General features: G+C 34.4%; 1 protein-coding gene across 1 annotated transcript; it reads right to left on the reverse strand.

Annotated features, from left to right (window-relative positions):
• Nucleotides 1–10,090: 10,090 nt before the first annotated feature.
• On the reverse strand, nucleotides 10,091–27,548 carry LOC110660538 (histone-lysine N-methyltransferase ATXR3). The gene is given in 25 exon segments (XM_058129246.1): nucleotides 10,091–10,550; nucleotides 10,935–11,237; nucleotides 11,355–11,462; nucleotides 11,548–11,799; nucleotides 12,099–12,152; nucleotides 12,253–12,378; nucleotides 12,488–12,655; nucleotides 12,763–12,858; nucleotides 12,953–13,050; nucleotides 13,820–13,858; nucleotides 13,861–13,921; nucleotides 14,004–14,114; nucleotides 14,846–14,917; nucleotides 15,023–15,807; nucleotides 15,810–15,884; nucleotides 15,887–16,065; nucleotides 16,329–16,429; nucleotides 16,517–17,074; nucleotides 17,156–17,529; nucleotides 22,495–22,905; nucleotides 22,908–23,681; nucleotides 24,373–24,429; nucleotides 24,554–24,775; nucleotides 24,778–27,057; nucleotides 27,270–27,548. Coding segments are annotated over 24 exon segments (7,362 nt in total). The 5' UTR covers nucleotides 26,939–27,057; nucleotides 27,270–27,548; the 3' UTR covers nucleotides 10,091–10,373.
• Nucleotides 27,549–72,089: the final 44,541 nt, after the last annotated feature.

Raw genomic sequence — 72,089 nt, forward strand, 5'->3', positions numbered from 1 at the left:
ATTATTGGAAGTGCTTTTATAGGTATTTGAAGAACTGCTTTCTCAAAATACAGATTTTAACTCTGCCAAAATTTTTATAAAATTTACGGAAAAATAAAATGGACCAAAAATTTTAACTAGTTTTCAACTTTAATTAAATGTTTTAATACCTATTAGAAAATGCTCGCCACTTATCAAAAGTAAGAAAATTGTTTTAAAATCTCTTGTAGGGTACTTAATGAGTTATCGGTAGGTGAAGTTCGATAGTTCATTAGGTATTCTACGGGATCATGTTATGCCTTACAGAGGGGTAAGGTGTGACAATATGTAATAATAGACCCTATGTACAAGATAAAAGTATACAAGTACAAAACTAGTTGAGAATAAGATCATAAAGCCAGAACTAGTAAAACAGACTAAGGAGAAGTAGTTCCTCGACTATTTACACCGAGAAAATTTCGAGGACGAAATTTTTGTTAGAGGGGAAGAATCGTAACACCCTCACTGCAGCAGTTCCGTACATTCTACTGTTCTGGTGACCAGTGTCAGTCTGGACAGTTAAAACGTCTGGAAAAATATTTAGACTAGAGCGAGGAGTCATAAATAACTCAAATAAGTATAAGAAAAATTAAGGAAAAATTTTAGAAATAAAATACAACCAAGTTAAATGAGTCGGTGCCCTAGTGATGGGTGACCGCACGAGGAAGTATCGGTAAAGACAGTTACCGACCCTAGACTCGTGAGAAAATTCATGAAATAATTTTTGAGACTCCAGAGAAGAGTCATTGAGGTTTCTATGGCATTAGAATGCCAAGAAAATGTTTAGAAAAATTTTTCAATCTGCATGCATAATTTTAGTCTGTTAAGCCAAACGGAGGGCATTTTGGTCATTTCGTCTTCAGAGATGATTTTTGGCCAACTTGTCCAGTTAAATAAATAATTATTATGATCTAAAATATGAATAAATATTGCTATAAATTAAATTGAAATTGAGTAGAAAAGAAAAGAAAAGAAAATGAAATTTAATTAGGATTATGACATCATATACATGTAAGCATGATGTAATAAAATTTGTTAGCCAATCACTATTCAACAAGCATTCATAAAAAGGCTAAAATGAGATTAAAAAAAAAACCCAAAATTCACTCATCTTCTTCCATTTTCTAGAGTTGGCCGAACCACTCTTCATCCTTTTCCTCCATTTTCTTTCAATTCTCAAGCTTTAAATCCTTGATAAATCTCCATAAATTAGCTAGTTTCCAAAACAAAACTTCATATTTGCTTATGGTAAGAAGATTGAAAGAGAAAGATTGAAGAAAAATTGAAGTTGACAAGAAGGAGAAAGAGCCAAGTCAAGGTCAGTGCACTAATTTATTTCTATTTCTTTTCTAAGCATGACAAGCTTGCTAAATTAAGTTAGATTGATATGAAAATAAAAGAAATTTATAGGAATAGGAAATTACTAAATTTCAGCAGCCATTATAAGAGTTGTGGTTTGATGGTTTGAGGAAATTATTTGTGTTTATTAGTGATATTGATGAGTAATTGTGATGAACAAATTGATTTGCATGTGTTTACATGAATTGAGGAATTGCGAGTTAGGGTTTTTTACCTAACTTTAAGGAAGTTGTTGTTTGTCTTGAAATGGATGATGTTGAGATGATTTAATGACCATTAGAAGTGCTAAATATGTCAAATGAAGTTTGTGGAGTTGGGAGAATTGAATTTGGAATGTTGATTCTTATGCAGAAAATCGGACCTTTGAGTCCAAAGACATTTTGAGTTATAACTGAGTTTTGTTGCTCCAATTGGTGTGACGCCAATTGGAGATGAAACCTAGGACAAAATGCCCCATTTTTCATGAAGAAACCATGCCCAAATTCTGTCCATAAGTTGACCAATTTACTGTCCCAATTCGGATGTCCAGACCTTGAACCCAGAAAATTGATTAGCCATAACTTCTTCTAGACAAGTCTAAATGACCTGAATTTTAACCATTGGAAAGATTAGACCTAGGACTACAACTTTCATTGAGAACACTAAGCCCAGAAATGCCTCTAACCAAATGAAATTGTTGATTCAAGTTAGACACCAAACCGACTGCACTATTCTCGCCTGCATTTTCTAGACTAAAGCTCACCCGACCAGTTTTGACAAAATGGCTATAACTTGGTCTATAAAAATCCAAATGCAATGAACCCAATGGAAAAATTTTTATAAGACATAGATATACAATATTGTACTTTTAACCAAAACCCAGAAACCTAGGGAACTAGGTCAATTGACTAGGTTAAGTTAACATATAAATTCTGGAAATTTTCAAAAGAACCATTTGACCTCGTAACACTCATTTAGCTATATCTCCTACTAGAAAATTCTAATTAGGTTGAGCTATACTAATCTGGAACCCTAAGAAATAGGGCTCCAACTTTGTTTTAGACTTGGTCCTCAAATTATGAACATAAGAACCCTAAAATGGGAGTCAAATTTTCTGATCTGAACATGAGTCCTGGTAGAATAGGGTACATGAATCCAGGCCAATGATTTGGCCATAATTAACTCTACAAAACTTAAAAAATTATAATAAAAATTTCTGAGTGACTATAAGACATAGAGAAACAAATTCTATGAAGGGAGTGTGGCCAAACAGTGGCCACATCCTAGTCAATTTGCTATGTAAAGACAGTGCACCAAATCTGGACCTAAGGAAAAGTCCATAAAACAATTAGGCATATGAGATGAAATATATTAGAATAAATTGTTAAGCATAAAAATAACATTAATTAATGAAATTATAAATATTTAATAATATTATTCTGCCCAAAGTACGCCTAGACTCATTTATATAGCTTGGATCGATTGGTATACCAATTAGGGACTACATATTGCAAGATCGCCTGTGGATAATCATCGATGCACAACATATGTCTAAGATGATTGTTCTACTGGCTTTATGCCTACCCGATGGCCATAGTGCCAATTTTTATTATTACTGGCTTATGCCTGCCCGCTGGCCTTGTGTCTGATATAACCATTGTATACTTGATAGACATACGACTGTCTAACTTGTATACTCCTATGTATCCAGTCTTTATAGTCTGTCATAGGTTACTTGGGCACAGAAATGATTAGAAATCTTTAATTGAAATAAAAACATGAGAAGATTGTTAAGGTGAACTTCATTGAATTAAACATAAGATACATGATAAAAAGATTCCGATTAATTTATTTTGTCCAAAGTTCTATAAACATGTAAAAGACCTAGAAATTCATAAAATTTTATATTTCCTTATAAAAATACACGTAGAATAATTATTTCAGTTATTTGTTTATTTTAATTTCAATATATGCACCACTAAGCATTATGCTTAGCGCGTTGGTTCTTACCACGCGTAGGTACAGGAGAGCCTTAGCAGCAGTAGCAGTAGAGCTTAGACAGGACCTTGATCAGATCGGCTAAAGAGTGGTTGTTACCTCATCAGTTGTTTTGGTAGGGCTCATGTACATATTAGACTTTGCATTTTGGTATTGTATGTAATTAAGTGATGTAAATAATTTTGGATTGTATATAAAATTGTATATTATTGTGAGTAATGTTATATGAATAAAATGAAAGTTTATTTTATTTGAAATTTTTATGAGTAATGGTATGATATGGTACATGAACAATTGACATGAGAAATAATGTGATGGAATGGGATAAAAAAAAATTTTCTACATGTAATACAATATAATTGAATTATTATTGTACATGACAGATAGAATAGGTGCTCCAAAGACCGAATGTAGCATACTTTGCTCGGCTACATTGTAGACCGGGTAGGGGTGTTATAGCTTGAAACCAAATCTAGGTTATTGGATATATAGAATAAGTTAAATTTATATTTAAAGTGTTTAAATATGAATTTAATTAATGAGAAATTAATTAATAGAGATTAATTAATTAATTTATATTTGATATAAATTGATTAGAAGAAGAAAAATAATTATTTTGGGTTGAGAACTCAAAATTAAGACACAGGGGTATTTTGATCATTTCACAGGGTGACATGTGGCACCATGAGCACTACACATAAGCTTGCCATATGTCTTTTAATCATGTAAGATGATCAAAGTCAAGATAAAATATAGGTTTGACACTTGGCACAATGTGACATTAAACCTAGAGCTAATCAAAATGTGACATGTGGCAAGGTTTAAGTGATGACCTAGCTATATAAGTGTTGTTATGAAAGAGCAAAATGTGTGGCTGCTGTTCTTCTTTGGTGCCACCAACCAAAGAACATCTCCCCTCTCTTCTTCTTCATCTCTCATCAATTCAAAGAGATTAGCAAACAATCTCTTGAATTAAAAATACTGTAAATTGTTTGTGGTGTCCTGCTTACATCTCAGAATCTCTCAAAAGGCAAAACCTGATTTTCTAATTGATAGAAAAAGCTTTAGAAGCTGTTCAAGGGGCTACCATAGGTGATCTTGGTGTGCACAAGCTAGAGGGACAACATCCGTGTCCTAAGAGCATCCCAAAGGTGCCTAAACACACCGCAGTTGCATCAAAAAGGTTAGTGCACTTGTTCTTGATCTAATCTAGGATTTTAATAGATTAATCATAATTCTAAAATCTTAAATGGCAAATGTAGATCCAAAAATATATTAAATGAGTTTTAATATGTTGTTTATCGTTGAAATCAAATAGATAAAATTAAATCTTGCATGATGCATGTGACCCTAGATGAAAAATTTTAAATTTCAATGATCTAAACTTGTGTTTTTCATGCTTCTGCTCCTTCATATCCTATATGTTCAAGGTTCAGGACAAGTTTTAAATTTCTTAGCCAATCAGAAAGATTAGGTCCTATCAACCTATTGTGATCAAATATGCTCGCAAGGATATTAGATGATGGTGGTTGTAGTGTGCTCATTATTATCAGAAAAGTAGCTGCAAAAAATAACCAGATTAATTAGTAAATGTATCATGTATTTAACCAAAATGATTATGTTCTTTAATCAAATTGGTCCTCCCAAGAACTTAGCTAATCCTACACTTCCAAAGTAGAAAATGAAAATCCTAGTTGGATGGATTTCTAATGGGTGATTGAATTCTTATAGTCTTATTGATCATCCTCAGGCACATCCATTATTGGAATTACAATAAACTGTAAGTGAGCAACTCATTGCCCATCACATCTCATGTAAGGTTCAATTATTTACCTAGCCCCTAATGCTCAAAATCTTAGGTACATTCATTATTGACTTATCTTGCATTAGTTAAGTTGATCCCATTGAGCTAGTAAACATGCAAATAATTTTAATGTCCTCTGGCACATCCATTATTGGCCACCAAACCATTTACATATTTACAACATCTCACGCTTAACAATTATTCTTAAGAAAATCTCTTAAATTAATTGCATCATATGCAAGTATTTAAAATTTCTTAAAATAATTGCCTCAATGGAGGGCCTATGATATAATTACATTTAATTATACCATTTCCAACTTAATCATTTGTTTGGAAGATTTTGTGGTCGGCCTAATTACTATTATGGTCTTACTTTGCACATTATCCAATTAGCATGCATATGTCATATACTTGCATACATTCCCATATATCTCATGCATTCATGGATAAACATATAAATATGGCATGATCATGGACTTTCTAAAAGATTCAATTATGAGCCACCAAGAATTGAATCAGGGCATTCTTGAAGAAGCTAAGCATGAAAAACATAAGTTTAGATCATTTAATTCAAAATTTTTCTTCTAGGGTCTCATGTATCATGCAAGATTCATTATTTATCTATTTGATTTCAATGATAAACAGCATATTAAAACACTTTTAATATATTAAACACACTGCAATGCATCAAAAAGGTTAGTGCACTTGTTCTTGATCTAATCTAGGGTTCTAATGAATTAATCATAATTCTAAAATCTTAAATGGAAAATATAGATCCAAAAACATGTTAAAAGAGTTTTAATATGCTGTTTATCACTGAAATCAAATAGATAAAAATGAATCTTGCATGATGCATGTGACCCTAGAAGAAAAATTTTTGAATTCAATGATCTAAACTTATGTTTTTCATGCTTCGCTTCCTTCAAGCACAACATTTGTACAACCCCATGTTGAATTGAAGTGACTAATGCAATATTTGCACAACCTCATGCAACCCTTGTATAAGGTTCAGATGCCTAGTGTCAAGTTAGCATGCCTTATTTCATAGGTCGTTGTCACTTATGCCACATTTCAAAGATGCCCAATGCTAGTTCTCATGCAAAATTCTACCTACTTCACAATTTCAAAGATGGGGTATAGCATGCCCCATGTCATAGATCATGCAAAAATTTGCTTGTATAAAAATTTAGCATAAGGGGCAGCTTGCCACTTTTCATGCAAATTTCTACTAGGTTTGATATTTCAGCACTGGGTATTAGCATGCTCCATGCTGGACCCTATGCAAATTTTGACAATCATGAGAATTTTATAGCACTGTGCCAAAGATGCCTCATGTTGGACCCTACCAAAATTTTGACATGTACGAGGAATTTAACTAAAAATTTCCTTTGCAACTCTTGCAATTATACATACCAAACATCATTTTCACAATAAAATCTTAAAGAAATTCTATCATTCAACACTTGAACAATAAAAATTTCAATAAATTCAATCAATAAACATACACATTATAGTTCCTATATGCAAAATGTGGTGGCTCTATTACCAATTGTAGGTGAAACTTGCACAAAAAAAAATTTAATATTATAATTTTAGCCTAAGTTACATACATCTCATGTTATTGTCAATTTCATGCAAGTTATTATTAAAACACAAAGGTTACAACACTTGTAACCACCACAAGTCATCAAGCCTATTTTGCAAGTTAGAAAACTAAAAGGAAACACCTAAACTAAGTTTAGGATTACGTACTCAAGAGGCACTAAATCACATTCAATCACCTAATCTGGATAGCTAAGCCTCTAAACGTAGAGCCTTTAGTCCATTTGCACGAATCCTTATGATCAAGATGTCCAAAATTTGAATCAGAACCCTTGAATTGCACTCTCCCTTTTGTTGACCAAGTAGCTTGGTTCTCTTTGTTTTACGAGAGTAATTGAAGAAACAATTTCTTCAATTTTTAATTTAAGAGTAGTAATTTCTAATTTCTCTTGAATTAGTTTAAGAAGAAACTTGAAGCTTTAACAATGGAGATTAAAGGAAAACTAAAGGAAGAAGATGAAGAAATCTATAAAATACTACTTTTACATATGGGCTTCCAGCTTTTATACTTTAGGGATGTGGAAATCCCTAACATTTAGGGATTTCAAATCCCTAAAGTGAGTTAATGGAGAGGGAATATTCACCACTAAGTAGATAATCTTGCTGCTTGTCACACAAGTCATTTTGTTGTCTCCCACTCACATTATCTTAAGTCATGTCTTGTTATCTCATGTCAAGACATGTCAAGCGATATTAAAACCCATTAAATATCTTCTTTCGCTCAATGACATGCCCAAAGCACCATGCAACATTTTCCTTGGTACAACAAGCCCCATGCTGCCACTGCATGCCATGCAACACTTGTACTAGGTCAGAAGATGCCCCATGTTGCATCCTATGCAACTTTTGATCAGCTTGCCCTTTCTTCCTTTTAACCCAATTCTTTGAATCTAGTTTCAAATTATGCTAGAGAATTTTGCAACCTTATTGCATAACTAAATTCATTAATTTAATTAATTAATTAATTAATTAATTAATTAAACTATTTAATCAATCAATTAAATTATTCAAGTCTTAATCACTTAAGTTCTATTATGTGTGACTTCTTAAGTTCATAACTAATTGGCAATGAGAAAATATTAGTGCTTTAATATCAATGGAAATCCTTCCATACGTAGAGTAAAATTCCCTTTCCACCTTTAGATCTCATAAATCATAATTGACACTTAGTATAGTGTGTCATGACTATCCAACTAGTGATTAATTAAATTCATCCCTTACTTAGAACCTTTGATTATATAAACCATGTACTAAATTCTCTCAATTACGAAGGGTAACGAATCTCATCTTGACTAAATACCTATCTTCATATACAACTAGTTGGAGCCAACACATGCTCATATAACCTATACATTGCCCAAGTATGTAAGCAGTATCATACTCAAACTACCTATATACGAGTATATCAGGTTAAAAGATGATATGCACCATTATAATCTAGATGATAATATATTGACAAGAGTAAACTCCACATATATGTCATCTATACGCCACTGGTTTAGCCCTCTTATCTTATAAGTGCCCAATGCATTTGTCTTGACATCATAATGTTAGATGACATGAGACTCACTATTCCATTTTTATTAGTATCACATACTAATCTATGGAAACAAATAGAGGTGATACTAGCCTGATACATCATATCCAATAAAATATCCTCGATCAGAACCATTATTTAGTGCATTTGTGCCAAATAGCCCAATGCTCATGGAACTTCCAACAATGAGCTAATGGGCTTGTTCAAGTAAACACAAACATTTTTAGATTAAATTAAACATTAATGCCATTTGTTAGGAAATTAGTTTTACAATACACAACACTAGGGCATACCACTAATAGATTATTGTGGCCATGGGTTTTGGTACTCAATTAATAAATAAAATAATGATTTAAATTATAAAAACTAAGGTAATAATTGCAATAATAAAGATACTTTAAAAAATAAAAAGAAAAATAAATGCATGATATAAATGGCGATAATTGTTAATTATAAAAAAAAGTTAATATCTATATGGTAAGTGCTATGTCGCAACACTACAGATAACTGCCACATAACAACTCTAAGGAAAATTATATCTCTAAGGATATATATATATATATATATATATATATATATATATTCAAATACTATAAGATACATGCATGAGCATTAAAGAAAAATTTATATCTTTCATAAATTAAAAAATTAATATAACATATTTAATCATTGATGTTTGAGATTTGGTGATCAATTAATAAATAAAATAATTATTTAAATTACAAAAATTAAGGTAATAATGGCAATAATAAAAATAATTAAAAGAAAGGTGGAAAAAAAATTAAATATCCAATATAAATAGAAATAATTATTAATTATAAAAAATTAATCTATGTATTATAAGCGTCATGTGGCAAAATCAAGGATGCAAGAAAAATTATATAAATATATACTATGAGATACATACATGAGCATTAAAGAAAAATATTAATTATATCTTTGATAAACTAAAAAAATAATATAATAAATTTAATTATTAAGACATTAAATTTTGATAATCAATTAAAAATAAAATAATCATTTAAATTATGAAAATTGGGGGTAATAATGACAATAATATATATAGTTAAGAGAAAAATAGAAATAACTATTTATTAAAAAGAAATTATTCTTTATATGGTAACCACCACATTAGTAGTGCCATATTATATCATCTGAAATAACTGTAATGTGGCGACTCTTAAAGAGAATTTTGCCTAGAGCATAACAAATTTCTCAACGGTTTAAAACTAGATAATTTCACCTTAAAACAACACTATACATACACCGGGAGCACAGCACTAGTTTATGCGGTTGAACTAGCTACTCAACATATCACAACATATGGGTGATCAAATCAGTCACTTATTACCATGTGCATTTTGATAATGTTCACCACATTTTATATTCACAGCTTCTTAATTTCTTCTTTCTGTAGTTTATGAGCTTGGCTTGCTATGCATTTATGAGCTGCTTGTTCCAATTTGCATCCTTCAATTAAATTAGATAAAGCAATTTTTATTTTTTTCTCACGGGCAACCTATTTTAATTCAAAAAATATACATAAAATTGAGATATAAATTCCAATATACGCATTATGCTTAAATCTAATAATTAAAATAAATTTATTCATTTCACTTTTTAATCACTTTTAATGATAAATTTTAAATAATCCATCTATTCTTACTAATTATTTTTCCACAAGTTTTATTTCAAGATAACTCATCTGAACTGTTTATTCCTTTCTTTGTAACCCCTTATAAAAAGTACTATCGCGAGATAAATTATAGATCATAGTTCGGCAAACGCAAGGATTACAGCACTTTGCTTCTTTTCATTTTTTCCACTTAAAGGAGGGGAGAAAAAAATGCTTTACTACCATGTAATGAATTACAAATTACAAAAGAAGAAAGAAAAACAACACTGTACACAAGAATGTGGATTGAAGCACAAAGGAATGGATGTTTTGGAATGATTACCAACTCCCACACAAAAAGGGGCAGCTGTGAATTAAAATTGAGAAATCATTCCAAAACAAGTACACAATGTGGTGTTGCCTAATAATCCTATTGCAGCTCTTCTCAAATGACAAATGCTTCACCTATCCCATGCGGCCTGGTATACGCTAGGTCTATGCTTCAACCAATGGACCATCTCCCTGTCTAGAAGAGAATTGTTCAATACAGAATCTAGCATTGGGCTGCCAATAACTTTTGGAGAACTCTTGAATGACCATATCTGGTCTTTAGGCCAAGCCTTCTGAGGGTACTTTTCCTGTAAATACGAGAGAAGCAGATAAGCAACCATACTAATCGGGGAAAAAAAAAAAAAAAAACGCTGAGTTTCAATGATGAGTTATCTTTATTGCTCATATCAAAGCTAATCTTTGACACTGCTGAATTCTAAACTCAAGACATTTAGGATATTGACAGTTCATGGCACCATGTAGTCAGTAAGGCACAACATAATCCTATTACAAAATCATTCCGCTGCTTGATTCCATGCTTGACCGTATCATGATTAGGCTAGGTTAGTACAAGTTGCTTGTTCCCAAAACACCTTTTCCTTGGTGCTTTGGCAGTTTCAGCTAAGGCAAAGAATGTCTTGTACTTTAAAATATAAAAACTACAAAGCAACACAACTGTATACGAGACTTACCATCCTTTCCAGCAAAAGCTTCAGAGTCTTTGGACCATAAATGCGTTGCTGTGATGGCTTCTGAACCTTGGCATAGAAGGAACCAATGTCAGGTAAAGACAAGCAGCCCCTACTTGCCTTAGCCAGGCTACAATCTGGTTCAGCATTAGTCTGTATATGCCAATAGATCAACTGTCCCAAACAATAATTTTCACCATATGTCTTTCGATATTCATGGATACCTGCTCCCAACTTATCAGCATACTTCGGACCCAAGTCAAGCGGACTAATGTGAACTGGTGGAGAAGTATATGTTTTGTACTCCTGCAAGAAAACATGAAGTTATTTGAACATCAAATGAACACATGGCAATGCTGACTAGAATAGTTCAGGCAGATGGTGCCAAAAAAAGTTGAGAGGACCAGTAGCAAAATGACTCACCTGAACTCTAAAGAAGCTTCTTGTGTAAGCATAAATATGGATCAAGTCAGCTGCAGCATCATTCCGGCACTTGTATGTACATGGAATATTCCGGACTTCATCCTCAACCTTCAGAGAAAAAAATCAATTTCCATAGAATTCATGTCTTACTAAAGCATAAATATGATGAATAAATTGAAGGTATGTAGGTTGCTCACCACAACAATGACTTCTGAAGTTCTTTCCGAATGTTATCACATTCTGATAAATCACGTGCATGAATCTTGGACTTGAGATCATTAAGTATGCTGGCATCCACATGAGGTGCCATGCACTGAAGAAGCTCCTCAACAAGTGATCCCTCCCCTTTCCAGAGGAAAGAAACAGTTTCCTCAGGACTTAGCCTCTCCAATGGAGGTGGAGCTTTTTTTGGGTCACCAAATACACATCTCATCACATACCTCACCTATGCACAGCATTCATACCAACAACCAGTTAATGACTTTTCCTTCATTGAAAAGATCTAGAATAAACATAGTTAATCACAAAATATCGAGAATAAAGACGGCAAAGTAATCATCATTTCACAGAGTTTGACTTCAGAAGCAGGACTATAATTGCAGGCAAAGTCTCGAGGTTGTGAAACTTTATGACATAACTTCATGATTTACAATATTAACATGGTGAGGCTCATATGTAAAAGGTGTACATCATAGCATACAGAAAGTATGTGTTTTCCCATATCAAGTTAACAACGGGACCAACCTTGTCAAGAGTTACTGCTAAATTTTGAAGCCTCTGGTTCTAAACACCTTCAGCCTGCATCATACAAAAACATGCAAGATGAGCATACAAAAAGTAACTGGAAGCATAGTCCCTCACACTTTATAATTACATCCTCAGACACAAAAGCACTTACCTGAACCTCGGCATCACTTCTTTCAACCTCAAGACAAATATCTGAGAAATATTTCCTTTTTTCTTCCAAATTGTGCCTTAGAATTTCCTCAGGAAGCTTCGTTCTCTCCAGATTTATGAACCTCACCTTCATAAGAATGGATAAGTCAGGAAAATGAAATGAATAAAAAGTAGCTCAAACAAATCTTTCAGAAAGGTTGATCACAAATATTTAAAAAATGGCAGCAAAGACACACCAGACGAGCAGAATATGCAACCACCCAATCTGGCAAACCACCAAGCAAACAACTGCCTAAACCAGCCCTCCCCAAGTCAAGATAATCTTCTTCAGATACTGAATTTAGTTCACAAGCTTGAAGCATCAAATGATGTCGATCCAGCATGGCATGCCACTCCTTCAGTACCTGATGAACAGTAATATCCAGTTACCAAAAATCACTCCAAAAATTTAAGGTGGAAAGTGCTATCAAAATCTAACAGCAGCAAAGAAAATTCCCTTGTAATCTTATACCTTCTGGAAAGCCCCTTCACCTGTCAGATTTAAGTAGCTGCCCCGACAAACTTGGCTACCACACAAACAAACAGATGCTTCATATTCTTCCTTACTCTACAATATGGGGAGAAATCATCAATTCCAACACAAGGAAATAAGAATACATTATTTTTCAAGTAAACAAGACTAACAAGCAAAAGATATGCACCTCTGTCACAGAATTGTAATCAAATGTGATCTCCTCGCCATATTGAATTTCCCGTAGAGTGTAGATTCCAATCTGGTATTGACCATCTACAGCAGTAACTCTGCATTCAAGAATTTAGAATGCTGAATGACCAAAACCTAGGAAACATTTAACTCTACTACAAGACCATCAAGTGCAGACCTTTTTCCCACCAATTGCCATTGGATCAAGAAGAAACTTCAACAAGAAAATATTTCATTCAACCAAAAAATATGTAGAAACAGATGCAGGATTTCCCATGCTTAAGAAACAATAATTTGAAGAAAAAAAAAAATCTAATATACAAATGGACAGAAATTTAATCAGATGCCAGACCTTCCTGAAAAACTAAATTCAAGCAGAAAGAAGCAAATCTTAGATCATAATCCAGACAGGCGGTGTCTCCAAATACCAAACAGCCATGACAAACAGGATTTAGACCAATGACAAACCAGGCTTGCGTGAATTAATTCTAAAAGTAGATAGGCTTCAGGGGAATAGAATGGAGACAAACAAAAAGAACAAAAGCAAACTGAAAGTTTTCTAGATGATAGAAATATGCAAATACTACCATCCAAATAAGAAATTAATTCACGCAACAAATAACACATTGCTATGCATTGTAAGTTCCCAGCAGTTAAAGCTGACTGAATTTTAACCGCTGATAGAATTATCTAATTCCTGCAAAGTAACGCCATCCATAGAACCTTTATATTTCCAATTTCTACATAGCTCCATGCATTTGTAGTGTACAAAAGGCAGGTTAATCATAATAATTTGCAAAATCTAACACTGATTTACAAATTGTTCAACATGCACTAGACAAAGTAAAAGACAAAAGAACAAAACTCACTTCTTCACAGTTAGGTCTGCAAGAGTGACAAATTGACTGGCATAGTTTGCCTTATGCATGGCATCGACAACCACCAAATCATAACCATCAGCATCACCCTGCCAGATGACAATAAATAAGGTCAAAATGTAAAGAAACAAAGTGACAAACCTATAGCAATTTAGCTCAGAAGTAAAGAACCTTTGGCCTCTCGAGATAAATGTTGTAAAATTCTGGAGCAGGATCTTTATTATCTTTTTGTAAAGATCGGATGCCATCTTGCTTCTCAAACCATTTCCAAGCAGGATAAACCTATCAAAGTTAATTTTGAAGTGGCAAAAAAGAAAGGTAGAACCTTCAGCACCTTAACACTGAAGAGAACTTTATTTTAAAACAATAAACCGGTAACAAATGTAAACACATAAATTAAACAAAGCATGGTTATCACCTTCTAACAAAATACAAATCCTACCCTCGCCAATTGACAATAGATAATAATTGCAATTCTAATACCAGCACCAGGTGTTTTATTTTAAATTTAATACTTCCCACATTAAATTTTATACCAGCATTTAGCAATTTATAAAAATAAAAATAAAAAATAAAAAATAAAAAAAAACACTTCTGACAAATGTTCCCGGTTAAAACGTCACTATGCCACTTCACTCAAAATTGCAGGATCAAGCACCAGTAAGTCCATTTGACTGCTTACTTCACCAAATACCACATATGGTCTTCTTTGAAAACATATTGTGCACAACAATAATGATCACCAGAAATTTACACCTATTGTAAGATCTTTGCACAAATTCTTGTTTGAGTTTGTTATCCATTTTCCTTTTACTTTCTATGTTTTATTTAGGGTTGGAGATGGGGGGGGTGGAAAGCAATTCATACACAGCACATTCACTTCCCTATCCTATCAGATGAGAAGTAGACAGATATTATGAACATATGACAAAATTATAAATTTTGTAAAAAATTGTTTGCTCCATGATAAATTCTTCTTAATAAGTAATTCCTTCACTACTTTGCATCCATACCTCTCCCAAGAATTCCACAACAAAATCATCTTCTCCAAAACCACCTTCTTTATTGCAAACAACACCAAGACCCTGAAAATAAAAGACAGAGAAGGAAATAGAATCAGCACATTGAAACACGGAACAGGTCAAAGAAACAGTAGTAAACCCAAGCAATATGTGGATGATGCTCAATACCTTCCTGTAAGTAACATAATTGTCATCAGGACGACCATCTATGGCCTTAAGGATGCCCCGACACATTTTCATTGTTCGCACATCACAGTCCTCCTCAGCAGTTTTTTCAATTTCTTCTACAACAGGTTGCAAAGGATACATCATTGGAGTGTTCCCAGAGCCAGTAAAGTTTCTGACTTGCTTATTCAGAGTTTGAAGGAGTATATCTTCAATAAACAAATGCTTTTCCAACAAAGACCAATCTAATTCCTCAGGCATCGAATCAAGTAAAAGATTATGGGTATAAGGATCAATCCCATAAACTTCTTGTTCTATAACTTCATCTCCAAGCCTTTTTCTAGGTTTATAGTCCTTGACTTCAGGAAGCTCCATATCCAATTCCTCAGTGCCATTTTTCTGTGCATCAAGCTTCTCGGCAAAATCATCAGGCAAAGAAACACACATCTTCCTTTGAACATCCTCTTCATCTGCTACAATAACATACTGATCTATAACTTCATATTTCCTAGTGACAGGAGGAACCAGACTTGCTTTTGTCATGCGAGCACCCCATTCACGATCATCTGATATGGAATCTAAACCCTCATCCACCATAAAGAATCCATCCCCTGTGGACTCCACACTTCGAGCTTCTGATCGGAAATCCAAGTCACTTTCTGTGTATGAGGCAGTACTTTCACTATCACTCCACCCATCTTCAGAGGACTTGTCAAATTCATCAGAAGTTTCGCTTCCTGAATCCATGGATTTTTTGTTCAATTTTGATAACCGCCTTCTGATTTCCGGTCAGATGCATATTCTCCATAATAACTGCCATTTGCATAAGCAATGCCATTACTCCTATTAGTGTTCTTCTTTCTGTGATTAACTTCTTCTTATATTTCATGGGAGTATAACCAAACCCTGAAGACAAATCATCTTTCCACAACTTCATTAGTTCATCTCTTTCATAAGAAAACTTAGAACTATCCTCCAAATGTGAGGCAAGTTTGAGAAATAATGTAATGATGTGATTCATGTCTCCAGCACCCCGATTCTTTGCTCTGCATCCAAAAATGCATAAAAGTTACAATAACGTAAATAAATTTTAGCAAATAACAATAAATGAGAAAAGTAAAAAAAAAAAGCACAAGATACAATGCATATGATCAACAAAGAAAAAGAAGAGATTGTACATAATGATTTTGCTTTTTTCTCCATTCTATTTCAATCCTACAATACACTGGCAGGAATTTGTGTTTCCAAACTTCAAAATAGAAAGAAGTGACTGTTCTTGTGTGTGTGTGGGTGTGTGTGTATAACTTACTTAATTGCATCTCTGCACATTCGACTGATATCCTCCTTGACAGACCTTAAACCATGACTGATATAATAACCATTTTTCATCCTATCTTCAATTTTTGCTACCTGATTAAGAAACGGATAAAAAGGAATAAGAACTTGAGAAAATACGTAGCACAAGATGTTTCTATAAAATTAAATCATTAACTGTACCTTGGGCACAAAAAAATCGAAGGTATTCTCCTTCATGATGTCCTTCAAACCTGAAGCAAGAAATCCCTCCATCCTCCTATAGCCACTTTCAGATTTTTTGATGGCCCATCGCCTGATACGGGCATCTCTAGATAGAATTGATGATGATCTTCTAGCATCAAACAACTTTGATCGTTTATACAGACTCCGTCGGAATAATTGATTTGCTGGATCCCTCTTATTCACACTGTTAAAATACTCTTTTAGTTCACCAAAATCGTCTGCATCACTACCCAGATCCTTTGTTCTACAAAATGTAGGAGTTTTTTCGCTGATCTGTTTAAGACTCCTTATTTTAGAATATGAATCCTCAGAGATCTCAATACCACGTGAACTACGAGTCCTGATCCAGCTCACATCAGGAAATTTAAGAGGCAACTCCTTGAATTGGCTGCAACCTCTAATATCTACAGAAGATAAAAAAGGGAAAGAGCGAAGAATATCTTCAAGCAAGCCTGAAGTAATATTTGTGCAACCCAACAGCACCATTGAATTTATCCTCTCTTTGTTATAACCACTCTGCAAACAAATAGATATGTTTACTTGGAGAAAATAAAAAACTGGCCATAGCTTCTACAGCCGAATATATTAAATACTTACCATAATGTTCCAAATGATCGAGTCAGTGCAGTTAGGACCTAAATGTGAGAGATCAACTTGTCTTGAGATATCCTTGTAAAAGCTGGCAGCAGCCCTCCAGTGCTTACAAGTAAAAGAAGCAAAGACAAGGGATTTCATGTCAGATCTCAGAAAATGAAAGACTCGTGCCAGTATATGACCATCCAATAAACCCCAGCTTCCCAACTCAGTCTCTGAGGATGCAATACTTTCTCTGCTGAAAGTAAGATCACCACACAATTCTTCAAAAGTGGTATCATCCTTTTGAATGGTTTGCAAGTCTTCATCCATTTCATAGTCATCATCACTTCCATCAAGCTGCAACCGAGCTCTTTTGCCAGCACGTGCGTCAATTTCTGCAATTAACCAGGGTCGCAAAGAAAAAGAAATAATGAATAGCAAGTGCAAGTTAAAAGAAGTATATATACATAAAAGAAATCAGAGAAGTTAAAAAGAGCACAGAGCAGGACAATATACAAAGATGACTGCCAATGATATGCCAAAAAACGAGACACTATATATTTATATATAGCCTAATCAAAGCAACAGCATTCGGGCTTCATTGTAATGGTTCAAGTAATACACAAAAAAGGAAGGAGGAAAACGTGCACATGGATGTACATTAAGTGTTATAAGTGCAATCATACACATGAAATATGGGAGGGATGAAGAGGCAGAGAGAGAAAAAAATAAAACCATAATCCTCAACTACAACTAAACTCATCTAAAACTTTAACAAAAGCCAAGGAGAGCCAGCAATTGGAAGAAAGGAAATAATGATCTCAAAAACTCATTTGACAACATACCACATAAAACTATAAACAGACTAGGAGGAGGGAGAGAGGGGTTTGAAGGCCTTTCCAGAACATGCTGCACCATGATCTCTCACCTATATAAAGACTTTAAAAGGATACTAAGGAGTCTTACATACTTACACTATTTGGAAACAAGAGGATGAAAGAAATGAAAATGGAAAGGGAAATATGAAGAATGAAATCAAAGAGGTGAAAATCAATTTCACACTTCTGTTTGGACCAAAGAGAAAAATAAAAGGAAGGAAAATAGGGAAAGATTATTTTATTAACAATAAAGATAAATTACAAAATGGTCCTTCAGCCTTTACCACGTACAAAATCATACTAGGGACGAATGGTAATATCATCTATTTTCAACCATATTCCCTCCTAAGTGGGAGGAACAATATTAGTAGGCCCAAGGGCAGAATCTCTTCCCTTCATTTTCCATCCTCTTCTTTCTTCCCTTTCCCAAAAAAGGAAAGTCGGATCTTTTCAAAAATTTCCATCCTTCCCAAACATAATGTGAAACCTAAATGAACAAACTATAACAAATATATGGATATTGATGAAATGCAAATAGCAAAGGGTAGAACATTAGGTCTTCCCTGAAAAGGAAAAATACATTGTTGTTAGAATCTCACGATTTGATTTCTCATCTTAGGGATTTGAATCTATGGGTTGAATCTCAAATTTACTTAAATCGTGATCGAATCTTACGATTCAATAGTTAATCGGGTGAATTGATATGAATCAACCCACTAAGTTGATTCTTTTTCTATTATTTACAAGTTTTGAAAGCTCTATTACACTTTACCCTGTTATTTATAAGCGAATCCTGAGTTGTATATGTAAATTACACCGTTACGCAATGACCGTTACCATGTATTTAAATCGCAGTTGCGGCCATAATCGCAGCCACGGTTGCAAGTAATAGAAACAATAATGACCGTAACATAATTGTAACAGCTTATCGCTACGCAAATTTTTTTGAAAAATTTGCAAAGTTCATGAAATTAATATATATTTAAAGATATAATTAAAACTAAAATACAAAACTATATAATAAGCATAAATATATCAAATAATGACATTTAATCTATCATTCTTGGACATCATTAATATTAATTAATTTAAAACTAAAATAACCATATAGATAGCAAAGAGCTAACCCTATAACTATGTAGATCGATCAAACTAATACTTTATATCATAAATTCAACAACAAACCTAGCATAAATATAATTTTCTTCAATGAATTAGCAAAAAAAATAAATAAATAATTCACCTTTTGAGAGAAATGAATGTGTAGAACTAGAAATTTTGTTAATAATAACTCAAGAGAGAAGAAATAAAAGATTTGTAAAAAGATAGAAAAGTTTAGATAGAAACTTGAGAGAAAGTGAGAGACATCTAAAAGCACTCAAGACTAACAAAAAACAATGAGGAATAACTGTTGCCCCTATTTGGCTTAAAATAATAAATAAGGTAATGGACCATTACCATTACTTAATGTTAATGGTAAATAACGGCCTTTACCGTTAAGTAACAGGTGCAATGGCCATTATAGAAACAAATTTTCTCATGCCTTTAAATAGCAAGTGTCATGGTAACATGAGGGCAAAAAACTTATAAAGAACTGTTGTTGTGTAATGTAATGGCCTTTATTTAAAACTATGGCCGATACCAGTGTTACGTAATGGCTGTTACCACCGTTACATAACAGCAACAGCCGTTAGTTCAATTATACATCTGCCACAAATCATACGCAAACAATATTTTTTCTTCTCTTTTCATTGATGTCTAAAAATTATAGGTTTAATATATTTATTTGATGTATTTGTGCTTACTATATAATTATGTATCTTAGTTTACTTATATCTACCAATATCTAGTCATTTTATGAACTTTACAAATTTTTTAAAAAAATTGGATAGTGGCAAGCAATTACTGTTACATTAGGCCGTTACAAGCATAATTTTAAATAAAGGGTGTTACATTACGTAACGGCCGTTATTTATAGGCTTGTGCCCTCCCGCTACTGTGACCCCCTTTATTTAAAAGCATAAGAAAATTTGTTACCATAACGGCTGTTACACCAGTTACTTAACGGTAAAGGCTATTATTTACCATTAAACAACGATAATAGTCCATTACCTCATTTATTATGTTAAGCCAAATGAGAGCAACAACTATTCCTCTTTTTTTTTTTTTAGTCTTTAAGTTTTTGAATGTTGCCTCTCACTTTCTCTCAAATTTCTACCTAAACTTTTCTAATTTTTTACAAATCTTTTACTTCTTCTCTCTTGAGTTATCATCAACAATCTTTCAAGTTCTACATATTTGTTTTCTTGCAAAAGGTGAGGTTTTTTTTTTTGGCTACTTTTTACTTATTCGTTGAAAAAAATTATATTTATGCTAGGTTTGTTGTTAAATTTACAATATGAAGCATTAGTTTGCCCGATTTACATAGTTATAGGGTTAGCTCTTTACTATCTACATACTTATTTTAGTTTTAAATTAATTAATATTATGATGCCCAAGAATGGTAACGACTTGGCGCTACGCAAAATTTTTTGAAAAATTTGCAAAATTAATAACATGATTAGATATTTTTATATAAAAAAAATTAAGATATACAACTATATAATAAGCACAAATACATCAAATAAATGTACTAAATCTATCCTTTTTAGACATCAATAAAAAAAGAAGGAAAAATATTATTTGCATGTGATTTATGGCAGATGGATAATTAAAGTAATAGCCATTACCGTTACTTAATGGTAAATAATGGCCTTTACCATTATTTAACGATGGTAATGGCTGTTACACGTATAATTCGAGATTCGCCCATAAATAATGGGGTAATGCGTAACAGAGCCTTCAAAAACCTGTAAATAACAACTTTTATGTATTTGAAACCATGATTTTTACTATGAAAAGTGCATATAAAACTTTCCCTTAACTATTTTTCTTCCACTAGCAATTCTTTTCCCTGTTTTTTACTTGTTTTTGTTAATTTATTTCTCTAATTATAGTTGTTAAATTATGACATTTTATATTAATATATTCCAAACTTTTAATTTAAGGTACTTAAAAATTTTAGTATGTAATTATTTGATCAAATTTGCAAGTTCAGTGAAAGCCAAACTGGTGATAGGGAAGGAGTTAGTTTGGATGGAGTGGTACTGTCCCAAAGTAATCACTTTAAATATCTCAGCTCAGTCCTTCAAGTAGATAGGGGATGTGAGGAGGATGTTAGTCATAGGATTAAAGCCGGATGATTGAAGTAAAGACGTGCCACGGGAGTTTTATGTAATCGCAAGATTCCTAGTAAGTTAAAAGGAAAATTTTACCATATAGCCATACGACCGGCAATGTTACATGGTAGTGAGTGTTGGACATTGAAGGAGTCGTATGCAACTAAGACAAGAGTTGCAGAGATGAGAATGTTAAGGTGGATGAGTGGCTATACTAGACTAGATAAAGTCCCTAACGAGAATATTAGAGAAAAAGTAGGAGTGTTACCAATTGAGGATATGTTGAGAGAAGGGAGATTAAGGTGGTTTGGTCATGTAAAGCGTAGACATACGGAGGCTCCAGTTAGACAAGTAGAGCACATTAGGTTAGAGGATAGAAAGAAAACAAGGGGTAGACCTAAATTGACTTAGAGAAGAGCAGTACAACATGACCTAGAAGCACTGCAAATTTCTGAGGATTTATCCCAAAATCGTTTAGAGTGGAAAAAGAGAATCCATATAGCCGACTTCAAATTTTTGAGATAAAGGCTTAGTTGAGTTGAGTTGAGTTATTTGATTAAATTTAAAAGGGAGTTCAGCATATGTACAATGATAATCGTTGTTTAAAATTCAAAAGTTCATAATTTATGATGTAAAACCACATAACATAATAAGAATACATTGTTCTATTATAAAGCATCATTCTCGTTGGCTGAATGATAATTCTATATTTATCAAAATATATCATTTTGATATATTTTTTTACTTATTATTTTAGTACATATATCATTTTTAATTAATTTTGAAATTTTTTATTGAATTGTAAGATTCGATTCTCATTTCACAAAATGAAGATTTTGATTCTCGATTTGAGAACTATGGAAAAATATATAACATGAGGATAAAATTAACTTAAGTAGTAGTTATGCACAACAAGAAGATAAGGCGGATCAGAAAACCTGGAACTTGTGAAATTGAAACCAATTTGGTGGGATTCATATATTATTTAGTCCACATTCTACACAAGATTCATTTCAGCATTTAACACTCATCTAAAAAGACGGGGTACATAGGCATGCGAAAGAGAAGTAACAAATGATGAATGGGTAGGACCAAGTTAACTTAGACATAGACAACATTTTATCCAAATACTTAGTCAATAACGTCCCCCCGGAAGGCACTCATAAGATGATAGTTAAAGGAAGATTGTTTCATACCTCATATATGAAATTACTATTACTCTTATAATTTCAAGAAGACCAGTTTTTAAGGAACTTATCCATACCTGATTTTCGATATATGTGGTTATCAATCTCCTTCTTAGGCTGTTTAGCATTGATCCATGGATCCAAAACATCATTTATGGCAGCAGCGAACTCCCGGCTCTTATAAGATTTCATTACCAATTCATGTAGCTTCCCACGGGTATAACCAATGAATTGTGGATGCAGGCTATGAAATGAAATGGAATTTGAGTTGCTTTCATTATCGGCAGCACTATGCAATTTTGAAAGAGTTGATGAAGAATCACAACATACTGCAACATTCTCTTTTTGAATTTTAACAGTGGATTCAGACGTTTCTGTGGCAGGGGTAATTGGAACCCACACTCTATCATATTTCCTGAAAGCACTGCTATATTTTTGTATAGCGCCATGATCTGCCAAGACCTGAAGCTCTAAAAATGAAGATGGCCTCGCTCATGCCCAGAACCATCAAAGTAGTACCACTCACCCAAATGTAACTGTAAGTCATCCACAGTGCGAAGACGATCTTTAGGAATGTTAATGGATGAAATTGATTTCCAAGAACCATGAGAGTCTTGATCAGTTTTGGAATGAGAATCGCCTTCTGTTATCAATTTCTTCCCATTATTAGCAGCTAAGTATGCCCGAGCAGACCTCGAAGGATACCTGTCCTTCCCTCGAGCTTTTGTGCGAGGTTCTGAAACAAATGAACCATGGTCCTTGACAACACATGCATTTATCCTGACCACTGGTAGCATAGTTCCTTTCACCCCCCTAACAATAGGAATGGGAGGCTTAGCAACAGCTAGTCTGCTGACACCACCACATTCATTCCTCTCATCTGGGCAGGAGAAAGCCCAAGGAGGCAGGTCAAGTCTTCTGCTTTGAGAAGGATAATACAGATCATCTTTTCTATGCCACCGTGGGTCCTCAGACCCTGATTTTGGCATTTGGCACAATGGAAAGCCATCATTGAGAACATGTTTCCTTCTAGAAAATCTATCCTGTACAGTGTCATCATTCCTCTTCCAGTCTCCACCCTTACATGACCATCGGCCAGAAAACCAATCAGCGGAGTCAATAAAACAGGCAGAGCCTTGGTCTTTTTCAGAGATTGCACTTGATCTCACTTCAACAGCATCCTTAGCTTTCATGTCAGAGTGCCCAGATAATTCATCATTTTCACCATGTTGGTCTGATACATAAGCCTGATTCCAAGTGAAACCTGTGCACACAAGAATACAAACTTGTCAATAGTCATGAAATAAGTATCTTGTGATGCACATAGGTGACTGCAGGAAAAAAAAAAGAGAAAAACACACTACCATTTTGTATGTATAAAGGTCTCAAATGAATCTTATTAGATCAAACACAAAAAATCATCAACAAATTGTACAACTATATTTTCTTATTCCACTGTATAGCATAGTACAACTGCATTGCCCTCATTTTGACATACTAACATTTGAAAAAATAGGCAAAAGAATATAGAATTTAAAAAGGCAATTCAAGATATCATGAAGATTAAAGAAAGCAGAAAAATGGTATGGGACACCATCTGAGGTCTTGTCCAGACTAGAGTAAGTGACAACATCACAGCAAGGCCAAAACAGCCAAACATCCTAACATATATTATCATACTAAATTTTCAGATCTAATAATGAGAAAACAATGAAAATCAATTTACAGCCCAGAAAATTAATACACCATGTCAACGACACGAAATGGCACAACATATAAAACTTGAATGTCATTTGACATCAGAACCAAAAACTGAATGCTTAATTGACTAAATTAAGGGTCCCTAACATATCTAAAAAGCAAATGTTCAGCACGTAGAAATTCCTTTTCAATCGAGAACTAACAAAAATAAAAACAATTACATTAAGTGAATGAAAAAAATATAAACATTTCACCTTCTAATTTTTCCCATCTCTCCCATGTTGCATGCTCAAATGTCATTTGCAAAACTTCTGCAAAGATGATAAAAGTCCAAAAATAGGGAAAAATATATAAGAAATCTCCCCTAGACATATATATATACCAGAACATTATTTAATGTAAGGGGGAAAATAAGAATATAATAGTTCAAAATACCTCCAATAGTCTCTAGTTCTCTGCCAGGAACAACAGTAACACCCCCCAACAGAGCTCCAACCCTTTCATCAATGTTGAGATCTTCCAAAGGTTCAGGTACACCTGAACTGTCACTATCACAGACCAGGGATTGTGGCAAAGTCATCAGCACTTCGTCACCATTCTGAATACCAGATTGCCCTATATCTCCTGTATCTGACAGTAGATTACCAGGTGCCTCCGTGGACTCACTAGCTGGGTTATAGTGTCTGACGTAATAGATAGGAAATTTGCAGTCACCAATGGTGAAACTGCATTTTCAATGGTTACCCACCTGTTGCTATCCATGTGCTTGATCAAGTGATCCGACACAAGAACTCCCTCGTCCACAAGCGTCTTAAGGTCGCATAATTTTGAAGGCCCACATTCCAGGCCAAAGTAGTCAAGGTAAAACCATTTTCCCGTGGAGGAATCAGCCACAACAGGGACATGAGGTGGTGTGTCACATATATCCATATCTTCTTCCATAGATAGTAGCTCTTCAGGAGGAGGTCCATCAACACGAGGAGATTCTTTGTTATTCATGCTCGGACTCTGGGACTGCTCTTCTTTGTGAGACGCAGAAGTGACATTTTTTTCTTCCAATCCATTGGCATCATGCACTCCATTCTTATCTTGAGATTCTTTAGCCAAGAATTGTGAATCTCTTCCCCCAGAGTCCTTCTGGCTGAGCTTATCATCATGACCTTTATTACCAAACTGAGAGTTCCGCTTCTCACTTGACCCACCTTTACGGATTGCTTCCCTGTAATTACTGGATCTATTCCGATCAAGTGGGGAACGCTCCAGAAAGTTTGGGGTTCGATCCCTGCGATCATGAAACCGGTCCTGTGAGGACCTCTCTGAATGAGTAGGGCTTCTCCTATAATCATGATGACGGCTCCTATCATATGGGGATTTATCACGTCCATATGGAGACCTCTCACGTCCATACGGGGATTTCTCACGTCCATAAGGGATCTCTCACGGCGATAAGGATCTTTCTCGAGCATACGGAGATCTTTCGCGTCGCACTGGACTCCGATCCCTGTGATCATAGTACCTGACTCGGTCACGTGGGGACCGCTCAGAAAAACCTGGACTGCGTCCATGCCTATCATAAACTACTTTGGAAGACAAAGTGGGTTCATGATGCCTGGAGGAATTTCTGTCCAATGAAGATATTCTCGAAGAAGAAGAGGAGGAAGAGTTTCTATAGAACCTATCCAAAGAGTGGCGTGAATAGTGATCTGAGTGAGCAGTGCGAGCACTATCCTCAGAAAGTTTCCTGCTTTTGGAGCTTGCATAGTCCCCATAATCCCCATAATGTTTGCGCTCATTGTTTTCTGACTCAGTGCAGTATCGCTTCAACCTGTTACCAGAAGTGTACTCTCTTCCATGATTCTTGCCATTGCTGTATTCACTCTTATATGAGCCTTCTTCATCCACAATCTTTGAACTGATTCTTATATTCCTTTCCAGGCCCCCCTCCCACCTAGAAGAACTTTTACCATGCTGAATACTCCCACTCCTGCTGAACTCTTTCCTTCTGTAAATGTCTTCACTGGAATACTTTCCAGAAGGTGGTGGAGTACGCTCTCTGCTGGTGTCGTACCTGCCACGGTATTTATTGTAACTGTAATCGTCTTTATTATGCCATCTGTCTGGAATGAACTCTCCTTTCTCAATCTCATCTCTGCCAAATTCCCCTTTTCGCCATCTGCCCGAACCCAAAACAGCCTCACCCTTCTCCATATCCCCTTTCCTCCATTTCTCACCAACAATCTCTCCCTTCTCAATTTCATTTCTCCTCGCCTTCTCTGGTGGAACAAACTCTCCGTTCTCAACTTCTGCTTTCGGTGGCCATTTTAAAGTTCCCAATTCACCCTCTTCAACCTCCTCTTTAGTAATCTGCACCTTGTTATCAACAGAACTCGAACCATTGTCAGCTTCCTTGCTAATCTTTGCCTCATATTCCTTGCTACTCTTTGCCACCACCTCTTTGCTTATCTTTGCTTCCTTCTCCTTGCTAATATTTGCTTCCTTCTCCTTGCTAAACTTTACTGCTTTCTCTGATCCCAATTCACTCTTCTCTGCCACTGTTTTCTTCACTGTAACAATCTTTTTGACCTTAATTACCTTCTTCAAAACTTTCTTGGGCTTTGAGTTGAAGCCATTGGCGGTACTGTTGCCATTGCTGTTGTTGTTGTTGCTGTTGTTGTTGCTGGTACCGGTCGTAGTGGCGGCGGTGGTGGTGTTGCCAGGTTTGCCCCCACTGCAAAGGGTTGTCGTATTTTCTTGAATTGGAAATCTCTCCATGATACTATTATGCTGCAAAGGCATGCATGCGACACCTCCATCACCCATGGAAATCCCTTCTGCAACCAAATTACTCGAAACCCTAGTTCTCCCCTCGCCCGGGGCTATCGATGCTCATACTGCGAAATTCGCTTCCACTTTCTCAACCTTTGCTCCAATTCAAAACCCTAACTTCGAAAAATCCACAAAACAGAACCAGAAATCAACACAAAACCAATGTAGGGTTTCATTAAGACGGATAAGTATGCACATTAAACCCAAAAAATAAAAATAAAAACAAAGCAAAGAACGTTAATTGGATAAGCTTGAAACCCTAGGGTTTCTATCCAGAAGAGAAAGAAGATAAATAGAAAAACAGAGAGAAAGTGAGGGAAAATACCAGGAAAATTAACGAGCTGAAATGATAGATCGACGAGAAAAGCCTTGAGAGCTGAGAATTCGTACAGAGAATTTCGCAAAACTCAGATCGATAGAGAAGAAAGGGAAAAAAAACAGCTGAAAGATAAATCTTTATTTTTTTTTCTCTCCGTTTTTTATCTTTCCTTATATATTTCTTTTGCTAAATCTTTGTATTTCTCTCGCTCGTGTTGTGTTGTTCTTGGTCCGAAGGAGGAAACCTTCTGTAATTTTTCTTTTTCCTTTTTTTTTTCTTTTTTTTTAATTTAGTTTTTACTTTCCAGTGTATATTTTTATTGATGGGGATGTACATGTCAAAGTTACAAATTTGCCCCTGGGGTCAAGGTTCATTGTATGTGGATACGTACGTAAATATGTAGATACGATTTGGTCATTGACTGTGCTCTCTCAGTGCCTCAACGGCTCAACCAGTCATTGACTCGGCTTAAAATGGGTCCAACCACGCCCGTCCTGGTGGTTAATTTGGCTGTGGGAACGGAAAATGCTTTGACATTTTCATATGTTCGATTTATGCCATGTTAAATATAAAAAATTTAATTGTCCTCTTTTTGAAAAAAAAAAACTCCAGCAAAATATCATTATTAAGAAATAGGTGCATCAATCTAATCTACTTTGATGTAATAGTTAAATGCATATTATATTAGTATGAGCTGTATTTTCTTTGCTTATAGAGCCATTATAGGAATTAATTGCTGTAAATTCTATGTAATTTAGGTAGTTTGATACTATCTTAAATTGGAGTTTATTTCTTAATTGGTTAGATCCTTTGCAAAGAATCCTGTGTGTGTTCAGATATTAGTTTTATCTAATTTATCCTTTATTATTTAGTTTCTTTATAATTATATTTTATTATTTAATTTAATCTTAAAATTTATATAAATTTAAAATTTTTAAAATTTAAAATTTAATTACCTATATAATTTTAGAGTTTATATAAATCTAAAATTTTTATTTCTACTTGTATTTAATTTTACTTAATTAAATTTTTATTATAATATAATTTAAAATAAAATTTTTAAAAATACATTCTTATTTATATTATTTATGAAAATAAGAAGATATTTTATTTATATGAATCACTTTTTTAATAAATTTCAATAGATTTAAGTCTCTTTCTTATAATTATTTATGAAAAGATATGTTAATATAATTATATTTGAATTTACGTAACAGAATAAAAAAAATAAATTAATTTTTGTCAACTAAACATATAAATTCTTTTTTTATTAATATTTTTGAAGTTTGTTTTTAATTTGATTTCTTATAAGTTTACTAATAAATATTTCATATAAAATAAGCTTATATTTTTTATTATAGATATATTTCTAAAATTCTTAATTATTGCATTAATAAATTAATTAATTCTAATTAAAATTGACTACATTTATTGAAAATAACATTGATTAAGAAATAGCAACATCAATCTATCCTAACTTGATCTAATAGCTAAATGCATATTATATTGACATGAGTTATATTTCCTTTGCTTATAGAGTCATTATCGGAGTTAATTGTCATAAATCCCATGTAATCTATGTAGCTTGATGCTAGCCTAAGTTGTATTCTATTTCTTAATTGATTAGGTCCTCCATAAAAAAATCCTGTGTGCATACAGATATTGGTTTTGCCCAATTTGCTCTTTAATATTATTTATAGTATTTATTTTTTATTATTTCATTTAATTTTTAAGTCTATATAAATTTAAAAATTTGAAGAATTAAAATTTAATAGTCTATATAATTTTAGAGTTATAAATCTAAAATTCTTATTTCTACTTGTAGTTAAATTCTAGTTAATTAAATGTTTATTATAATCTAATTTAAAATAAAATTTTATAAAAATACTTTAAAATTTTATATTATTTACAAAAATAAAAAGATATTTTATTTATATGAATCACTTTTTTAATGAATTCTAATAGATTTCTAAGTCTATCTTATATTTGAAGTTTTCTTTTAATTTAATTTCTTATAAGTTTATTAAAAAAAGTTCATATAAAATAAATTTATATATTTTTAATTATAGATATATTTCTAAATTCTTAATAAATACATTAATATATAAGTTAGCTCTAATTAAAATTAAATTTATAAAACCTATGTAAATACTAATACATTTATTGAAAATGTCATTGATGAAGAAAGAGCAACATCAATCTAACCTAACTTAATTTAATAGCTAAATGCATATTATCTTGGCATGAGTTTGTATTTCCTATGCTTATAGAGTTATCACAGGAGTAATTGTTGTAAATCCTATGTAATCTAGGTAGCTTGATACTAGCCTAAGTTAGAGTTTATTCTTAAATTGGTTAGGTCCTCCATGAAAAACCATGTGTATATTTATATAATATATAAATGTGTGAAGGGGGAGAACATTAGTTTCACCCAATTTGCCTTTCATTATTTATGGTATTTAAAATTATATTTTTTATTAATTAATTTAATTTTAAAGTTTGTATAAATTTAAAATTTTTAGAACTTAAAATTTAATTGTATATATAATTTTGGAGTTCATATAAATTTAAAATTCTTATTTCTGTATATATTTAAATTCTACTTAATTAAATATTTAGTATAATATAATTTAAAATAAAATTTTATAAAAATTCTTTTATAATTTATATTATTTACAAAAATAGGATGGTACTTTATTTATATAAATCGTTTTTTTAATGAATCCTAATAGATTTCTATCTCTATCTTATATTTAAAGTTTTCTTTTAATTTAATTTCTTATAATTTATTAAAAAATATCTTATAAAATAAATGTATATTTTTTAATTATAAATATATTTCTAAAATTCTTAATTATTGAATTAATATATAAATTAGTTTTAATTAAAATTGAATTTATAAATCATATATAAATACTACTAAATTTATTGAAAATATTATTGATTAAAAAATAGCAACATGAATTTAACCTGACTTGATCTAATAGTTAAGTGTATATTATGTTGGCATGAGTTGTATTTCCTCTCCTTATAGAGTCACTATAGGAGCTAATTGTTGTAAATCTCATGTAATCTAGGTGGCTTGATACTAGCCTAAGTTAGAGTTTATTCTTTAATTGGTTAGGTTCCCCATGAAGAATCCTCTATGTGCATATCTATATAATATTATTTGCACCAAAAATATTTTAATTAGTTCTTTAATTATTTTTAGGCTTGTGATTAATTTAATTAAATTTTTGTAAAGTTAATGTAATTAATTTTATTATATTAATTTAATTAATTAATTTTATTATATTTATTTAATTAAGAGGCCTAAAATAAATATTACTATATTATTTTGGTAGTGATTGTAACACCCCTATTTACATAGCCTGGTATATTTTACTATTTCGGTGACTGATATCGGTCTGGACAATTAAAGGGATTAGAATCACATCTAAGATACCTAGATAAGCCCTGAACGCAAATAATTAGTAATTGCCAAATAGTTAAGTGTAAAAAAGAAAAACAAAGCATAAAGGTTAAATGAGTCGGGAGTAACAGCGATGGGTGACCTTCCCAGAAAGTGACTACGAGGTCAGTCTTAACTCAAATTTCGAACTAGAAAATGTGACGCCGCGGTCTTTAGGACTATTGCGAACACAATGAAAAAGAGAAAATCACAGAAAAGAATTTTTAAGCAAGTCAAATAATTCGGTGAGGGATCCGGAAGAAATATCGAATAACTTGTAAACCGAATCAAACTAGTGAGGGACAAATTGGTCAATTCACCCCTAGAGGTGACTCACGACCTAACTGTCCAATAAAATTTGAGAAATGAAAATTTTGAAATATAGAATTAAATTAAAGAAGTGAGGAAAAAGATAGGAAAAAAAAGAAAAGAAAATAAGGATTTATGACATCATCACAAGTGACATAAGTATGACACAATAACTATAATTTTTAATTATGAGAATTGTGGATAAATACACACAAATTAAAAGTCAAATAAATAGAATTAAAAAAAATGAAAAAATGAAATGATGAAAATTTCAAAATATAATTGAATTATAACCTCATGCATGACATAATTAAACTTTTAAAAGTTAATTAATTAATTATGGGATAATTATCTACCAATAAGAAGACAAAATCAAAAAGGAAAATCATTTCCTTCTTCCCTAAACTTTTCAGCCGGCTCACCATTCCCTTCTCTCTCTTTCTCTTTTCAATTCCTCTATTAATGGTCACCTTAAGTTTCTTAAACTCCATTCTTTCTTCATAAACTCCATACTCACCAAAGTAAAGTCTTATTATTTGGCTTGGATAGAGAGTTTGGGAATAAGAAAGATAAAAAAAAAAAATGAAGAATTGAGGACACAAATTCTGCTCACTTAATGTAAGTGTTTTTCTTAGCTTCAATTGGGTTATAACTATAGAATTAAGGTTGAATAAGTGAGGATTGCTTGGAAAAGTGAAAAATCATGCTTGTTAGGGAACTTATGAATTTCAGCCAGCCATAGTCCCTTAGGGTTTTGATGATGGTTATGTGCATTAAATATGTAATTAGGCTTGATTGAATGTGTAGAAGTTGAATATCTACTTTAAGTGCATCAATTGAAACATATGCCAAAATTAGGGTTCTTGACTTAGGGTTTGGGAGAAAAATTATAGAAAATGGTCAATTGATACTATTAACCTTACTTGAGTTGAGAAATGGTCAATTGTGACCATTTGTGGTGTGTGTGAATTGCTAGAACTAAGTTTCAATTCGGATTGGTTAGTGATCAGATTCTGGCAGCTTGACCTAGGTCCATTTCAGGGATAAAAAAATAAAAATTTACCAACCCAATTAGTGTGAGGCCAATTGGAAATGAAACTATACACAAAATGGACCATTTTTCATTTAGGAATTATGTCCAGAAAATGACCATAACTTAGTGAACAATTAGGCCAAATTCGAATTAGGGCACATTGCCCTATATAAAAATGATCAAATGAACAGTAGTTACTTAAATGACCATAACTTGGTCTAAGAAAGTCCAAATGACCTGAATTTTATACCGATAGAAAGCTGAGACATAGCCCTACAACTTTCATGAAGAAAATAAACTCAAATTTTGACCATAACCTATCCAAAAACTTACCTGCAGTCAACACACAAAAATTGCCAATATCCAGAAAATGCTCAGAATTCTGGGTAACACCAAATTCGGCCAGCTATGTTCAAATGGCCATAAATTAGGCTACAAAACCTAAATGGAGTGATTCAAAAAGGAAAATAAAGTTAAGACAATAAGGAACAACTTTGATGAAGGACACTTAGCCAAATTCTCACACTAACCAGACCAATGGAACAGTAGAAAACAGGGGACCAAAACTGAAAAATTATAATTTATCTTAGGAGACTTAGAAATTGAATTGGCAACCAATGCCAACAAAATTGACACCCAAAATGTGGTATATGGGTATAATTAGAACTAATAGACCTATTAAGTATAGAAAAATCAACGTTTTGACATGAATAGTGCCACCATACACAAAATGTGAAAGACTCAAAATTTAGAAACCGTAATAGGAAGGATAAGTTTGTAAAGAAATTGTTGGAATTTAAGTATTAGAAATGGATACTGAAGCACTTTAAATTTATATGTTTCAGTTGGAAAGGGATTTTCGAAAGAGAAACGAAAGTTTAAGTAAATTGAGTTGACAAAAGAGGTTTGTGCACAACTAGTTTTTATTGAATTGTTTTGAATATTTTACGTAATTAAATGATTTTATTTTTCCTTATGCATTATGTTTATCAATTATGGGACTTATTTTAATGATTATTGAAATTGGTATAGCAAGCATGAGTTTAGTTTTGTAAAATATTATTTTAACAATTATTGAATATTGTTTTGGACTGGATAAATTATGTTTTGAATTGTGACGGGCAATTTGCATGAATAAAATATAAAATTTTGTTTTGGATTGTGGTGAGCATAAAAAAATTATGGAATATTGGAATTGATCTTGAATTAATATTGTGTTGTGATTTATGCTCACAAGGACAATGAAATGCATGATATAGTTTTATATCTCACTATAGATGCTTGACTAGGTTATTACCCATCTCTCTCATTTGTTGAGGAGACAATAGAGTTAGCTTTGTTTTGTTTTGAATACCATGGTGTGTGCACAGGCTTAAATTCTCCTCTTATTAAAGGTTAGATCTAAGTTTTTCATTGGCCCCTTTGGAAGTTTCATTATTGTGTTGTGTACTGTGCACGATGATTCGACCTCGCCGACCATAGGAAGTTAGAATCGCCCCCGAAGATGGCCCTTTCGGATTAGTCTTGCATAGTTAGTAAGATAAAGAATGGGTTTTGATTGATAAAAAATTATGATTTTAAATGAGATTATGCACAAATGATTTTGTTAAAATAATTATTTATTTCCATAATTGCAGGAATTATTTTTATTGTTCAGTTGTGATTTGACAAATTGAAATTTTGATCAAGGTTATTTTAACAAGTGACTATTATTATTGGCAATGAAAATTTTGACATTTGAAATTTGGTTAAATTTCGAGATTCCAAAATTTTTGATATAATTATTATCAATGTATATTGTATTACATTTTAAATTATAGTTGTGTACCACTGAGTTCACCACTCAGTGATAGCTTTGTATGCTGTCGCAGGTGAGAGTAGAGATAGAGTAGTTGAGTGAGATTCCTGCAGCTGCACCTTGAAGACTGCTTGTGACTAGCATCGGGTATATTATAGGTATACCCTTGTATATTAGATTTTGAATATACATGTAAATATATCTGTGTAAATTATTTGAGTAGATGTATAAAACTTTTGAAATGTTATTTTGGGTGTGTAATGGAAATGCAAATTTAGTTGTAACAATAATTTTAGTACCATAATGAATGTATTATTTACTTTATTCTGGAAATTGAAAATTATGGATGGTTTCTTTTATGATGAGTTTGGCTTGATAAGTGAATTGAATTGATTGTGATGAATGAGGATATGAAAATGAGTGTATTGGAGTTGTGGTTGTTTTGAAAATATTGGGAGTGTTTTTACAGGTATTTGAAGAACTGTTTTTCCCAAATATAGACCGCACTGAGCCAAAAATTTTCCAAATTTTGCATAAAAATAAAAATATACAAAAATTTTAACTAGTCTTTAAACTTCAAGTAAAAGTTTTTAATTCCTACCAAAAGTGCTCACCACTTTCAAAAAGTAAAAAAATTGTTTTAAAATCCCTTGTAGTGTATTTAATGGGTTATCGGTAGACGGAGTCGGTAATTCATTAGGTATACTACGGGATCATGTTATGCCTTACAGAGGAGTAAGGTGTTACATGTTTAGTGGTATCACAGCAAAGGTTTTAAAGTAAATTTTGGACTGTGAATTTGAAATATTTTGTCGGTACATACAACTGCTAAAGTACAATTGCATCATAAATATGAATTAATGGAGAGAAATCTCATTGTGTAGGTTGTCTCGAGAAAAGAAAATTTTCTGAATAGAAATGGAAGAGGTGAATAAACCAGTAGAACAATCAGATACGGTTGAGGCATAAGAGGAGGCCTCAGCTCCTCGGAGTGTCGAAGGCTCGACTATACCAGTTCCACCGGTACAAATCACCGCACAAGTGGCACAGCAAATGGCCACCTTCTTCCAACAAATGGCTGATAGTTTGTTAGCCCAAGCTCAAACCCAAGCTCAAGCTCAAGTACAGACTCAACTCCCACAAGGGCAGTATGAAATAGAAAAGAGTGAGAAATCTATGGATTAGAACTCGAATAGGCAATTAGGGAAAAGAAAAGAATTTGAGGAACCCCAAACTTGTAGATATGGCAGAGGCGGATCTTCAGGGTCGAAGCAATCGAGAACCCATCGGCAAAGAATTCGAAGTTCCTACCCTGTAACACCCCTAAGTTCGGTAGTGCGTTCTACTGCTTCGGTGACCAGTGCTGTCCGGACAGCTAGGATGCCTAGAACCATACTTCGATACGAGTGAGGAGACATAAAATAATGAAATACAAGAAAAGAAAGTACAAGAAAAATAAAGGAAAAATGATAGCAAAGAAATGTAACCAAGTTAAGCGAGCCGGGAAACCTAGCGATGGGTGACCGCACCGGGAAGTCACGGCGTGGACCGTTGACTAGCTCCTCGGATCATGAGAACCCTGGAAAACATTTTTAGGACTTGAATAGAACCTTATTGAAGAATAAATATCATTAGAAAGATCAAAGAAAAATTAAATAATTAGTACAAAGAAAAGTGAGAAATCGAAAAACGGACAAAACCCGATATTATCGAAAAATCGGGAATGCAACCCGAACAGGGGCATTATGGTCATTTGACATCCCGAATTGTCTTTTGACCTAAATGTCCATTCAAAATAAATATTATTACACTTAGAAAATAAAATGAAAAATTAATTTGGTGGTACCTAAAGTAAATAGCTAAAATCATGGGTTAATGTGGAATAAATAAATAATTAGCTTATTATATGATTATTTGGAGTTAGTGGACCATTAAAGGATTAATTAAACCCATAATGGGACAGGTATAACTCCACTATATCCAGCAGAATGTTCATCTTCCTCACTTGGTCCTCCCATGCCGAATTGAAGAAGAAAAATCCTCCATGGCCATTTTTCAATCAAGCTCCATGCACTCCTCCATTTCAACTCCAATCACCTAGGGTTCTTCATTAAAGTTTGTCTACTCATCACAAGGAAGAGTTTGATACCAAATTTGAGAAGTTTAAGCAAGGTTTAACAAGCTTCAACCATAAGGTAAGTTAGTATTTTTGAAGATAGCTTTGTTAAGTTTTGTGTGCATGTTATGGGTGTTGGATTTGTGAAGAAAATTTTTGAGTTTGAAGAGTTATTGTTGTGTTCATTTTGGACAGCCATGGAGTCATGTAGTTGATGAAATAATTGTGCAAATATTTGATGAGAAATGGTGTTGATCATGATGATTTAATAACCTAGTGAATTACTTCATATTTATATGGTGATTTTTGGCACTTGGATGGGAATCGATGAATTGTAGGACAATTTGGTGTTGAAGAAGATTTTCGGCAACTTGGGGACACTTGAATAAATGTATGTATTCATGGAAGTGTTGGCAGAATATTGACATAGAAGGATTGATGGATATGTATATGAACTTGTTGTGTAAAGTATATGCAAAAATTTGTAATGGTTAGGTGTGTATGTGATTGTACTTAGAACTTGTAAATTGAGTGTTAATTGGTGTATTGAGGATAATTATAATCTGCCCAAAATGATGTTAATGTAAAGGGGAATGTGTTTTTGGTAATGTACCAAAACAGATTTGGTAGGGAAGTAAACATATTGCAAGGTAAATGTGTGTAATTGATGTGTGTTAAGCAAAGAAACCAAGAGCAGTGTACATTTTAGCCAATAAGTTTAAATGTGTAACCTCAATTGGTATGAGACCAATTGGAGGTGGAACTAGGCACAAAATGTGCCAACTTTCATTGAGAAAACATACCAAAATTCTGCTTGCAAGGTGACCTAAGAAAATGACCAATTCGGATTAGGTGCAATTAGGACCTGAAAAATGACCAATTGGGCAGCAGTTAGTGTTTAGGCCATAACTCACTCAAAATAGGTCCAATTGATCTGAACTTTTAACCATGAATAGTTAAGACCCATACCTACAAGTCTTATGAAGACACCAAAGCCCAGAAATGACCATAAGCAAGTCAAAAAGCTTGCACAAGTTCGGGTCCAAAAACTGGCCGAACCAAAGTTGACCAAATTGACCTAAAATTGACCTAATTTCATGCCATTTGACCAGCAATAGTGTAATGACCATAACTTGGTCTACTTAACTCGGATTGACCTAAAATTTTGCCCCGCGTGCAATAAGACATAGATCTACAAGTTTGTAGTTTTGACCGAAACCCGAAAACCGAGGGAACTAGGTCGTCCGGCTAGGTCAAACTAGTATCCCGGAACCCAGCAAATTGCAAGAAAATGCACTAAACAAGGAAATGAGTTTGGTAAAACGTACCAACCCTAAAACCCTATCGAATGTGACATATTAAGGACACCAAAACCTAATTTACCTTAAACGCATCGAGGGTCGGTATATTAGGTAATTGAGCAAATAATAGCCTTCAGTGAATTACTTATCGAATATTATCGCTAGAGACAGTTTAATTTAGTACTGAAACACTTCAAATTGTGTTTCTCAGTTACCAAAGACTTAGGAAAAGGGAAGGAAACACTGAGTCCAGACCAGGAGACAGTCATCAGAGGTTTGTGCACAGCTAGTTTTCAACTGATTTTACTCTGAATAAGATTTCATATGATTAATTGTATGTTATTGATTTAAATTGTCTTTGTGCACAACAGTATTTCTTTTGAATTTTTCGATTGAAATGAATTATGACTATTTGTACATTATTGTTTTAAATTGTGGAAATGTGTTTGAATGGATATTTATTGCTTGAAAAGCATTGTAAATGATTTGATGGATACTATTGATTGAAAAGCAATCAGAAATGGTTTTGTGGAAATTAATGATAATTATGAATTGTGTTGCCATTTTGTGAATGAAATTATAACTTTGGAAATTTATTGGATTCTCACGAATCATTTAAATAAAATGTTTGGAATTGATTTTGTGTTCACACTTAGCATGACAATATGATATCATTCCTTCTCCATTTATGGGGTTGTGATCGTTTATTTTCCTTCTCCATTTATGGAGTCGTGATCATTTATTTTTCTCCCTCTCTGGTTTACCAGTTGAGGTGATCGGATGAGTACTCATTATATAGCTAGCTCCCTTCCTCATTGATTTCGATTAGTGGGGTTGTGATTGCTTTGTCGTGGTGTACAATGCGGCATTGATCGGAAATTTGTGTCATGGCTTAAGTTGTGAATGAATTGGCAACACTGTATTCTTAACTTATTCGACTAAATTGTGTTGTTATGCGATTTGATAATTTGTGAAATGGAGTTAAATTCTTATTTACATTTACTGTGTTTCGAATTTAACTTTGTTCTGATTTTTGAGATTTATTGTGAGATTGTGAAATGAATTTAAACTCTTATGGACATATACTGTCTTTTGAATTCAACTATGATTTGACTTATTGAAATTTATTGTGATATTGAGAAATGGAGTTTAAATTCTGGTTGACAATTATTGTCTTGAAATTAACTACAGTTTTAAGTATCCACTATTTACATGACTTATGAATTGTGATTTAAATTGTATTTGGTTAATGTTGTGCACCACTGAGACATTGTCTCAGCGATAGCTTTTTATTGCTGTCGCAGGTAGACAGACAGACAGTGCAGCAGACTAGGCTGCTAGTACCTCCAGCGAGAGACTACCGGGTATAATGAGTATACCAATATTTTGTATTTTGTAATGTAATGTATGTTCACTGTATGTACATATTGTTGTTGGTTTTGAGCAGTTGTAAATTAAAATTGTACATTGAAGTTGTAAAGTAAATTATGAGTTATTTTTACTTGTAAAAATTGTATTATATTTCTTTTATCTCAGTCTTTGAAAAATCACTGTGGATTTGAGTTGAGAAACATGTTGTGTTGAGAAAATATGTTGGAGTTGAGATTTGGAAAAATATTAAATTGCTTTTTACAGGTTTTTTGAAGAACTGTTTTATCCAAAATACAGGTGGCACTCTGCCAAAAAAAAAATTTACAAAAATTTCAAATAATTCAAATATGTTAGTTTTATCACTTCAGTTCAAAAAGTTTTTTTAATACCTGTAAATAGTGCTCACCACTATAAAATAAGTAAGAAAAATTTTTAAAATCCCTTGTAGTGTATTTAATGGGTTATCAGTAGACGGAGTTGGTAATTCATTAGGTATATTACGGGATCATGTTATGCCTTACAGAGGGGTAGGGTGTGACATGTTTTAGTGGTATCAGAGCAAAGTTTTTTAAATTATGTTTTCACCTGTTACTTGAATATTCTTTCTTCATAGTACAACTGCTCAATATCATTGTTTGATACATACAGTACATTACATTATAAATATGCACTAACGGGAGGAAATCTCCTTGTGTTATTTGTTTAGGAGATCTAAAATCCTCGCATTGAATATGGAAGAGGATGATAGTTCAGTCGATCAATCTATTGAGGCTGAGGTGCAAGGGGATGCCCCAGGCCTACAAAATGTTAGTGGTTCAAAGAACACCACCGCGATCTGCAGCTTTCTCGCTCGTCAGCCACAGATGGCTGCAATGTTTCAACAAATGGCTGGCAATGTACCTACTCAAGTCCCAATACAGACACCAGTGGTACAACCACAATCTCCTACGAGGCAGTATGATAAATTGATGAAATATGGGGCTACAGAGTTCAAAGGGACAGTAGATCCTCTAGAGGCTGAACAGTGGTTAGAGAGGATGGATAGGGTATTCAAGAAACTGCATTGCACAGAGGAGCTCAGATTTGAATACTCGGTCTTTGTTACTGGGGATGCTTATGACTGGTGGAAAACCATTCCCACGATGCAGTAGAACTGCGGTGCTAACATGGAATGATTTTCTCAGTGAATTCGGACATAAATATGTCCTCGATGCTTATGTAGACCGTGGTTACAAGAATTCCTAAGTGCAAAACAGGAACAGATCGGTGAGTATGAAAGAGAATTTTCCCGCCTTAGCCATTATGCAGTGAGTCTACTCTCTACCAGTAGGGAGAGATGCAAGAGGTTTGAAACTGGCTTGAAGCCCAGTATCAGAGTACAAGTGATCGGCTTCAAACACACTAACTTCTCTGAACTTATTTCTCAAGCCTTAGAGTTGGAAAGAATTGAGATTGAGACTGCTCCTAAGAGAAAGAAATCAGAGAAAACAGAGGAAGAGGGAAAATCTGTAGAACAGAGTTCCAGTGGTCCCACTGGAAAGAGGAAGAACTATCAGGGACACAGCAGAGGTGGCAAGAAGTCTGGTAGGGGAAGACATTCAGGACAGAAACCTCCTCTATCCGGTCAGCAGAGTACCGGAGGTTCCTACCATTCCCGCCAATGTGAAAATTGTGGAAGATATCATGGTGGGATATGCTATAAGGCTATTGGAGCCTGTTATAACTGTGGAGGCACAGGACACTTTGCCAAGGACTGCACCAGTAGTCGCAGAGTTGGACCACCTCCTACTACTGCAGAAGGGTCAGTTCAGAGCCCTGTCACCAGAAGTTCACAACAACCCAGCAGAGGTAGAGGCAGGGGTAGAGGTAGCCCAGCAGGCAGTCAAGGCACAGTGAAACACTCTGAGCAAGACAGTGCTCCAGTCAGAATGTATGCAATGAGACAGAGGGAAGAGGCCGAGACATCTGATGTTGTGGCTGGTACCTTCTCAACTTTTAACCAAGATGTGTTTGTGTTATTTGATCCGGGTTCTACCCATTCTTATGTGTGTGCTAGCATCATTGATTGCATTGCGGTTCCATGTACAAAAATGGACTTTGAGGTGCTAGTAACAAGTCCGCTAGGACAGGAGGTCAGGGAAATAAATTTTGATACATTAGTGATTAGTCCTTTAGGATAGGGATTGTGATAATAAGTGAAATTAGTTTTGGAAGAGTTTATCGGCGAAAAGTATTTCCTGATACACCATAAATTATAAAGCTAATTGGCGAGCCTATTTAATGTAAAGCAAGAGGACGTAAAAGTAAGTTACAGTAATAGAATTGCTCTAGATGAAGGCAGAGATGTTACTGTTAGTAATTGTTAATGGATATTGTAATCAAAATAAGTTCGGATATCAGTGAATTCGAAAAGGACAAAGGATAGGAAAGTTTGATCTATTGGGATGTATTATAGTAACTACGCAATGTTCTTGATTGTTTATACTGTAAACTACGGATTACAGTACTAACTTGAGATTATTGTGTAGAGCTACGTACTATCTGATAGTACACCTAGATGAGGATAGCTGCCAACGGTATCTGTTTTGGTATAGTTATGCCAGGACAGAATTTAATTGTTAGAAATAAGTTTGAAAATCCTACTTAGGGATCCAAAACTTAAAAGTTAGAATATCGAAAGGTTATAGTTCAGTACAAACAGAAGTTATAGAATATTGACAGACAAAAAGAGTTATGGAAGTAGAAATTTGAACAGTTGATTCATATATAACAAAGAAATATTACGAATGTGAGGAAGACTATGGATTAGAATGGTCAGAGGACCCATGACTGATGAATGATTCTAACACGACCTCAAGGGTCATTCAAGAAGCAATGTGAACCAAAATATTAGACAGCATAATAGTAAGAGGAGATTGGTGTTATCCAAACAAATTAAACATTGTATTAGATTGTTAAAAGTCTTACGATCATATAGAAAGGAGAAAATAAACGTATGACTATTGTAAGATGACTATTGGGTAAAATTTCGTGGACGAAATTTATTTAAGGGGGGGAGAATTGTAACACCCCTAAGTTCGGTAGTGCGTTCTACTGCTCCGGTGACCAGTGCTGTCTGGACAGCTAGGATGCCTAGAACCGTACTTCAATACGAGTGAGGAGACATAAAATAATGAAATACAAGAAAAGAAAGTACAAGAAAAATAAAGAAAAAATGATAGCAAAGAAATGTAACCAAGTTAAGCGAGCCGGGAAACCTAGCGATGGGTGACCGCACCGGGAAGTCATGGCGTGGACCGTTGACTAGCCCTGGACTGCGGGGAACCCTGGAAAACATTTTTAGGACTTGAATAGAACCTTATTGAAGAATAAATATCATTAGAAAGATCAAAGAAAAATTAAATAATTAGTACAAAGAAAAGTGAGAAATCGAAAAACGGACAAAACCCGGTATTACCGAAAAATCGGGAATGCAACCCGAACAGGGGCATTATGGTCATTTGACATCCCGAATTGTCTTTTGACCTAAATGTCCATTAAAAATAAATAGTATTACACTTAGAAAATAAAATGAAAAATTAATTTGGTGGTACCTAAAGTAAATAGCTAAAATCATGGGTTAATGTGGAATAAATGAACAATTAGCTTATTATATGATTATTTGGAGTTAGTGGACCATTAAAGGATTAATTAAACCCATAATGGGGCAGGTGTAAGTCCACTATATCCAGCAGAATGTTCATCTTCCTCACTTGGTCCTCCCATGCCAAATTGAAGAAGAAAAATCCTCCATGGCCATTTTTCAATCAAGCTCCATGCACTCCTCCATTTCAACTCTAATCACCTAGGGTTCTTCATTAAAGTTTGTCTACTCATCACAAGGAAGAGTTTGATACCAAATTTGAGAAGTTTAAGCAAGGTTTAACAAGCTTCAACCATAAGGTAAGTTAGTATTTTTGAAGATAGCTTTGTTAAGTTTTGTGTGCATGTTATGGGTGTTGGATTTGTGAAGAAAATTTTTGAGTTTGAAGAGTTATTGTTGTGTTCATTTTGGACAGCCATGGAGTCATGTAGTTGATGAAATAATTGTGCATATATTTGATGAGAAATGGTGTTGATCATGATGATTTAATAACCTAGTGAATTAATTCATATTTATATGGTGATTTTTGGCACTTGGATGGGAATTGATGAATTGTAGGACAATTTGGTGTTGAAGAAGATTTTCGGCAGCTTGGGGACACTTGAATAAATTTATGTATTCATGGAAGTGTTGGCAGAATATTGACATAGAAGGATTGATGGATATGTATATGAACTTGTTGTGTAAAGTATATGCAAAAATTTGTAATGGTTAGGTGCGTATGTGATTGTACTTAGAACTTGTAAATTGAGTGTTAATTGGTGTATTGAGGATAATTGTAATCTGCCCAAAATGATGTTAATGTAAAGGGGAATGTGTTTTTGGTAATGTACCAAAACAGATTTGGTAGGGAAGTAAACATATTGCAAGGTAAATGTGTGTAATTGATGTGTGTTAAGCAAAGAAACCAAGGGCAGTGTACATTTTAGCCAATAAGTTTAAATGTGTAACCTCAATTGGTATGAGACCAATTGGAGGTGGAACTAGGCACAAAATGTGCCAACTTTCATTGAGAAAACATACCAAAATTCTGCTTGCAAGGTGACCTAAGAAAATGACCAATTCGGATTAGGTGCAATTAGGACCTGAAAAATGACCAATTGGGCAGCAGTTAGTGTTTAGGCCATAACTCACTCAAAACAGGTCCAATTGACCTGAAATTTTAACCATGAATAGTTAAGACCCATACCTACAAGTCTTATGAAGACACCAAAGCCCAGAAATGACCGTAAGCAAGTCAAAAAGCTTGCACAAGTTCGGGTCCAAAAACTGGCCGAACCAAAGTTGACCAAATTGACCTAAAATTGACCTAATTTCATGCCATTTGACCAGCAATAGTGTAATGACCATAACTTGGTCTACTTAACTCGGATTGACCTAAAATTTTGCCCCGCGTGCAATAAGACATAGATCTACAAGTTTGTAGTTTTGACCGAAACCCGAAAACCGAGGGAACTAGGTCGTCCGGCTAGGTCAAACTAGTATCCCGGAACCCAGCAAATTACAAGAAAATGCACTAAACAAGGAAATGAGTTTGGTAAAACGTACCAACCCTAAAACCCTATCGAATGTGACATATTAAGGACACCAAAACCTAATTTACCTTAAACGCATCGAGGGTCGGTATATTAGGTAATTGAGCAAATAATAGCCTTCAGTGAATTACTTATCGAACATTATCGCTAGAGACAGTTTAATTTAGTACTGAAACACTTCAAATTGTGTTTCTCAGTTACCAAAGACTTAGGAAAAGGGAAGGAAACACTGAGTCGGACAGAGACAGTCATCGAGGTTTGTGCACGGCTAGTTTTCAAGCGATTTTACTCTGAATAAGATTTCATATGATTAATTGTATGTTATTGATTTAAATTGTCTTTGTGCACTGTAAAGATTTCTTTTGAATTTTTCGATTGAAATGAATTATGACTATTTGTACATTATTGTTTTAAATTGTGGAAATGTGTTTGAATGGATATTTATTGCTTAAAAAGCATTGTAAATGATTTGATGGATACTATTGATTGAAAAGCACTGTAAATGGTTTTTGTGGAAATTAATGATAATTATGAATTGTGTTGCCATTTTGTGAATGAAATTATAACTTTGGAAATTTATTGGATTCTCACGAATCATTTGAATAAAATGTTTGGAATTGATTTTGTGTTCACACTTAGCATGACAATATGATATCATTCCTTCTCCATTTATGGGGTTGTGATCGTTTATTTTCCTTCTCCATTTATGGAGTCGTGATCATTTATTTTTCTCCCTCTCTGGTTTACCAGTTGAGGTGATCGGATGAGTACTCATTATATAGCTAGCTCCCTTCCTCATTGATTTCGATTAGTGGGGTTGTGATTGCTTTGTCGTGGTGTACAATGCGGCATTGATCGGAAATTTGTGTCATGGCTTAAGTTGTGAATGAATTGGCAACACTGTATTCTTAACTTATTCGACTAAATTGTGTTGTTATGCGATTTGATAATTTGTGAAATGGAGTTAAATTCTTATTTACATTTACTGTGTTTCGAATTTAACTTTGTTCTGATTTTTGAGATTTATTGTGAGATTGTGAAATGAATTTAAACTCTTATGGACATATACTGTCTTTTGAATTCAACTATGATTTGACTTATTGAAATTTATTGTGATATTGAGAAATGGAGTTTAAATTCTGGTTGACAATTATTGTCTTGAAATTAACTACAGTTTTAAGTATCCACTATTTACATGACTTATGAATTGTGATTTAAATTGTATTTGGTTAATGTTGTGCACTGTGAGACATTGTCTCAATGATAGCTTTATTCTTTGTCGCAGTAGACAGACAGACAGTCTGTGAGACTAGGCTGCTAGTACCTCCAGCGAGAGACTACCGGGTATAATGAGTATACCAATATTTTGTATTTTGTAATGTAATGTATGTTCACTGTATGTACATATTGTTGTTGGTTTTGAGCAGTTGTAAATTAAAATTGTACATTGAAGTTGTAAAGTAAATTATGAGTTATTTTTACTTGTAAAAATTGTATTATATTTCTTTTATCTCAGTCTTTGAAAAATCACTGTGGATTTGAGTTGAGAAACATGTTGTGTTGAGAAAATATGTTGGAGTTGAGATTTGGAAAAATATTGAATTGCTTTTTACAGGTTTTTTGAAGAACTGTTTTATCCAAAATACAGGTGGCACTCTGCCAAAAAAAAAAATTTATAAAAATTTCAAATAATTCAAATATGTTAGTTTTATCACTTCAGTTCAAAAAGTTTTTTTAATACCTGTAAATAGTGCTCACCACTATAAAAGAAGTAAGAAAAATTTTTAAAATCCCTTGTAGTGTATTTAATGGGTTATCAGTAGACGGAGTTGGTAATTCATTAGGTATATTACGGGATCATGTTATGCCTTACAGAGGGGTAGGGTGTGACATGTTTTAGTGGTATCAGAGCAAAGTTTTTTAAATTATGTTTTCACCTGTTACTTGAATATTCTTTCTTCATAGTACAACTGCTCAATATCATTGTTTGATACATACAGTACATTACATTATAAATATGCACTAACGGGAGGAAATCTCCTTGTGTTATTTGTTTAGGAGATCTAAAATCCTCGCATTGAATATGGAAGAGGATGATAGTTCAGTCGATCAATCTATTGAGGCTGAGGTGCAAGGGGATGCCCCAGGCCTACAAAATGTTAGTGGTTCAAAGAACACCGGCCCTGCAGCATCAGATTTCTGCTCGATTCGCTCGTGAGATGGTCGCAATGTTTCAACAAATGGCTGGCAATGTACCTACTCAAGTCCCAATACAGACACCAGTGGTACAACCACAGTCTCCTACCAGGCAGTATGATAAATTGATGAAATATGGGGCTACAGAGTTCAAAGGGACAGTAGATCCTCTAGAAGCTGAACAGTGGTTAGAGAGGATGGATAGGGTATTCAAGAAACTGCATTGCACAGAGGAGCTCAGATTTGAATACTCAGTGTCTTTTTATTCTGGGGATGCTTATGGTGGTGGAAAACCATTCCCACGATGCAGTAGAACCTGCAGTGCTAACATGGAATGATTTTCTCAGGGAATTCAGACATAAATATGTCCCTGATGCTTATGTAGACCAGAAGTTACAAGAATTCCTAAGTCTGAAACAGGGGAACAGATCAGGTGGCACTCTGCCAAAAAAAAAAAATTTTACAAAAATTCCAAATAATTCAAATATGTTAGTTCTATCACTTCAGTTCAAAATTTTTTTTTAATACCTGTAAATAGTGCTCACCACTATAAAAGAAGTAAGAAAAGTTTTTAAAATCCCTTGTAGTGTATTTAATGGGTTATCAGTAGACGGAGTTGGTAATTCATTAGGTATACTACGAGATCATGTTATGCCTTACAGAGGGGTAGGGTGTGACATACCCTCTCCGTGTCTGTGAGGTATGTGGCAAGTTACACGGGGGTATGTGTCGTAGGGCCACTGGAGCCTGCTACAATTGTGGCAAACTCAGACATTTCACTAGAGATTGCACCAGAGCACCTCGATTTGCTCTCCGATGTTCGCAGATAGTTGATCAGGGCCAAGCTAGAAATAGAATTGGTACCTCTCACAATCCAAGCACGGTAAATCCACCCGATCATAGTAGTGCATCAGCCAGAGCGTCTACTATGTGCCGAGTAGGAAGAGCAGAAACTTCATACGTAGCTGCTGGTAAGTTTTTAATCTATATAAGGAACAATTAATTTTTAATTGATCCTAGCACTACTTAATTGTATGTTAGTGCTAAAATTATATGTTATGCTGCTAATTCTTTACATAGAAGTAAATTTTGATTCTTTAATGACTATTCCTTGAGGATAAGGACTATGACAACAAGTATGATTGACATTAGTTTTGGAAGAGTTTATCAGCGAAAAGTAATTATTAGTATACAATAAATTATAAGTTAATTAGTGAGCCTACTTAAAATAAGTCAAGAGGACCTAAAAGTAAGTTACAATAATATAATTACTCTAAATGAGGGCAAAGATGTTACTGCTAGTAATTGTCAATGGATACGGTAATTAGAATAAGTTTTGTATATTAGTGAATTCGAAAAGAATAAAATGTAGGAAAGTTTGATTTATTGGAATGTATTATAGTAACTATGCAATGTTCTTAATGTTTGTACTGTAAGCTGCAGATTATAGTACTGACTTGAGATTATTGTGTAGAGCTACGTACTACCCGATAGTGCACTAAGATGAGGATTATTGTAAATGGCATTTGTTTTGGTAAAATTCTACCGGGACAGAATTTTACTATTGGAAGGGAGTTTGAAAATCCTAACCTGGGATTTAAAACTCTAAAGTTAGAATATCGAAAGGTTATAGTTCAGTACAAAAGGAAGTAATGACTACACATCAGTGCAAAATAAGCTATAGAATATCGATAGATAAAAGAGTTGTGGAAGTAAAAATTAGAATAGTTGATGCAAATGTAATAAAGAAACGTTATGAATATTAGTTAAAGTGTTGACTCGAATGGTCAGAGGACCAAATCAAAGTAATATTGAAGTATAGCAAATTTATTAGGGATGATAAGAGGTGCTAAATCATGACTCGACAGTCAAGTTAAGGAAGAAGATAAGATTGAGGAATAAAACAATTAAAGTTAAGTTGTGGAATGAAAAAAAAAAGGAAATAAATAGAATAGTAAGAAATGATAAAAACACTAGATGAGGAATTGCCACTGGGGCAAACAACCTACTTAAGACGCGTAACGATATCCCAAACTATTTTATCAAGAAAGAAATAAGTTAGACAAAAGCAAACAAGATAGTGTAAAATGGCACATAGGCCTTGGTCATAAATGGAGATGGTAAGACAATTGTTATGGACCTATGGCCAATAAAGAGATAAGCAGTTCATATATGACCAACATGGTCATTTAAAAAAAAAAAAAGATTACAAAGGAAAATAATTGCTAAAACAACAACAAGAAAAAACTAAAATATTCTAAACTAAACTGAAGGTTGCATCAAATGATCAAGAGATTTGATAAGAAAAGAGTAAAACTAAGTTCTCACCCATAGGATCATACGAGGTCCTAGAAAAAGTAGATCCACTAGCACACAGATTTGCTTACCTCTAAAATTGAAATGAATTTGAATCTAACTTATGACAGAAGCTCATAAGAAACTTGGCACATGAGGTGAGCAATTGATGAGTAAATAGTATGTTAAAGTGCTATGGAACCATCATTCAGGCCAGGAAGCTACTTGCGAGCGTGAAGAGGGTATGAGGAGACAGCACCCGCAGCTGTTCAGAGACTGATACCAGGTAAAATTTCGAGACGAAATTTATTTTAAGGGGGGGAGAATTATAACACCCCTATTTGCATAGCCTGGTATATTTTACTGTTCCAGTGACCGGTATCGATCCGGACAATTAAGGGGATTAGAATCACATCTAAGATACCTAGATAAGCCCTGAACTCAAATAATTAGTAATTACCAAATAGTTAAGTATAAAAAAGAAAAACAAAGCATAAAAGGTTAAATGAGCAGGGAGTCACAGCGATGGGTGACCTTCTCAGAAAGTGACTGCGAGGTCAGTCTTAACTCAAATTTCGAACCAGAAAATGTGACACCGTAGTCCTTAGGACTATTGGTAACACAGTGGAAAAGAGTAAATCATAGAAAAGAATTTTTAAGCAGGTCAAATAATTAGGTCAGAGATTCGAAAGCAATATCAAATAACTTGCAAACCGGATCAGACCGGCAAGGGGCAAATTAGTCAATTCACTCCTAGAGGTGACTCACGACCTAACTGTCCAATAAAATTTGAGAAATGGAAATTTTGAAATATAGAATTAAATTAAAGAAGTGAGGAAAAAGAAAGGAAAAAAAAAAGAAAAAAAAAAGGATTTATGACATCATCACAAGTGACATAAGCATGACACAATAACTATAATTTTTAATTATGGGAATTGTGGATAAATACACACAAATTAAAAGTCAAATAAATAGAATTAAAAAAAATGAAAAAATGAAATGATGAAAATTTTAGAATATAATTGAATTATGACCTCATGCATGACATAATTAAACTTTTAAAAGTTAATTAATTAATTATGGGATAATTATCTACCAATAAGGAGACAAAATCAAAAAGGAAAATCATTTCCTTCTTGCCCAAGCATTTCAGCCAGCTCACCATTCCCTTCTCTCTCTTTCTCTTTTCAATTTCTCCATTAATGGTCACCTTAAGCTTCTTAAACTCCATTCTTTCTTCATAAACTCCATACTCACCAAAGTAAAGTCTTGCTATTTGGCTTGGATAGAGAGTTTGGGAACAAGAAAGATAAAAAAAAAAGTGAAGAATTGATGACACAAATTCTGCTCACTTAAGGTAAGTGTTTTTCTTAGCTTCAATTGGATTATAACTATAGAATTGAGGTTGAATAAGTGAGGATTGCTTGGAAAAGTGAAAAATCATGCTTGTTAGGGAACTTATGAATTTCGGCCAGCCATAGTCCCTTAGGGTTTTGATGATGGTTATGTGCATTAAACATGTAATTAGGCTTGATTGAATGTGTAGAAGTTGAATATCTACTTTAAGTGCATCAATTGAAACATATGCCAAAATTAGGGTTCTTGACTTAGGGTTTGGGAGAAAAATTGTAGAAAATAGTCAATTGATGCTATTGACCTTACTTGAGTTGAGAAATGGTCAATTGTATCTATTTGTGGTGTGTGTGAAGCGCTAGAACTAAGTTTCAATTCGGATTGGTTAGTGATCAGATTCTGGCAGCTTGACCTAGGTCCTTTTCAGGAACAAAAAAAAATGAAAATTTACCACCCTAATTTGTATAAGGCTAATTGAGAATGAAATTAGACACAAAATGAACAATTTTTCATTCAGGAATCATGCCCAAAAAATGACCATAACTTAGTGAACAATTAGGCCACATCCGAATTATGGCACACTGCCCTGTACAAAAATGATCAAATAAATAGTAGTTACTTAAATGACCATAACTTGGTCTAGGAAGGTCCAGATGACCTGAATTTTATACCGATAGAAAGCTGAGACATAGCCCTACAACTTTCATGAAGAAAAGAAACCCAAATTTTGATCATAATCTATCCAAAAACTCACCTGCAGTCAACACACAAAAATTGTCAATATCCAGAAAATGCCTAAAATTTTGGGTAATACCAAATCTAGCCAGTCATGTTCAAATGGCCATAACTTAGGCTACAAAACTCCAAATAGAGTGATTCAAAAAGGAAAATAAAGTTAAGACAATAAGGAACAACTTTAATGAAGGATACTTAGCCAAATTCTCACAGTAACCAGACCAATAGAACAGTAGAAAATAGGGGACCAAAACTGAAAAATTGTAATTTCTCTTAGAAGACTTAGGAATTGAATTGGCAACCAATACCAACAAAATTGACCCCCAAAATGTGGTATATGGGTACAATTAAAACTAATAAACCTATTAAGTATAGAAAAGTCAACGTTTTGACATGAATAGTGCCACCATATACAAAAATGCGAAAGACTTGAAATTCATAAACCGTAATAGGAAGGATAAGTTTGTAAAGAAATTGTTGGAATTTAAGTATTAGAAATGGATACTGAAGCACTTTAAATTTATGTGTTTCAGCTGGAAAGGGATCTTCGAAGGAGAAACGAAAGTTTAAGCAAATAGAGTCGACAAAAGAGGTTTGTGCACAACTAGTTTTTGATTGAATTGTTTTGAATATTTTATGTAATTAAATGATTTTATTTTTCCTTATATACTATGTTTATCAATTATGGGACTTATTTCATTGATTATTGAAATTGGTATAGCAAGCATGAGTTTAGTTTTGTGAAATATTATTTTAATAATTATTGAATATTATTTTGGGCTGGATAAATTATGTTTTGAATTGTGACGGGCAATTTGCATGAATAAAAAATAAAATTTTGTTTTGGATTGTGATGAGTATAAAAAAATTATGGAATATTGGAACTGATCTTGAATTAATGTTGTGTTGTGATTTATGCTCACAAAAAGGACAAAGAAATGCATGATATGATTTTATATCTCACTATAGATGCTTGATTAGGTTATTACCTGTCTCTCTCATTTGTTGAGGAGACAATGGAGTTAGCTTTGTTTTGTTTTGAATGCCATGGTATGTGCACAAGCTTAGATTCTCCTCTTATTAGAGGTTAGATCTAAGTTTTTCATTGGCCCTTTTGGAAGTTTCATTATTGTATTGTGTACTGTGCATGATAATTCGACCTCCCCGACCATAGGGAGTTAGAATCCCGATTCGACCTCCCCGACCATAGGGAGTTAGAATCACCCCCGAAGATGGCCCTTTCGGATTAGTCTTGCATAGTTAGTGAGATAAAGAATGGGTTTTGATTGATAAGATATTGTGATTTTAAATGAGATTGTGCACAAGTGATTTTATTAAAATAATTGTTTATTTCCATAATTGCAGGAATTATTTTTATTGTTCAGTTGTGATTTGAAAAATTGAAATTTTGATCAAGGTTATTTTAACAAGTGACTATTATTATTGGCCATGAAAATTTTGACATTTGGAAATTGGTTAAATTTCGAGATTCCAAAATTTTTGGTATAATTGTTGTCAATATATATTGTATTACATTTTAAATTATAGTTGTGCGCTACTAAATTCACCACTCAGCGATAGCTTTGTATGCTATCGCAGGTGAGAGTAGAGATAGAGTAGTTGAGTGAGATTCCTGCAGCTGCACCTTGAAGACTGCTTGTGACTAGCATCGGGAATATTATAGATATACCTTTGTATATTAGATTTTGAATATGTATGTAAATATATGTGTGTAAATTATTTGAGCAGATGTATAAAACTTTTGAAATGTTATTTTGGGTGTGTAATGGAAATGCAAATTTAGTTGTAACAATAATTTTAGTACCTTAATGAATGTATTATTTACTTTCTTCTGGAAATTGAAAATTATAGACAGTTTCTTTTATGATGAGTTTAGCTTGATAAGTGAATTGAATTGATTGTGATGAATGAGGATATGAAAATGAGTGTATTAGAGTTGTGGTTGTTTTGAAAATATTGTGAGTATTTTTACAGGTGTTTGAAGAACTGTTTTTCCCAAATATAGACGGCACTCTGCCGAAAATTTTCTAAAATTTGCATAAAAATAAAAATGTACAAAAATTTTAACTAGTCTTTAAACTTCAAGTAAAAGTTTTTAATTCCTACCAAAAGTGCTCACTACTTTCAAAAAGTAAGAAAATTGTTTTAAAATCCATTGTAGTGTATTTAATGGGTTATCGGTAAATGAAGTTGGTAGTTCATTAAGTATACTACAGGATCATGTTATGCCTTACAGAGGGGTAATGTGTGACAGTGATTAAGATATTTATTGGATAAGATTAATTAAACTGGCAAGAGAAGTTATTCAGTGGAAGGTTACCTACCACATAGGAAGTTACCAACAATTAGCAAGATCATGGATGACAATTGCGTAGCTGCTGAGATATGCGAGCAAGGGGTAATGCTCGTTCCAGAATATTTTAGGTGCAGCTATAAATAAATTATGTGTTTGCTGTTTTTACAACCCCGCAAGTGCACGGATCACTTTGGAGTAGAGTATCGTCCCACGATGAATTTAATTTACAAGTACTAAACTACACAACAATTATAACTGTCTAGGCTACCAAATATAATGGGAGAGTGAATCTAATTTAATTTGACTGATAAAAATTAAGAGAAAAATGAGCTTAAAATGAAACAATCTGTAAAATAATTCCATAATTAAGATTTCACACTTTAACCTTATTATGGATTTAATCTTGTCTATTCATTGGATTGAGGATGGTTGCTTTGATAGAAATTAATTCTAAGATATCCTAGGTCCTCTCTTAAGGCACCTAAGGTGTGTTTCAATTAGAGCTAAACCCTACTTTCGTTGGTGATTAGTCCTAATAAAAACCCTTTAAGATCTATGATTAATTATGGAATTCCATGAAGGATTTCAGCCTATCTTTAGGTCAGATTTCCTAAGTTTAATACTCCGATTTTCCAATGCTAACCTTTACCTTTAAGTTCTTCAATTAGTATCTTATATCATGTCTAAGTGGGTACAGCACATAGCATGCATTAAGAACACAAAATATTAAATCAAAGAATAAAACTCGAATCCAATAAATAAAACTCAATATTTATCTATAATAATGATCACAAGCGTTACTCTCCTAATTTCATAATAAAGAAACTACTCACTCATGGTGAGTTTAACAAATGTAACAAAGGTAAAATAGAAGAACATAAAAAGCAGCCTAAAGAAATAGAACAAAAGAACCGAGGAGAATTCTCTGCAGCTTTGAACTTGTGGAGCTAAGGCTGAGGACTCCCCCTTGATGCTAATGCACTGTTCTTCAAGACGGCTTGGAGATAATGATGAATATGTATGTATATGAGGATGTGTGTATGAAAAAACGGGGATCTCTTCCTCTGTTTTTTGCTGCTTTTATCTATATTCAATGTCCTAGGGTTAAGTTTTTAGAGTCCCAAAGTCATCAGAAGTCTGTTCTGAGTGTAAAAACTGGAGTTGGAATCAAATTAGGAAACTAGTTGTCCGCTGATACATAGTCCGTGTGTCACTACACAGCCTAGGGCCGTGTAACTTACTGAAACTTGAAGGTTGAATCTTGTATTCGAGCAGAAGGTTACACGAGTCTTGGCTAATTACGCGGGTCCAATTACACGGCCTGTGTTCTGTTGTTTTTTGAAAAATTCTTCAAGCTTAGCCAGGTAGAATCTTACACGGGTCTCCACGGGTTACGCGGGTCATGTTACACGGCCCGTGTATGTAGGAGTGGAAGCATGGATTTAGGGCATTTACAGCGTTGAATTTCAAAAATCATTCTCTATGGTTACATGTCACATACCATATGTTTTATGTGCCTAACCAATTTCAATGCCCAATTGTATACCAAAACACATTTTAGCATACATTAAACTTTCATTTGCCATTATAGATTGTGAATTAACATTTAATTCTAATTAACCCTAACTAAAAGAGGGATTTTGGGTACTAACCTCTTGAAGCACAATTGATGAAATTCCCACTCTTTGGATGCTCTTAGGACCCCAAATGAAGTCCCTCTAGCTTGTCCACCACAAGCTCACCAATGGCAGCCCCAAAATTGACTTCCCAAGCCTTGCCAACCACTTGTAATTAGGGGTTAACGCTTTAGTGAGGTTGTATGAATGTATGGGAGACTAGAAACACTTTCTAGCAAATTTAATTCAAAGAAAATAAAGGATTTCTCTTTGAATCAAGTGAGAAAGGAAGAGAGGAGAGGGGAGCTAGTGTTGCTGTCCACCATGTGAGGAAGAAGAGAAAAATTGTGTTTTCTCTTTCTTCTTTTCCCTTTATATACGTAAGTCAAAGTTTCACTTACTCCCTTGCCACATGTCACCACTAGATTCAATCTTAATTTTGGTTGACTCAATCTCATCAAGCCAAGTGTCAAAGGAAGATTGAATCTTGACTTTTATCATCTTGCATGATTGGAAGACAATTGGTAAGTTTATATGGTGCCATGAGTCACCATCTCATGGTGCCACATGTCACCATGTGAAAATGACCAATATACCCTTACTTTTTAATTTGAGTTCTCAACTCAAAATTATAATTTCTCTTCTTCAAATTAATTTATATCAAATATAAATTAATTGATTAATTAATCTCCATTAATTAATTTCTCATAATTAAATTCATATTTAAATAATTTAAATATAAATTTAATTTATACTATACATCCAATAACCTAGATTTGGTTTCAAGTCATGCTAGGGACTTTGCAATCTTATTGCAAACCAAACCTATTTAATTAATTAATCAAACTCTTTAATTAATCAATTAAATCACATTTTACTTAGTGATTAACTTGTGTATGTGTGTAACTCACTAAGCTCATTACTAATTGGCAATGAAATTTGATATCAACTCTTAATATAATTAGAACTCTTTCTTACTATAAATGATTTCTCTAAATCATTTTAGGCATCTCATAGACCATGGTTGACACCTAGCATAGCGTGCCATGGCCACCCAATCAGTAATAAGGAATACCTTAAATGAACCTTTAATCATATGTTACCATGCACTAAAATCTCTCTGTTGCAAAATCCCAATTCCAGCTGGAGTCATGGTTAATGTCAAACTCCATTTGCTATGAACATTATGTTCTCTTTTAATTCCGATTCTTGATTAATAAGATTTTCTTGTTAGAAACTCTTTCCTAACTATATCTTTTTCTCCTGGCCAAGAACTTAAATCATCAAGAATAATTAAATGAACATAGGATCTCATCCCTATTTACTTAAGGTAACGGATTCCATCTTGATCAACACCTATCTTCATATATAACTAGTAGGAGCTAACACATGCCCATATACCCATACATAGTACGAGTATGAAAGCAGTATCAAACTCAAACTACCTATATACAAGATAACTATGTTATCTCAGGTCTAAAGATTATATGCAGTGATATGATATATGACAATGTATTGACAAGAGTAAACTCCATGTACATATCATAAACGTCACTGGTTCGGCCTACTTATCATGTATAAGTGCCTATCATGTTTGTTATGTGGTATGAGACTCACCACTTCATCTTATTTATATCTCATATAAATACCTTGGGAACAAACATGATTATGATCTTTCTGGATAAGTCATGTCCTTTGTGAAGTATCCTCGATTGTGAACCAATTTATGATACTTTGTTCTAGAAATACTATCACTCATATTCTTAACAACTTAAGAATAGAATTTCTAACAAAATATATGTGACACCCCTTACCCGTCTACAGTATAGTCAAGCAAGATATGCCACACAGTGTGCCGAAGCACCAAATCATATTTTCCATTACAATTCACCCTTTTTTTAATTCATTATTTACAATTTTGATTAATCTGAGTTTTTCACAAATTTTATAGAAAATCCGGCAGAGTGCCGGCTGTAAATTGGAAAAACAGTTCTTCTGAATCTGTTAAAAACACTTCCAATATAATCATAATCTCAATCTCAGTCAACCATCAACATATTTCCACATTTTCTCAAATGACTTCAATATTTCAAAATTCAATTCATTTCATGTCATACTCAACTCAATAAGAAATACTCAAATTTATTACTAAACATGATCTATAGATAATTACATCAAAACATAATTACATGAGTTTATAATATACATGACTAAATAAAGATCTAATTACACAAGTTTACAAAATACAAAATATCAAAAGTAGCCTAATGTCCTACCAATGCACTGCAAATGTGAGGTGACTTTAGACTCTGTGTGCAGATCGGAAAGCTCACCCAGTCTGAGGTCTGCTGGACTCCCCAGCTATGTCTCTAGTACCTGCGCGTGGCAAAAGCGATGCGCTAAGCAATTCTGCTTAGTGGTGACAATATAAAATAAATTAACTAAAATAACATAAATATGCGGAATGTATGTTTACATTTGAGGTAGACTTAATTTCTGACATTTATTACAATATTATTCGATTAAAACTTGGAAAGATTTATTATCATTGCCCGAGTAACTCTTACTAGTCGACTGGACTAGATAAATGGGTAAACTGGCACTGGGTACTAAGTACCTCAGACCATCACACCATCGGTCACATTGTGTCTCCCGGTGTGCAACAGAACAGCTAATAAGCTGTAATAATTATCAGGGATAAAACTCAAGTATAATAACTCAATCAACATATCCAAAAGCTATTTTATCATAGAATGGCACGTGAGGCCATAAAACATAGAATGACATGAAACCATATGTAGTACTGCTAACAGAACCCTATTGGCATGCCAACCTATCCAAACCAATCTTGCTAGGTGTACTAGAGCATGTTACACTCATAATTTATACAATTCTTGAAATTTAAGTTTAGGTGTTACTCTTCATTTCATTAGTCAATAAAAATATTGACTTTTGCATAGAAAATAGGTACATTGATTTTAATACTCCCAACATACCACATTTTGCATTCTAAAGTTATTGGTATTGGTTGCCAGTACCATTTCTAAGCTTAGTGCTAGTTGTTCAAAATTTTCAGATTTCAAGCATTGTGTTTACTGTTCCATTGGTCTTTTTTACAATAAGAATTTGGCAAAGTTGTCTTCATGAAAGTTGTTCCTTATTTTGTCTAGTTACATTTCCTTTTTTGAATCACTCCATTTGGAGTTTTGTATCTCAAGTTATGGCCTAAACACCATACCTGGCCGGATTGGAAACTTTCCAGATTTTCTGGACTGACCAAATCTATAGTGTTTTATATAGTGGCTGCAGGTCACTTTTTGAACATGTTATGATCTAAATTTGGGTTAGGTTTCTTCATAAAAGTTGTAGGTCTATATCTCATCTTTCACCTGGTAAAATTTCAGGTTAATTGGAGTTTTCTACACTGAGTTATGACTAAATGAATAAATACTGTTCATTTGGTCATTTTGCCTAGGCAGAATGCAGGTCATCCGGATTAGGGCAATTTTTAGGTCAACTTGGTTTTGTTTTCTGGGCAGAATGTTTTTTCATTTTGTATTAGGTAGTAGTTTGTGATTTGTAAATTATAAACTCATGTAAATAGTAAATTTATGTAATCATATGTTAATGTACATATTTTGAAGAATTTTGTTAATTAATATAATTTGGGAATATCTTCATGAAATTTTAGTTGATTTTGAATTTGAATGAAATTGTGGATTAATATTGAGAACTTGAAATGATTGCTAATGCTGAGACCATGTTGATGGTTATTGGAGTTTGAGAATGATTGGAAATGATTATTGGAAGTGTTTTTCACAGGTTCCGAAGAACTGTTTTCTCCATTTTTAGCCGGTACTCTGCCGGATTTTCTATAAAATTTTTGGAACTTCAAATAAATTATAATTTCAATAAATGACTTAAATGAATTATATTTCATAAATTATACTTCATAACTATGGAAAAAAATAAATTAGGAAGAATAAAAAAATGATTGAATTAAAATAGGGTGTTCTGGTACACTACGTGGCATATCTTGCTCGGCTACACTGTAAACGTGTAAGGGGTGTCACATTTAGTGGTATCAGAGCACGGTTTAGGCGTTTCTGGGCCTAGATCGAGTCCATACCATGCATTGCATTTGTAAGAGTCGAGGTGACACTAATGCAGATATGTTTGTCTTTGTTATTTTGAATAGGATATGGACCCTACATCACAAAGGGCAGTTGAGGAGGAAGTGGAGAGTCATGCTCCACCTGCAGCAGCTCAAGCAGAGCCTGCTCAGCCTCCACAGGCCATGTTCCAGCAAATGGCCAAATTCTTTAGACAAATAGCTGGGGTAATACCACTGTAACACCCCTATTGGTATAGCCTGGTATATTTCACTATTCCGGCAACCGGTGTCGGTCCGGACAATTAAGGGGATTAAAACCACACTTAAGACAACTTGAGAAGCCATAAACACAAATAATTAGTAATGTTTAATTAGTTAACTATAAATAAGAAAAACAGAACAGAAGACATTAAACTATCCGAGAGTCACAGCGATGGGTGACCTTCTCGGGAATGACTGCGAAGTCATTTTAAACTCAAATTTCGAACCATAAAATGTGACGCCGCGGTCCTTAGGACCCTTATGGACACAGTGGAAAAGAGAAAATCACGAAAAAGAACTGTTAAGTTAGTCAAATAATTAGGTCAGGGAGCGAAAAGAAATATAGAATTTTTTGCAAACCGGGATGAACCGGCGAGGGGCAATTTGGTCAATTGACCCAAAGAGCTGACTCCTGACCTAACTTTCAAATAAAATTGGAGAAAAGAAAAAAAAATAAAACACAAGTCTCCTTCAAAAAAACGTCACTCTCTCTCTCCCACACCAAAACCACATTGAAAGCTCATTTTTGAGCTTGAAGAACCAAAATCCAACCATGGCAAATTGTCCTACCATAACTAGATGTTGTTTGGACAACTAGGAAAGAGGATTCAAGGAAAAGAAAGAAGAAAAATTTGAAGAAAATGGAGAAGAAATTCTGCACACAAGGTTAGTAAACTAAACTTGAATTGTTAGTTGATTTAGTTATGTTTATAGCTTAATTAACCTAGAAATATACTTAAAATGAAAAGAAAACATCTCTAGAGGACCAAAAGAAAATTCATCCAGCTTATGTAGGGGTGAGAATTGCATGAGTTTGATTGGATAAAATATGTTAGAAAGCTTGAATAAGTTGAGGAATTGTGTTTATATGGTTGGAATTAGTAAAATGCAATAATTTAGTGTGATTAGGGTTTTGAAACCTAGGGTTTTGAGGCAAAATTTGGAGAAATGAGTAAATGGCATGTTTGACCTATTATGAAGTGAAAAATGGTCAATAATGACGACCAAAGGAGATGTGTGGGAATTGTTAGAATGGAAGTCAAATTCGTAGAGTAAATTGTCATGCTGCTGGCAGCATGACCAAGTCAACTTTGAAGGACCAAAACGGAAATTTTACAAGTCCAATTGATATGCCACCAATTGGGGATGAAAATAGACATAAAATAGCACAATTTTCATTAAGGAACTATGGCAAAAAACTGACCAAAACTTAGTGAACAAATCGACCAAAGTGAAACGAGAGCAGTCTGCCACTGCACAAACTGACCAAATGAATAGTAACTGTTCATTTGGTCATAACTCGAGCTAGGAAGGTCAAAATGACCTGAAATTTTACCAGTAATTAGATATGATATAGATCTAAAACTTTCATGAAGAACACCAACCCAAATTATGCCATTAACCTAATCAAATGATTGAGCAAAGTTGAGTTACTGAACCTGCAAAACTACAGATTTTGATTTGAACAGTAAAGTTCCAATGGCTATAACTCTCTCTAGAAAACTCCGATTTAGGCGATTATTGAACCGATGGAAACCTAAGACATAGTAGAACATTTCGTATGAAGGAAATTTGACCAAATTATGGACTTAACTTGATCAAATTATTTAATGAAGTTGGATCAAAATCACAAAGACCTAAATTGTAGCATGAGCGACGTGAACAGTAATTGTATTTTGGCTATAACTTGAGCTAAAAAACTCCAATTGGGGTGATCTAAAAATGAGAATACACTTAAGACAATAAGGAACATTTTCTATGAAGGAAGTTTTGCCAAATTCCAACAGTAAAAGGGCTAATGAAATAGTGCAACTTAGGACTCCAAAACCGAAAATTGGCAATTTTGCCTAAAATACCTAAGTTTTGAGAAAATGACCAAAACTAACAAGTTTAGTGACCAAAATGTGGTATGTGGGTGAAGTTGGAGTTCCCATACCTATTAAGCCTTAAAAAGTCAATAATTTGACTAGAATAGTGTAGTGAATAGTAACCCGAAACACAAAAATTTCAAGAACGTCGAAATTAACACGTTAGAACTAGGTAAATGTGAAGCTAAATTTATTTTGGATTATGTTAAGTTCTAGTACTGAAACATTGTAAAATTGTGTGTTTCAGTTGAAAAGAATATCGGGAAGAAACCCGAGGAATCGAGTCGAGGCTAAGGGACGACTCGCTTGAGGTTTGTGCACAACATCTCCATGCTTTAAAATTCATTGATAAAGTGAACGAAATATGTATTTTACTTATGCTTTGGAATTGTTGAAAGTTTATTTGTGACATTATTTATGATGTTTTGATTTAAACTGTGAAAGTTATTGTATATATTTGAAATAGCAATGTTTAGCAAATTGTTAAGATAAGTTTTGAAACCACAGTGTCATGACCATATATTTGAACACCTCACTAGCACGACTAGTGGGGGTAATTAGTTTCGAATTTTGATTCCTTCTCTAGAGAAGTGTTGAGGTGTGCCAGTAAAAGAGGATGTGAATGGATATCCATATATTTGAGCTAGCTAGCCTTGTGATGTGATTTCTCTTTAGCCTCTGGCTATTGAGATTCTATTTGTTTCGAATGGCATGATTTAACTTTGGGTTTTATGAAATGTGTTTTGATACTTCGAAATGAACGTGGTTTGCATTAAAATCTCATAATTCATGTTTTGTGTTTAATGCTCATGTTTAGTCAAATTTTTAAATAAATGTGATTTTATTTTTGCATAAAGATTATTTTAGTATGTTGTGCACCATTGAGTCCTAGTACTCAGCGATAGCTTTTATTGCTGTCGCAGATACAGAGACTAGAGGAGCAGCAGACTGAGCTGCTAAAGATTGAGGATCATTCAGCCTAAAGTCTTCGGGTATAATTTATACCCTAATTGTAAATATTTCTTTTGATGTATATATTGCACATAAATGTATGGACATGTAAAAAATGGGTCTTGAGCAGTTGTATAAAATTTGTATAAAGTTGTAATATATATTGTAGTTTGAAATTCTCTTAATGTAAATTTTATGATGATGTATCTAAATTGTTTTGTTTCTAATGAATTATGAATGAAACTATTTTATTTAAATTGAATGAAATGGATTGCTAGTATTTTGATGATCATTGGATAGTGGATTTGAAATTTGGAAGTTGATAAATGTGTTGAGAACTTGATTGAGATTGCGTATGAATTGAAGCAGTTGTTGAGAAAATTTTTAGAAGTGCTTTTTACAGGTATTTGAAGAACTGTTTTCTCAAAATATAGCGGTAACTCTGTCAAAATTTTTATAAAATTTGCGGAAAAATAAAATGGGCTAAAATTTCCAACCAGCTTTCAACTTAATTACATGTTTAAAATTCTTATTAGAAATGCTCACCACTTATCAAAAATAAGAAAATTGTTTTAAAATCCCTTGTAGGGTACTTAATGAGTTATCTGTAGGTGAAGTTCGGTAGTTCATTAGGTATTCTACAGGATCATGTTATGCCTTACAGAGGGGTAAGGTGTGACAACCACCACCACCACCACCCCCACAGCAGAAATCACACCTGGAAAGACTGAGAAAATTTGGAGCAGTGGACTTCTTTGGCAAGAGAGAAGATGATTCTGTTGCAGCTGAGAACTGGTTGAACAGAACAGGAAGGGTTTTAAAACAACTCCACTGCACTCCAGAGCAAAATCTAGAAGCTGTTATATCTCTATTGCAAGATGATGCCTACCAATGGTGGGATACAGTGTCTAGTGAAGTGTAGCCAGAAGTAATAACTTGGGACTTCTTCCTCTCAGAATTTAAGAAAAAGTATGTGGGTAGTGTATACCTGGAAGAGAGAAGAAGAGAATTCATTAACCTGAGGCAGAAACAGCTGACAGTGGCCGAGTATGAAAAGGAATTTGTCAGACTGAGCCGCTACGGAAGGGAGGTAGTCCCTAATGAAGCCAAAAGGTGTAAGAGATTTGAAGAGGGATTAAATGACAACATAAAGATCATGATTACTACCTTGGGAATCACAAACTTCACCAAGTTAGTGAAAGCTGAAATAAAAGTTGAAAAGGTCAGAATAACTGAGCAGACCAGAAGAGAGAGACAGTAGAAGAGGGGCCCGAGTTAGTCTAGTTCATCTCCTACACCTGGGAAGAAGTTCAAAGGTCCACTTGCACAGAGTTCAGGTCAACCACAAGGTTAGGGTCAGTCTCAGGGGCCCAGGCCATAGTTCACCCCTAGGAGAGGTCAATCCACACCATCAGTGGGTAGCTCTCCAGGGACGGGGTTCAGGGGACCAGCCCCAGCATCTTCTGCATGTCTGCATTGCCTGAAGTGGCATAAGTGGGAGTGTTGGAGAGTAACTGGTGCCTGCTTAAGGTGTAGGTCGACAGAGCATCAGTTGAAGAACTGTCCACGCAGAACTACTACAGCTGCTCCAACACAAGCAGACAGACCTGCTCCTGCACCACAAAGGGGCAGGAAATCTAGTAAATCTAAGGCAGTGGGACCATCACAGAGGCCTGCATCTGAGCCAGCAGAGAGGCCTGAGGGCATACCACCTGCCAGAGCCTATGCCATAAGAGCTCAGGAAGAGCAAGATGCCCCGGACGTCATCAGGGGTATGTTCTCCCTCTACAATACATCTGTGCATGCATTGGTGGATCCAGGGTCCACTCATTCATACATCTGCATCAACTTACCCATAGAAAGGGGGATACTAGTAGGGGAGAGTGACCAAGACATCCTGGTCACTAATCCATTAGGCCACAGTGTAGTGGTGAACAAAGTGTACAAAGGTTGCCCTTTAAGGATTCAGGGGTATGAATTCTTGGCAGACCTGATTGAGTTGCCTTTCCATGAGTTTGACTTGATTTTAGGAATGGACTGGTTGTCACGTCATCAGGCAATGGTTGATTGTAAATTGAAGAGAATTTCTTTGAAAACTCCTGAGGGTAATGAGATCACAGTTGTGGGGAAAAGGACAGATTTCTTGTCCAATGTCATCTCAGCCATAGTTGCAAGAAAACTGATGAGAAAAGGCTGTGAAGCCTACCTAGCACATGTAGTGGATGCTAGGTAGGCTAAGCCAGATCTGTGTGATATACCCACAGTAAAAGACTTCCCAGATGTGTTCCCTGAAGAATTGCCTGGCTTGCCACCAGAAAGAGAAGTTGAATTTGCTATTGAGATACTACCAGGTACAGCACCAATCTCTATTGCTCCTTATAGGATGGCATCCACAGAATTGAAGGAACTGAAAATCCAGTTACAGGAGTTACTGGATAAGGGGTTCATACGCCCTAGTGTGTTACCATGGGGAGCTCCAGTGCTGTTTGTAAAGAAGAAAGATGGGACTTCGAGGTTATGCATCGATTATCGGCAGTTGAATTAAGTAACTGTGAAGAATAAATATCCGTTACCTAGAATTGATGATCTGTTTGATCAGTTGAAGGGAGCAGGAGTATTTTCTAAAATTGATCTCAGATCAGGGTATCATCAGTTGAGGGTGAAGGATGCAGATGTGCCAAATACTGCATTTAGGACACGGTATGGGCATTATGAGTTCCTAGTGATGCCCTTTGGCCTAACAAATGCACCAGCAGCATTCATGGACCTTATGAACCGTATCTTCCATCCATACCTAGATCGGTTCGTAGTGGTCTTTATTAATGATATTTTGGTGTATTCTAAGACCAGGGAAGAACATGATGAACATTTGAGGATTGTTCTGCAAACCCTGAGAAAAAAGAAGCTGTATGCTAAGTTGTCCAAGTGTGACTTTTGGTTGAATGAGATTGCATTCCTCGAACACATAGTGTCAGCTGATGGGATTAGAGTGGATCCCAAGAAGATAGAAGCAGTGATGGAATGGAAGCCTCCTAGGAATACAACTGAGGTCAGAAGTTTCTTGGGGCTAGCTGGATATTACAGAAGATTTATGAAGGGATTTTCATTAATAGCTGCTCCAATGACCATGTTGTTACACAAGAATGTCAGATTTGACTAGAATGACAAGTGTCAGACCAGTGTTGAGAAGTTGAAGGCCATGTTGACAGAGGCACCAGTGTTAACACAGCCAGTGTCGGGAAAGGACTTTGTGGTTTACAGTGATGCCTCTCATAATGGGTTAGGGTGTGTACTGATGCAAGAGAGGAAGGTGGTCGCTTATGCTTCCAAGCAGCTAAGGCCACATGAACAGAATTACCCTACCCATGATCTAGAACTTGCAACAATTATCTACGCACTGAAGATATAGAGGCACTACTTGTATGGTGAAAAGTGTTACATTTACACAAACCACAAAAGCCTGAAATACTTGCCAACCCAAAAGGAGCTCAACCTCAGACAGAGGCGATGGATTGAGTTCCTGAAGGACTATGATTGTGTGATTAACTATCATCCTGGGAAGGCAAATGTAGTTGCTGATGCTTTGAGCAGAAAATCCATCACAGCTTTAAGATCATTGAATGCCCGCCTATCTTTAGCTCGAGATGGAGCTATTTTGGCTGAGTTGCAAGTGAGACCAAACCTGTTACAACAGATTTTAAATGGGCAGAAGGTAGATGAGAAGCTAAAGGCTATTATGAGCAAAATCCTAGAAGGGAAAGAAACTGACTATGAAGTGAAAACATATAGGTGTTTGTACTACAAAGGAAGATTATGTGTATCAGATGATGGGGAATTGAAGGCCAGTATTCTAAAGGAGGCACACACCAGTGTTTATGCTATGCACCCAAGAAGTACAAAAATGTATCATGATCTGAAACTTCAGTATTGGTGGCCTGGTATGAAGAAGGACATAGCTAACTGTGTGACTAAATGCTTAACATGTCAGCAAGTCAAGGCAGAACATCAAGTTCCATCGGGTTTGCTATAGCCTATACCCATACCTGAATGGAAATGGGATCGGGTAACCATGGATTTTGCAAGTGGTCTACCTCTCACCCAGAAGAAACATGACACAGTATGGGTGATAGTAGATAGATTGACAAAGTCAGCACACTTTCTGCCAGTTAGGATTGACTACTCACTGAAGAAGTTAGCAGAATTGTATATCAGTGAGATAGTTAGACTGTATGGAATCTCACTTTCCATCATATCTGATCAAGACCCAAGGTTTACATCGAGATTTTGGAAGAAGTTGCATGAATCCTTGGGTACACAACTCCACTTTAGCACAGCTTTCCATCCTCAGATGGATGGGCAATCAGAAAGAGTAATCCAGGTAAACAATTGAAACCAATTGAACTAATACATATATTGAACTGAAATGATAATAATAACATGAAATATATGGCAGGTCCTTAAGGATATGCTGAGGAGTTGTGTCATTGAGTTTGAGGGAAGTTGGGATAGATACCTCCCACTGGCAGAATTTGCATACAACAATAGCTACCAAGCTAGTATCCAAATGGCCCCGTATGAAGCACTGTATGGGAGGAAATGTAGAACTCCAGTGTGCTAGACTGAATTAGGCGAAGATAAACTGGTAGGGCCAGACCTGGTAAAATAGACTGAGGAGAAGGTAAAGCTAATCAAAGCCAATCTGAAGATTGCCTCAGACAGACAAAAATCTTATGCCGACCTAAAGAGAAAAGAAATAGAATATACAATTGGCGACAAAGTGTTTCTCAAGGTGTCACCATGGAAGAAGGTACTGAGGTTTGGAAGAAAAGGTAAGTTAAGCCTTAGGTTCATTGGCCCATAAGAAGTCATTGAACGTGTGGGTCCAGTGGCCTATAAGCTAGCTTTACCACCAGAGCTGGATAAGATCCATAATGTGTTCCATGCATCAATGCTAAGAAGATACCGCTCAGATCTTTCACATGTCATCTCCATGGAAGAAATTGAAGTACAACCGGATTTGACATATGAAGAAGAACCTATACGGATCCTGGCTCGGGAAGTGAAAGAGTTGAGGAATAAGCAGATTCCACTGGTGAAAGTGCTTTGGAGGCACCACAACACCGAGGAGGCAACTTGGGAAAGTGAAAAGATGATGAGGCAACAGTTCCCTCAACTGTTTGCATCAGGTAAATTTTGAGGACGAAATTTAAATTAGAGGGGAAGAGTTGTAACACCCTCCCTGTAGCAACTCCATACATTCTACTGTTTCGTGACCAGTGTCAGTCCGAACAGCTAGAATGTCCGAAAAAATATTTAAACTAAAGTGAGGAACCATAATTAACTCAGATATTAATAAGAAAAATTTAGAAAAATTTTAGAAATAAAATACAACCAAGTTAAATGAGCCGGTGCCCTAGCGATGGGTAACCCTGTGGAAAGTTGCGGTCTTCGTAGCTAGAAGCCTTAAACCCGAGAGAAAATTCATAAAATAATTTTTGAAACTCCAGATAAGAGTCATTGAGGTTTTTATGATATTAGAATACCAAGAAAATGCTTAGAAAAATTTTTTGATCAATACAGACGATTTTGGCTCAATAAGCCAAACAGAGGGCATTTTGGTCATTTCGTCTTAAGAAATGATTTTTGGCCGACTTGTCCAGTTAAGTAAATAATTATTATGATATAAAATATGAATAAATATTGCTAAAAAATTAAATTGAAATTGAATAGAAAAGAAAGAAAAAGAAAATAGAATCAAATACCCAATTATGATATCATGCATATGCAAGCATGATACAATAAAATTTGTGGGCCAATTAGAATTCAACAAGCACACATTAAAACAATTAAAAGGAGATAAAATTTGAAAAAAATCAGTTGTCTTCCTCCCTTGTTTCAGCCAGCCGAGACCCTCCCCTAAACCTTTCCACCGTTAAAGCTTTCTCAAGGCTTATATCCCATGCAATTCTACCATAAAAACCCTAGCCTTCTTCACAAAAAATTAACCTAGCTCCTTGAGGAAGCTTTAGATAGCAGAAATTTGAAGAAAAAATTGAAGTTGTAACAAGCCCAAAGAGTATCCAATTTAAGGTTAGTGCACTAAACAATTTCTTTTCTTTCTTTAATCTTGTAAGCATGCTAAATCAAGTAGAAATTGTGTGAAATTAAAAGAAAAACTTGAGTAAATGAAATCTCTAAATTTGAAAGCCATGAGAAAGTTTAAGGATTATTGGTTTTTGATGAAATTAAGTGGCTTAATTATGTTATTGATGAGTATAGAAGATGGATAAAGTGATTTGGTATGAGTTTAGTGTGTGTATGCTATGAATTGGAAATTGGAGTTAGGGTTTGAGCATGAAATTGAGACTTTGATCATGCAATGATGAAAGTAAGTTTTAATGGTCAATTAGTGACCATTTGGGTATGTGTGAATGAGAAATGAAGTAGTTTGTGTAGTGGGAATTGAAGTTAGTGTTGCTGCCTTGGCTGACCTACAGGACTGACCATGAGTATAGCAGGTTTAGGCAGTAATAATTGGAGTTGTAGAGGTTCAATTGGTGAAAGGCCAATTGGACATGAAACTAAACACATAATGGCACAACTTTGGTATAGAAACCTTGCCCAGAAAACCAAACTAAGTTGACCTAAAAATTGCCCTAATCCGGGTGACCTGCATTCTGCCTGGGCAAAATGACCAAATAAATTGTGTTTATTCATTTGGTCATAACTCAGTGTAGAAAGGTTCAATTGACCTAAAATTTTACCAACAGAAAGATGAGACATAGATCTACAACTTTTATGAAGAACACAAATCCAAATTCTAACCATAATCTAGTCAAATTGCCAACCAAACTTAGGTTACCAAATCTGGCAGAACCAGTTTTGCCCAGAATTTTGGATTCTGTCCAATCAGGCCAGTTATGGTATTTAGGCCATAACTTGAGCTACAAAACTCAAAATAGAGTAATTTAAAAAAGGAAATGTAACTAGACAAAATAAGAAACAACTTTCATGGAGACAATTTTATCAAATTCCTACTGTAAAAATGACCAATGGAACAGTAAACACAAGGCTTGAATATGAAAATTTTGAACAACTAGCACTAAGCTTAGAAATGGTATTGGCAACCAATACCAACAATTTTAGAATGCAAAATGTGGTATGTTGGGAGTATTAGAACCAACGTACCTATTGTCTATGCAAAAGTCAACATTTTAGTTGACTAATGAAATGAATAGTAACACATAAACTTAAATTTCAAGAATTGTAAAGTTTAAAAGTGTAACATGTCTTAGTACACCTAGCAAGATTGGTTTGGATAGGTTGGCATGCCAATAGGGTTCAGTTAGCATTATTGCACATGGCATTATGCCATTCTGTGATTTCATGGCTTTTAGCCATTCTGACATTGTGTTAAGACTTGGCTTTGTGCCTAATGTTATTACAGCTTATTAGTTGTTCTGTTGCACACCAGGAGACACACATGTGACCGATGGTGTGATGTGACCGATGGTGTGATGTGACCGATGGTGTGACGGCCCGAGGCACTTGATACCCAATGCCAGTTTACCCGTTTATCCAGTCCAGTCATCCAGTATAGGTTACTTGGGCAACCAAAAATGAAAGTTGATAAATTTAATGAAATAATGAATATAACAAGTACCAAATAAATAAGACTACCAATAATTATCAAAAATTTATCTGCATGAGACATCAATACACTCACTGCATATTTATTTTTTATTTGTTCTTTTTATTTTATTATTAGCACCACTAAGCATTATTGCTTAGCGTGTCGCTTTTGGCCACGTGTAGGTTCTGGAGAGACAGACAGAGAGCCCAGCAGACCACAGACTGGGTGAGGTCACAGATCTGTCTAGCGTCAGAGTCACCTCTCATCTACAGTGCATCAGTGGTAGGACCTTTAGGTCCCTTTTGAAATTATGTTTTTGCATTTTGTATTAGGTAGTAGTTTGTGATTTGTAAATTATGAACTCATGTAAATAGCAAATTTATGTAATCATATATTGATGTACATATTTTGAAGAATTTTGTTAATTAATATAATTTGAGAATATCTTCATGAAATTTTAGTTGATTTTGAATTTGAATGAAATTGTGGATTAATATTGAGAACTTGAAATGATTGCTAATGTTGAGACCATGTTGATGGTTATTGGAGTTTGAGAATAATTGTAAATGATTATTGGAAGTGTTTTTCACAGGTTCTGAAAAGTTATTTTCTCCATTTTTAGTCGGTACTCTGTCGTATTTTCTATAAAATTTTCGGAACTTCAAATAAATTATAATTTCAATAAATGACTTAAATGAATTATATTTCATAAATTGTACTTCATAACTATGAAAAAAATAAATTATGAAGAATAAAAAAAATGATTGAATTAAAATAGGGTGTTCCGGTACACTACGTGGCATATCTTGCTCAGCTACACTGTAGACGGGTAAGGGGTGTCACAGATCAGCCGAAACTTTTTGTTAGCCCTAGTTGCCAACCTCAGGATACTGACATGCCACACTCCCCACCTCATCATTTACCTCATTTTAATTATTAGCAGCGATTACGTTTGCTCAAGTACCTTTATCAAGAGAAGATCACACTCATTAGGTTCATTTAACCATGGATAAGTAAACGTGGATGCAAACAAGTCTTTCAATTTCAATATGAAATATTCAAGTAGTTTTATAAGTATACAATTCGATATTAGTAATTACAACCAAATCTATTCTCAAGATATCTCCACATGTCTTGCCCTAAGACTCTTTAACCTAAGCTCTGACACAACTTTAGCATGTAACACCCTAACCCTATCTGCAGTTAGAGTAGTGTGTACATGCCCCTGAGATACACCCAAGAGTATATCTCAAGGGATTAACACTTTCTCTTACAAGTTTGGATTTCCTTATTTCCAATTTTTCTTCATATTGGGGAAAACAGTGGAAGATTTAAAAATTTCAAGTTTATTTAAGTCATAAGAAAACCAACTTATAAGTTTTCCATCTATTTAGGATTTCTCAAATAATGATATTTAATTTCAAATTTGAAGACAAAAAATTGATAGAGTTTCCTTTAAAATTATAAGTAATTATAAGTGTCCCATGTCACGACCTAACCTATGGGCTGGACCGGCACTAGGACCTGGGCCAGCCTAAAGCCCCTGAGGCCCGTAGTAAGCATAACTATTCACTAACCCAACTCTAAGGCCCATTTGGGCCCAATATCAAGAAATCAACCGGACATAGTCCGGCCATAAAATGGACCTACCAACGGGGAGTTTTTGACTCACCCAACTTGTAAACACAGTAAATACTCAATTGGGGAGCTCAGCTCACCCTCCACATACTCATATCATCATAAAAACATATGGGAGCTCAGCTCCCTCATCCAGTCCATCAAACATACATATCATTATATGTTTACAGGTCCAACATGATAATAATATTACAAACCAAAATCAAATAAATACTTCTAACACATGCGGAAATTCTAGGAGTTAATAAAATTACACAAACATTGATAAACCACCTGCGAGGGAAGAAAGCAGGTTAACCTCAAAAATATCCTCCTGTGGCCTGGAAAAATATTGAACAGGAGTGAGCGTTCGACTCAGAGAGTAAAATATCAATTTTAACCATAATCTCTATAACTATCTAGAACTAGTGCACCCTGTAGAGTGAAATGCAGCATCAGCAATAAATTCACATCATAACATCAAAAAGGTAATTTGGAGCACTCACACACCCTGTAATATCATTCATAATATATGGGAGCTGATCCCCTATACAGCTCTCTTAAATCCAACCTGGTGCCAGCGAAGAACTCAAGCCGGACTTTCGCTTAATAAATCAAATCGGGGGTCTCAGCGAAGAACTCAAGCCGTGACTACCCCCCGATGGATCGGGCCCCAGCGAAGATCTCAAGCCGTGACTACCCGTCCTATCCATAGTCCACACCACATCACACGCACGCCAACGCACGCACACTGCTCCAAATTACCACAGCAACATACATGACACTTTCACAGTTATGAATGCAACATAAATCGTGCCTAAAGTTTATCTACATAGATATATGCATATAAGTGATGCATGGGCATGCTTGAACATATAATAATAGTGAAATTACAATTAAAATTAATATTTTACTCACAGATTTGATAACGGTCACTGTGGCGGCTGGGCGGAGGAAGAAGGCTGTCCCGGCTCACCTGATAATTTCATTACAATTATTTAATACAAATGACTCAATACAATCAAGAAAAGACCAAATACGTCCTAAGTCGTGCCAAAAATTCGGCAGAGTCTCCCCTATACCAAGGACCTACCCAACCTGCAAAAGGGCTCAAAACACACTTCTATATTCATAATCCATATATCCACAACTCAATCACATCACACAGCCCCTCCTGGGCCCATCAAATCATTCATTCATCACAATATGTAAAATTTCAATTTAATCCTTATAATTGATCATTTTTGCAAAAATTGCCCAAACAAGCTCTAAAAATTCTAAAACTTTGCCCCGCGGTCCTTAGCAATATTACT

The sequence above is a fragment of the Hevea brasiliensis genome, chromosome 10 (genome assembly GCF_030052815.1).
Source record: "Hevea brasiliensis isolate MT/VB/25A 57/8 chromosome 10, ASM3005281v1, whole genome shotgun sequence".
In the NCBI taxonomy this organism is placed as follows: Eukaryota; Viridiplantae; Streptophyta; class Magnoliopsida; order Malpighiales; family Euphorbiaceae; genus Hevea; species Hevea brasiliensis.